The 72,089-nt window shown below is 36.5% G+C and overlaps 1 protein-coding gene and 1 non-coding gene across 5 annotated transcripts; one reads left to right on the forward strand and one right to left on the reverse strand.

The window, feature by feature from the left end:
* Positions 1 to 12,867: 12,867 nt before the first annotated feature.
* LOC107789318 (glutathione hydrolase 1) lies at positions 12,868 to 18,324 on the forward strand. 4 transcript variants are annotated; one of them, XM_016611094.2, is made up of 7 exons: positions 12,868 to 13,109; positions 14,213 to 14,559; positions 15,285 to 15,803; positions 16,394 to 16,629; positions 16,790 to 17,054; positions 17,201 to 17,338; positions 17,766 to 18,324. In XM_016611094.2, exons 1-7 carry the CDS (start codon positions 13,094 to 13,096, stop codon positions 17,991 to 17,993), a joined length of 1,749 nt encoding a protein of 582 aa, XP_016466580.1. In that variant the 5' UTR covers positions 12,868 to 13,093; the 3' UTR covers positions 17,994 to 18,324. The 4 variants fall into 4 exon arrangements, with proteins under 4 accessions (XP_016466580.1, XP_016466581.1, XP_075081803.1 ...); XM_016611095.2 differs by having other exon boundaries at positions 17,812 to 18,324; XM_075225702.1 differs by lacking the exon at positions 12,868 to 13,109 and adding an exon at positions 13,276 to 13,423 and having other exon boundaries at positions 17,812 to 18,324.
* Positions 18,325 to 18,682: 358 nt separating this feature from the next.
* TRNAI-UAU (transfer RNA isoleucine (anticodon UAU)) lies at positions 18,683 to 18,756 on the reverse strand. Its single transcript has one exon. It is a non-coding gene; the product is annotated as a tRNA-Ile (tRNA).
* Positions 18,757 to 72,089: the final 53,333 nt, after the last annotated feature.

The raw sequence follows: 72,089 nt of genomic DNA on the forward strand, positions 1-72,089 counted from the left end.
TCCGGGTTATTTCAGGGTTGTAATCCACATATTGTCTTGTGACTCAAATCCTTCTATCCTATTAGTTTGCCTAGTTTGTTTAGTCTAGTAGCCTGCTTAGTGTTTTCTAGGTTTGTTCTAGGTTTGTAATCCCAGTCTAGTTTGTTTGTTTTGTTGTCCAAACCCTTTCACCATCTGTCTAATGCAAGTTTCTGTTTTCTGTTATTTCTAGTCATTTTTGTTTAGTTCTCTTTTCCTTTTATAGTCCTTTTCCTGTTGACTCTAGTGACGTGACATGCACGCATAATTCTCAGTCTGGTTTTAAAAGTCAGTTTAATCACGAAGCAATGAAACAATGTTGAAGATGTAAGGACATTTGAGGTAAATAAGTAAAGGCATTTTGAGATCACTTCAAGCCCGAATTGTGTGAAACTAGGGCAGATAGAACATAAAGAACCCCTATTGAAATGCATCCTGCCGCATCAATTTGAAGATAAAAGCAAGTTTGCCCCAAATTTGTAGGGGGCGTTCGTGGTAATGAGAGTGATAGTGTTGTCCAATGGTGCTTTGTATATAACAAATGTAGAAGGCGAATGTGTGGGTACGGTCATCAAGTTTGGCGCAACCAAAACATGTTACAAATGTTTTCCTTGGTTTGTGTAATTGTGTTGTTTGTACTTGGAATGTTTTGAAGATTGGAATGACGAAGGCATTTTGTTCTGCTATCTAAACACCTTATCCTTCGTTACCCCTTTGAGCCTCATTTATTTTCTTTCATACCCCTCTTTCGGAATCAGTAGCAAAGATCAGAAACACAAACGTGAAAGATAAGTAAAGGAAAAGGAGAAAAGAAAAAACAAAAAGGGAGAGAAGAAGAAATGAAAGAGAAGAAAAAAAAAGAGAAGAAAAGAAGAGAAAAAAGAAAAAGAGGAAAAAGAAGAGAGGAAAAAAAAAACAAAACAACAAAAAGAGAAAAAGGAAAAAAGAAAAGAAAAGAAAAGAGAAAGAGAAAAGAAAATCACAACAACAGAGCAATTCCTATGACATGAACTACGTTCGACCTGATTCCTTTTAAGGATACGTAGGCAGCCTCACGGTTCGGTCTCATCAAAATAAAAATCCAAAAGTCCCCCATGCAAGAAACTGAGGCAGAAGTTGTGGTTGTTGTGAGAAACCTAATTCCGAAAGTTGTAACTTTAACCCTTTGAATTGTTTTGAGCCTTTTATATCCTTTTCTTCTAACCCTATCCAAAAGCCCACATTACGGTCCAAAGAAAGACCTTCTTATCAGTCTTTGAGAAATTCCAAGTCGAGCAAGTAAAGGTAATTCATGTCAGGGGCAACACTCTGGTCCAAGCAGAAAAATAATGAAAATGAGAGAGTCTTATTGGTGAAAACCTTCACGGGCACCGTAAGGCGACGGCAGCTGAGAGAAGTCAAAAATGAGGGAGTCTTATTGGTGAAAATCCTCGCGGCCACCGTAAGGCGACGGTAAGTTGAGAGAAAGAACAAAATGAGAGAGGCTTGATGTTGAAAACCCTTAGGGCACTACAAGTCGAATAAGGATTGTGAATCAGATTGAATAATCGGAGCATTGAAGCCCAGTTTCACGGTTTAGAGGTATAACAGGGGTTGAACATCAGACTTGCTCAACAGAATAGGCTACAGGTGCATGTCATGGTCATTAGAATTGGTATCCACATCTGATAGGTTTCTACTTTGTAGTTTTCTTGTTAGGAATCATCTCTTTCCTTTGCTCTTTACTCTGTTCCTTTTGTCTTGTTTACTTCCTCTTCCTGAGTCTATTTGGTCAAAATAAGTGAGAAATGACTTCAAAATTTGCCACCAGCTTTTCAATTGCACAAAACGGGATTTGGCCAGTACATCAAAGTGGCATAAGTCAGGAAAGAACAACAAGCGCATTGAGCTGGTAATAATCAACATGCTTTGGGATCCTTATGAAATTGCAAAGGTTTGGTACATATCAATTCAGGAACAATGCAACAGATGGAGGGTGTTAGGTGAACAGATCAAAGGTATTTTCTGTGAAACACGACGGTTTGGTAAATATCAATTCATAAACAATGCAACAAGATGGAAGGGTTTGGTGAACGGATCAAAGGTATTTTCTGTGGTAAGATCGACAAAAGGTGTTTAATTAGTGACAAGCGAGGTCCTCCGAGCAGAAATCAAAGTTATCGTGGCAAGTGAAGGAGCAACAGACCTCAAGGCCAGGTCTAGTGGTTTAAGTCAAGAAAAGAACAGTATGTGCACTAAGTGGATGGCAATTAACGTGCTTTGGAATTCATGAGAAACATAAAGGTGCAGTACACGTCAACACAAGAGCACTATGCAACAAATAGAGGGTGTTGGGTGGACGGATCAAAGGTATTTTTGGTAAGACACAAAGGTTGGTAAATGTCAATTCATGAGCAATGCAACAGATAGAGGGAATTGGGTCTGAACGGAGATGGGGTATTTTCTATGATAAGGATGACAGAGAAAGTGGTTAGTCCATAAGCAAGCATAGTCCTCAAGTGGAAATCAGTTATCATGGGAAGTGAAGGAGCAATCGCCCTCAAAGTCAAGGCCACAAACCAACCACCACATTTTAAACTAACAAAATTTTTCTTTGATTAAAACAGGGGCAGGAGATTTCGATTGTTTCGGAGAAACCCTCCGCGGAGAAAGGCAGTCACCAAACAGGTTTGATTTTTGATTTTCAGGACCCTCCTGGAAAATGGGACTTAGTTTAAAGTTCAAAAATAGCATAATCTAGCATAAATGTATCCCAAAGGAATATAAGTTGGCTTAGAAGTTTGCATGTTCGAGATAGGATTCAATTAGGAGTTTCTAGGACCCTCCTGAATAATAGGACTTAGCTTTAAGATTTCGATTAGCGAACAACATTTAGCGTAAACTCTATTGTAGGGTAGTATAATTCAGACATGAAAGTTGTCACCCTTAAGATAAAATTTGACCTTTGATTTTCAGGACCCTCCTGGATAATGGGGAGTAATTTAAAGACCCCCTTAGATAACAAGATTTAGCAGAAGTCACACCTGTAGAAGATATAACTTAGATTTAAAATTGTCATTTAGTTAAGAGTGTCAGGATCTCCATGAATAATGAGACCTAGTTTTCAAATCCTTAGTAATATTTGGTAATATGATTTAGTTTTACAATCACAACTGTCCCCAGCCACCAAACTGGGGCAAACAATTTTCTTTGTTTTTGTCTGTTTTGTTGAAGTCAGGAGCCCTCCTGGAGAGCAGGGAATACATTTCAAGTTTAGCAGTTAGGAGCCCGCCTGGAAAGCAGGGAATACTTTCAAGCGCAGCAGTCAGGAGCCCGCCTGGAGAACAAGGGAGTACAATTTAAATTTAGCTTTCAAATTCTTTGTTTTGTCTATTTTGAAGTCAAGAGCCCGCCTGGAGAGCAGGGAATACATTCAAGTTTAGCAGTCAGGAGCCCGCCTGGAGAGCAGGGAATACATTCAAGTTTAGCAGTCAGGAGCCCGCCTGGAAAGCATGGAATACTTTCAAGCGCAGCCGTCAGGAGCCCACCTGGAGAACTAGGGAGTACAATTAAAATTTTAGCTTTCAAATTCTTTGTTCTGTCTATGTTGAAGTCAGGAGCCCGCCTGGAGAGCAGGGAATACATTTCAAGTCAGCAGTCAGGAGCTCGCCTGGAGAGCAGGGAATACTTTCAAGCATAGCAGTCAGGAGCCCGCCTGGAGAACAAGGGAGTACAATTTAAGTTTTAGCTTTCAAATTCTTTGTTTTGTCTATGTTGAAGTCAGGAGCCCGCCTGGAGAGAAGAGAATACTTTCAAGCGCAGCAGTCAGGAGCCCGCCTAGAGAACAAGGGAGTAAAATTTAAATTTTAGCTTTCAAATTCTTTGAGTTGTCTATCTTGAAGTCAGGAGCCCGCTTGGAGAGCATGGAGCATTTTAAAGTTGAAGCCAGGAGCCCGCCTGGAGAGCATGGAGCATTTTCAAGTTGAAGTCAGGAGCCCACCTGGAGAGCAGGGAATACATTTCAAGTCAGCAGTCAGGAGCCCGCCTGAAAAGCAGGGAATACATTTCACGTCAGCAGTCAGGAGCCCGTCTGGAGAGCAGGGAAAACATTTCAAGTTAGCAGTCAGGGAGCCCCGCCTGGAGAATAGAGTCAGCTTTTACTTTAGTCAAGCTTAGTTTATAGTTTTCCTAGTCTATTCTTTAGTTTAATTTCATCATTGCATCAATAATACCTAAGGTTAGTAGGGAGCACTGACGAGGAGGAGAAGAGAGATAACAGTCAAAGGTATAAGGTAGCTAGGAAGGAGGCGAAGATGGCAGTGACGGAGGCTAAGACGACAGATTTTGCTCGTCTGTATGAGGAACTAAGGAACAAAGGTGGGGAGAAGAAGTTATTCCGACTTGCTAAGGCGAGAGAGAGGACAACTCGGGATCTGGACCAAGTGAGGTGCATAAAAGATGATGACGACAAAGTTTTGATGGGAGATGACCAGATTAAGAGGAGGTGGCAGACCTATTTTCATAAACTTCTAAGTGAAGAAGGGGATCAGGATACTATGCTTGGGGAATCGAGGAATGCCGACAGTCACCATGAAGTAAGTAATTGTAGGGACATTGAGATCGATGAAGTCATGGAGGCAATGCGTAAGATGAGAAGGGGCAGAGCTACCGGGCCAGACGAAATTCCGGTTGAACTGTGGAGGTGTGTGGGTAGAGCAGGCTTGGAATGGCTTACTGCATTGTTTAGTGTTATATTCAAGACTAATAGAATGCCTGAAGAGTGGAGGTGGAGTACAATGGTCCCGCTGTATAAGAACAAAGGTGATGTCCAGAGCTGTAACAACTATAGGGGCATCAAATTATTAAGTCATACCATGAAAGTTTGGGAGAGAGTGGTAGAAATGAGAGTGCGAAGGACGGTATCTATTTCAGACAACCAGTTCGGGTTCATGCCGGGACGATCTACCACAGAAGCTATCCACCTTATCAGGAGGATGGCGGAACAGTACAGAGATAAGAAGAAGGATCTCCACATGGTGTTTATTGATCTGGAGAAAGCGTACGATAAGGTGCCTAGGAAGGTCTTGTGGAGCTGCTTAGAGGATAAAGGGGTCCCGAGTAACTATATTAGGGTGATTAAAGACATGTATGAGGGAGCTAAGACTCGGGTTAGGACAGTAGGAGGCGACTCTGAACAGTTTCCAGTTATTACGGGGTTGCACCAAGGGTCTGCGCTCAGCCCATTCCTATTTGCCCTGGTAATGGATGCACTGACTCATCATATTCAAGGGGAGGTTCCATGGTGCATGCTATTTGCTGATGACATTATTCTAATTGACGAGACAAGAGGCGGCGTCAACGAGAGGCTAGAGATTTGGAGACATGCTCTTGAGTCGAAAGGTTTCAAGTTGAGTAGGACGAAGACGGAATACCTCGAGTGCAAATTTGGAGTTGAGCCGACGGAAGCGGGAGTTGAAGTGAGGCTTGACTCTCAAGTCATTCCCAAGAGAGGTAGTTTCAAGTACCTTGGATCGGTTATGCAGGGGATCGGGGAGATTGACGAGGATGTCACACACCGTATAGGGGTGGGGTGGATGAAGTGGAGGTTAGCGTCGGGAGTCTTGTGTGACAAGAAAGTGCCACCGTTACTAAAAGGTAAGTTTTATAGAGCAGTGGTTAGGCCTGCCATGTTGTATGGAACTGAATGTTGGCCGGTAAAGAACTCACACATCCGGAAGATGAAAGTAGCAGAGATGAGGATGTTGAGGTGGATGTGCGGGCATACAAGGATGAATAAGATTAGGAATGAAGATATTCGAGAGAAGGTGGGTGTGGCCCCCATGGAGGACAAGATGCGGGAAGTAAGACTCAGATGGTTCGGGCACATTCAGAGGAGGAGCACTGATGCACCGGTGAGGAGGTGTGAGCGACTGGCTGTAGTGGGCACGCAGAGAGGTAGAGGAAGACCTAAGAAGTATTGGGGAGAGGTGATCAGACAGGACATGGCGCGACTTAGGATTACTGAGGACATGGCCCTTGATAGGGAATTATGGAGGTCGAGCATTAAGGTTGTAGGTTAGGGGAGAGTTTGAATATTTCTACAACGCAATAGAGGGAGACTATCCAGTTAGGAGTTAGACTAAGAATATCATTGGTCGTCTATTGATGCAGGGCTTTCCCTTCTAGTTGTACTATACCAGCCATCTATTTCGTATTTCGTATTTTGTATCCTGTATTCCATATTTCGTATCTCTTATATATTGTTGTTGTTATTGTTGTTATTTTTATTACGCATTTCTATGGTACTAATATATCATCTCCTATTGCTTTTTTGAGCCGAGGGTCTCCTGGAAACAGCCTCTCTACCCTTCGGGGTAGAGGTAAAGTCTGCGTACATATTACCCTCCCCAGACCCCACTTGTGGGATTATACTGGTTCGTTGTTGTTGTTGTTGTTATTGCATCAATAATACAAGTGGTTTACAATTTTGCTAACAACCCACAAATCTTCCTAGTGCAAACTGGGGCAGAAAATTTCTTTGTTTTATCTATTTTGTTGTAATCAGGCGCCCACCTGGAGAACAAGGGGAAACAACTCAAGTTTCTAGGGAAAGCAGTGTCGAAGGAAGACAACTCGAGTTTCAAGGGAAAGCAGTTTCGAAGGAAGACAGTTCAAGTTTCAGGAGAAAATGGTTCAAGGTGCAAGGGGAAATAGTGTCAAGTAATAAGAGAAGACGGTTCGAGTTCAACAATCAGGCGTCTACTTGAAGAAAAGGAAAATCATCTCAGATTGCAATTCAAGACAGCAACCAAAGAATATCGCGACAAGAATGCGAGTCAACAGTCCGAGGTTATCAACAGAAGTTAGTCACAATAAAGAAAAAGATGGAAAGGCAAGAAGTGAATCCAAATGCAGAAGTTGATGAAAGATGTGAACTGCTTAAGACATGGTGGAAATCACAAGCACTACATGTCCGGTATTGGTCCGAAAATCTGAAGAAGAACGAGCTAGCACCTGCAACTAGCAAGCGCCAAGGTTCAAATCTAAAGTCTGCATGAAGAACCATTCAAGACTCAAGATCAAGCTTCAGAAGACTTATAGATAGGAATCTTATAACTCGTAGTTGATAGACTTAGCTAGTCTTTTTCATGTTTTGATTTTGATGTAATAGCAGGACTGCGAACCGGAACCTCGACGGAACAACACCTCGACCGGCTCTCCACCTCGGTATACTCCATCACCTCACTCATCTCTGAACTACACGTGGCCTGATTCCTTTATAGCCAAGGATATGTAGGCAGCTCAGATACCAGGGCTCGGTCACACTCCCTTCTCTCTTAGCTTTAGTCTCTCCAAATAAGGGTTGGGTCAAAATCCTGTCTAGTCAGTCTTTGTCTGAAAACTCTGTATGTTTCCAGTCAAAGAGGGGCAACTGTAGACATGTGATTTTTGACCCTCCCCAAGATTTTTCATATTTTTAGCGCGTAAATATTTAATTTAGGCATAATATAGATATTTTAAGTAATTTTGACTCTTTTACTTTATTTTATTACAAGAAAACAAAAATTACAAAAATAGGTTCATTAATGTTTTGTAATCATTTTTAATCTTAAAAAAAATAATACAAAAATAGTATCGTATTTTTATTTTAATATGATATTTGAAAATACCAAAAATAGATTTGTTTTAATAGTTAGTTTTATTTTAATAATTATTTGAATTAGTAGGAATAATTAATAAATGGGCTCGTATTTTAATCTCGTTCGCAGCGAAAGAATAGGGCTCGGGCTCGAGCAACCCATTTTTAGGCCTAATTTTGGACCTAGCCCACAATTGCCAAGCCCATAATTCCTAGGCCCATACCCACTAACCTAAAAACCCTACAAAAACTAACCTAGACCTTTGTATATATAAACAAGCTAACACCTAACGAGGAGGGAGGGGGTCTGAAACAAAGGTTGCGCATGAAAATGAAACGCTGAAAAACAAAAACAAAACAAAAAAGTTGAATGAAAAGGAACGAAAAAAGTAGCAAAGCTGCGCATGAATAACGAAGGAAGAGGGCTGAAAAAAAAACAGCAAAGTTGCGCATGAAGAAGAACGAAAAGCAGCAAAAGGCTGCGCAGCCTTGACACCTACAAGACCCTCCCTGCCTGCATCGTCTTCTTCTTCACGACCCATAACTCCACCTCCATCGAATACCAGACGCACGACGCCACCAGTGGCCCCTCGTTGGAAAACATCCAGCAACCCCTCTCCAAGACCCATCGCCGGACCTTTCGCTAGCGACTACCATTAAAACCGGCGAGCACATACACACACTGCTACTATTCCACCCTCTACTGCTTTTGTATCGTCGAAGTCACATCGTCGATGATGAACGAGTAGAAAATAGTCCACGTTTCATCACCATTGTTCCCGTGAGTTTTACTTCCATGTCGGATGGGTGTAGATCTTTCAAGACCTGGATTTTGTGACGTCTTGCGTCGAGTTTGGCCGGAGTTAGTTCTCTGGCAGTTCTTCGTGTGTGTTGCATCGACTGTTGCTCCAGTGTCTCCATTGTTGTGGTAGTGGCATCATTTAGGTTCGAGGATGACGACGAGGTTTTCCAGCCAAGTTCCGGCTTTAGCTCTTATTCACACATTATTACTATAATCGAAGAGGACATCATGTTAAGGTCCGTCTTTTACTTTGTTTCTTAAATTTCTGATTGTGTTTTTACCTTTTATGATTGAGAATGATGACGACTGTTCATCCCGTTTTGGTTAGAGTGGGGTTCATAATTCAAGTGTTCCTTTGTATGCATTTCGATCGACAATTTGGCAAATGTTGAACTGAGTTGGAATTTCGTTTATTTGTGAGATATTTAAGGCTGTGCATATGTGTGAATTGATTTGTTCATATACCTTAGCCTAATATCTCACATTCACATGAAATCTTTTTTTTGGAATTTGAGACTATTGTTCATTTTACTCTAGCTTAATGTTAATTGTTTGCCCGGTGATATGATTCTATTGTTTGTGCAGTTGATCTCCGTGGTTTTGAATTTGTTCGCTCGGTTATCTGCTCGTGTTTACTCGAATTGGTTATAGCTAAACATGATTTTGTTCCAGTATAGAAATTGGGTTGTTATTCATCAACTGAACTACATCAAATTAGATAAAAGGGCTCGGGTGCACATTTATGTGACCCGAATCCAAATCTCAACAATGTTAGATAAAATGCGTTGCGGGCTGCGAGTGCATTTATGTGATGCGGTTCGAAACATGTTTTATGTGACGTTGAATTTTTCTTAAAATTAATTATAGGCGGCTAAAAAGTTAAAATGCACATAGGTTTAAAAGTGTTCCAAAATCAGATAATTTAGCTAAATATAACAGTTGAGCGACCGTGCTAGAACCACGGAACTCGGAAATACCTAACACCTTCTCTCGGGTTAACAGAATTCCTTACTCGGATTTCTGGTTCGCGGACTGTATTACAGAGTCATATTTTCCTCGATTCGGGATTCAACCGGTGACTTGGGACACCCTAAATCTCCCAAGTGACGACTCTGAATCTTTTAAATAAATCCTGTTTCGTTTGTCCTTTAATTGGAAAAACTCCTTTATACATCCCCTTTCGGGGACGTAGCTAAAAAAGGAGGTGTGACACTCAGTTGCATCCATCCACATTAAATCATGCAAGGCCTTGTTGTGATATTTCTTCTGGAAATTGGTCTTCAGGTGCTCACACAGTAACTGTGGTATGCATAGGGTTCCTGCCATTCAGGTAAATGCCGTACAGAACTTAAAATACTACCATGTCGATCAGATATTAGACAAATACCTGAACTCTGTTGGATAACGTGCTGCTTCAAGTGGTTCATAAAAAGCGTCCACGTCTCTCCGCTTTCATTGGCACAAATGGCAAAAGCTAGTAAAAATATTTGTTCATTGGCATCTACTGCAACTGCGATCAAAAACTTAATATCATACTTTCCATAGACATGAGTACCGTCTATGGAAATTACCGGACGACAATGCACAAAACCATCAATTGCTGGTTTAAATGACCTGAACACATAGTTGAAAATATATTCGGGTCTGTCCGGGCTCCGCTCATGCCTCCATTCAACAACAGTCCCAGGGTTAAAGTGTTACAGTGTGGCCATGTACCTGGGTAGAGATGAAAATGACTTATCCCAGTCACTATAAATAATTTCAAAAGCACGTTTGTGTCTGAGATATGCCTTTCTTTTGGTTATAGTACACCCATACTCTTGGTGGATGACTGTAATACACTCTTTAATCTTGAACCTATTGGACACTTCCAAGTATGGAATCAAGACAAGAGAAATCAAGTATACATCCAAGTTGAAGTGATTCTCATTGAATGTGTCCATTTCACATCTGTGGGTGCTAATATATTTACCCACTTTCCACAACCCTGATTTCTTCTTGCTGGCACGCAACATCCAGTGAAAACCCATAAAGCCTTTGCGACATATAGTCTTGTATACCTCCGTAGTTGACTCCCTTACCGTCATCTCACGACACTCTCTTATGCTGTAGATTTTTACATTCCTGATTAGGCGAGCTTTATCGAGGAAATACATGCCCTTTGCAAGCACTGCTGGTCTAGACTCATCCCACATTGCTGACCGAAATTCGTCTTGTGAGGGCATCCACGTTTGGCATACTTGGCAAATTATCAAGGTGGGGAATATTCCGCTCATGAAACGACACGTGTGACTCGTACACTCTTAGTCTAATGGGAGGTGGATGAGCATGCTCCCTCGTCAGCTCAGGTTCGACATTCACTTCCTCCTCCTCATCACCCTCATTAGGGAAGGTTGTGTCATCTCCAGACTCATCGGCATTGTTTTCATAATCACTATCATCTTCCTGACTTTGCGTATTTGCCAAATCACGAGTCAATACGTCGTCTATGGGCAACTATGTGAGGTCAGGAACATCAAGTTGCTCGTTTTCACTGGACAAAAAGAACAAAATGATAAGCTACTCAACTTGATAAATACTTTACCTATAGCTATATCACTTTACTTACAAGTCGTACTATGTTGACGTTCCATGATAGACATTTCTTGTTGGTCACGACTCCTGGATGGACCACCGTGGTCCAACACGCCAGAATTATGCATATTCCAACTAGAAGCGGGGTCATAACTTGTAAAATTTATATCCGGATGGTACCCCCTATGAAAAATATAAGTGTTAATACAAATCCAATTCAACCATAAAATAAACATCGCTAAAGCGTAGAAAAATTGAAGTTTACAAGTCGTCTTGTAGATTATATAAAGTCGAAAAATTATTTCCTCGCTGCTCATTCGCCGGTGGTGATAAGTTTAAATCAAGGCAAGCTCTTTCATCAGGAATCTGTCCGGCAAAAATTACTCTAGAATAACCACCCGATGACTAGGGGTTATCCCTACTATGCACACCCTCATTATTGGGAACGTCTTCAACCTTGACATATATTTCCAACAATTTTATTACAATAAATTCCCTGTATTCATCCGGAATCCGCAAAAAATCTCTAAGAGTATCATCATCTTTGATGTTAAACTCAGAATAATAAGAAAACCCCTACGGAGTCACAGAATACGGAAATCTACCGGTTACTTTAAGGTTCACCGAACGTTTCCTCACACTCATTTTTTTACATAACAACGATACCAATTTATCGTACTCCATTGTAAGCGACAATTTAATATGACACTGTGGAGGTGAACTATACCTCACAGAGTTATTCTCCATTACAACCTCACCCCCTCCCCCAATATAATGAAACTCTTATTTTTGGCTCTTCAGACATTATAAAAAATGCTTAATAACAAAAAAAGAATATGAACGGAAGTTTGAAGGAAAGGTTTGAATGAATTTTCATAAAATCCTAACGCCTTTAAATAAGGCAAGTCCTAGATTTGGGTGCAGAATTTTTTTTATGTAAAATGCAGTATAATAATGCGATTTATATATTTGAATTATTGTTATGGCAGTTAACCGTAGAACACTTATTGGTGGGCCTAAAAATGAAGTAAAATGTAGTATAATAATGCGCTTTAGTAAAACGCAGTATTATAAAGCATTTTATATATTTGAGTTATTGTTATGTCAGTTAACCGCAGAACCCAGATTTGTGGGCCCAAAAAAGAAGTAAAACACAGTATAATACCGTGCTTTAGTAAAATGCAATATTATATTGCGCTTTACTTTAATGGCTCAAATTCCGTTAAACTAAAGTACAGTATTATATTACGTTTTAGGTAGAAAAGTAACAATTTTTTTTTTTAAAACTATAGAAACGTAATTTGAGTCCAAAATGACCATTTTGGTTTCGGATTCTGTGTTTTCCAGTTAGTTGATCAATTCCTCTCCGTGGGACCACTTGTTAGTAGCTAAACTGGACTATTCTTTTTATTTTTTTTCTCTTTTTAAGAATAGGAATGCATGCCATTCTTTGCAAAACAAAATAAATACTACATGATCTTTTATTTATTAGAACATCAATTATATAGCATTCTAATTACCAAAAAAATAAATTATATAGCATTCTCGACTACCTACTAACCTTCTACCCTAATGTTCGACTTCCACACCCTTCTATCAAGAGTCGTGATCTTATTCATATTCTTGAGTTATTGTTATATTCTTATTTTAGTCCTTGTCCTATTCATGATAGCACATTTGACCTACAATTAAATCAAATATGCTATTTTAGTCCTTAAAGGACATCACGGTGCATTAAGTTCCCGCTATATATAAGATCCGAGAAAGAACCGTACAGAAAGATCTATTGCACACAGTCTTAGCCTGGATGATATTTTAGTCCTTTTAAATTAATTAAAGATTGATGTATTTAAGTGGTCTCCACTTCTAAAGGATAATAGAATGATAAAAATGAAAGCACGCGTCAAAAGAGTTACAATAAGCCACAAATGGGCGGCTCATTGATTATTAAGTACACTAAAATTCTTTTTGCCGTCTTTGGCATTGGCCATTATTCTTCTCTCTTTTTGCCAGCTTTAGTTGAATTTCAAATTTCAAAGCAGTATTGATCCCTCTATCCTGGGAAAATTCCTCAGTTGTAAATGATGTTCATCATTAGTAAGTGATACTATTACAATTTATATTTTAATTATATTAACTGTGTATTTTAATCTGTTATTGCAAATAAGCTGCCTTATTTCTTATATTACTAATCCCACTATAAATGACTACACTTAAATATCATTTGTGGATGATACAGTATAAATTTTATATTTCTTGAGTCGAGGGTCTCTCGGTAAAAGCCTCTCTCTTCTTAAAACCAGTGGTAATCTGCCCAGAACCCAATTGTGCGTACACTGGATTTATTATTGTTATTAATGTATAAAGATTAAACTCAACATTTTGTACAATGGTAAATGGTAATGTTAGAGGTTGGATGGTCAAACTTGTTGCAGTTTATTTCATTCTTTTATTTTGTTTATTTTTTAATTATTTTTTATTTTTTTGTTTTGTTTTGTGCATCAGTATTTTCAGTTCTTATCCATATCAACTTCAAGAAATGTGTTCAATCATAAGCAATTCGCCTTGGGATTAGAACCCTTTTCACCTCTATATTCTACATTGTGCTTTTGATTACAGAATTACTAGGAAATAAATAAATGTTGATTTCTTTAATGCGTTTCGCAATATTCCTTTTCTTATATTAGAAAAACACAGAGCTCCTTAATTTTGAAATAAATTACTATAGTGTAGAGTTCAAGTTCTGTCATTTGGTTTTCTTGAAATGCAGGTTTCTGTATTGAAAAGGAAAAAAGAAACCAGAAAAATTAGCAATATTTAAGAAGAACTCAAAAACAAAGATTGAACTCAATTTAGTTGCATTTTCTTCTTTCCAGGTTTTCTGGTTATGAAAATTGAGGATTTACTTTTACTGCTTTGTTTAATGTCAAAAGCAACAAATAATTAGATATCAGATAACATGAAACCAATTTATTGAATTTTCCTCCCTCATTTTGCGGACGGTCTATCAGAAACAGCATCTCTGCTCTTCCAGAGTAGAGGGAGGGGTAAGGCTGCGTACATCTTACCCTCCCCATACCTCAATTGTGGGAATTCGCTGAGTTTGTTGTTGTTGTTGTTGTAATTTATTGAATTTTCCTCTTTCCTGATTATTGGTTATGAAATCTAAGGACTTTAGTACAACCGTAACTCTTTTACAGCTTTGTTGTTGTCAAAGTGGCCTTGCTCTGGATTTCTGCTTCTTTTGGCATTTCTATTGTTGAGCACAAGAACAAGTACTAGTTTAGCATATGATAGACGCGAGATAATAAAGGCGCGCCATGGAGCTGTTGCCACTGATGATGGACGATGCTCGACGATTGGAAGAGATGTTCTACGAGAAGGAGGCCATGCTGTGGATGCAGCAGTGGCTGCAGCTCTTTGCTTGGGAGTTGTTAGTCCGGCGTCTAGTGGCATAGGTGGAGGTGCATTCATGCTAATAAGAACAGCAGATGGAAAGGCTCAAGCCTTTGATATGAGAGAAACTGCTCCCAAGAAAGCCTCTGAGGTATTTGAACTATTGGAGTCTTTTGATTGCATAGATTGACAATTCAATACTCAATTTAATAGCTTGTCTTCAACTGTGTCCCTGGGTGTGTGAACAAAGTCCCACATTGATAGCTGAAAAGATTGAGAAGCTACATATAAGGTGTAGAAATCGCTTAATGGGGTGAGGCTTTCTTGAGGAAAAACGTGCAGGTTTGGCTCAAAGCGGACATTATCTTTGGGCTGGTTTAGCCTGACATGTTTAAACCTAGGTTGAAATCCACTAGGAAATCAAATCAAATATCTGACGGTCTCATATCTATAAGACTACAAATTAACACTTTGTTTTAGTCCCGTATTACTTGATATGTTGAGCAAACATGTATACATACATACTCTGGTAGAAACAAAATTGACAATCTTAAATAGATGTATTAAGTTAGAAGAGCAGATGGTAGTGCACCAATGCTAAAACTGGAAAGGATATAAGACAGTTGAGATGAGGAGTTAATTTGGTGAATTGTGCTTCTTTATCAGTGATATCCTTGACAGGAATATTAGGAAAAGCCGATAAAAGAATGTACTGCTTCAGTTTGCACTTCATATAAATATGGAAGTTTTGCTGCTTAACCACCAATATTATGTTGATTGCACTAGTTAGCATATTGTTTCTAGTTCTTACAAACTCGACGAAATATATGTAGATGGTAGAATTCTTGCAAGCCGAGTCATATCTTTCTTGTTCAGAATATGTACGCAGGAAATGCTGCTCTAAAAGCTAGCGGAGTTCTTTCAATAGGAGTTCCAGGAGAAATTGCTGGTCTTTACAAAGCGTGGAAGCAATATGGAAAGCTTTCATGGAGAAGGCTTGTGAGGCCAGCTGCACATCTAGCTCATAGCGGTTTCAAGATTTCACCATATCTTCACATGCAAATGTCCAAAAGTGAATCAGATATTATGTCCGACAAGGGACTTGGCGACTTGTTCACATCAAATGGCAGCCTTTTGCAGATAGGAGATATATGTTATAACAAACAGCTAGCGAAAACACTTAGAGCGCTTTCCGCATTTGGAATTAGGCCATTTTACAATGGATCTATTGGGGTTAAATTGATCAAAGATATAACAAAATCCGGAGGCATATTAACAATGAAAGACTTGCAGCAGTATCAAGTTAGAATAAGAGAACCTATCTCTGCAGATGTCATGGGATTTAAGATACTTGGTATGCCACCTCCTTCAGCAGGAGGTGCTTCAATGGTGCTAGTAAGTATATCTCTTTGATTAGTTCCTTTAGGGTGTGTTTGGTACAGAAGAAAATGCTTTTCACGGAGAATATCGTGGAAAATAAGGGATTTTCTAACTAATTTTCTGGTGTTTTATAAGTAAGCAGAAAATATTGTCCGAAGCGCATTTATATATAATCTAGGAAAACACTATGGGGTCGAGGGTGGGTGGGATGAGGGGGTTGACATTTGAGGTTTAGGGTTCGGGGTCAGTGGTCGGGGTTTCGGGTTTGAGTTCAATGTCTGCTGTTCAGGGATCAGGGGGTCTGGGGGTGATTTTCGGTTATTGGGGCTCGGGGTCCGAGGGGTTGGTGGTCGGGATTTCGAATTCGATTTCGGTGTTTAGGGTTTAGGATCCAGGGTCCGAGGTCAGGGGTCGGAGTCCGAGGTGGGGGTCGAGGGGTCGGCGGTAGGGGGGGGGGGGGAGGCAGGCGGGTGGGATTGGATGGTGGGCCGAGGGTGAGGGAGGTGAGTCACGGGAGTGGGACTGACGACGGGGGTTGGGCTAAACATCCTTAATCATCACTATGTTACCACTTTTGAAGAAATGCCTTTATTTGTCTTCCTCAGATACTGAACATTCTTGCACAATATGGAATTCCCATGGAAGGTCCAAGCTCCCTTCTAATTCATCGACAAATCGAAGCGCTGAAACATGCATTTGCACTGAGGATGAACCTCGGCGATCCAGATTTCATTAACATTAAAAGCGTCATAGACGATATGCTGTCAACTGAATTTGCAAAACAGTTGAAGAAAACCATATATGACAACATGACTTTCAGTCCCAATCACTATGGTGGCAAGTAAGCAACTTTAACTAAGACTTGATATATACTCTCTCTTTTACCTTATTTATATTATGATATCTTGAAATCCTGTATCAGGAAAACTTGTATTGTTTTTTGCTAGAGTGAGTGGTATATTCAAATGTAACAATTTTGACAAACCTTTGATCTCAAATAGGTGGAATCAAATCCATGATCATGGTACCAGCCACATGTCCATTGTGGACAGTGATCGAAATGCTGTTTCGATGACTAGTACCGTAAATGCTTACTTTGGTGCAAAATATCTATCACCAAGTACAGGGATAGTTCTTAATAATGAAATGGATGACTTCTCGATTCCTGAAAAACGTTCCGAAAATGTTCCACCACCAGCACCTGCAAATTTTATCCGTCCGGGCAAAAGGCCATTGTCATCAATGACACCTACTATTTTTCTCAAGGTAAAGATTCAGGTTTTGTCCGAGTTTTAACAAGGTTAACTCATTGACGAACATAACGAGAGCTTAGTGCACCTGGTTGCCCTTTAACTCAGAGACGAACATACTTTAAAATAGGGGATTTTGTTGAACCTTATTTGTAATAACAGGGTGAACAACTAAGAGCGGTTATTGGTGCAAGTGGAGGAGCAATGATTATTGCTGGTACAACTGAGGTTTTTCTGAATCACTTTGCAAGGGGAATGGATCCCTTCTCTTCTGTAATGGCTCCAAGATCTTACCATCAGGTGCTTATATTATAATAGCCAATTGTTATTATCATTGCAATAATCCAAAACGTGCGATAAATGACACAGAAGGCAAGAGAAAATATATGATACAGAGCCTTTGAAAGATTATATTAATGTACAGTCAGGCCTATCTATAACAACATTCCTATATAACAGCCATTCACTATAAAAACCGAGTTTTTCTCGGAACGGATTATTATATTATGATATAATATATGTCCTCTATAACAGCACCTCACTATAACAACCAAAAAATATCGAAACAAACGAGGTTGCCATATAGATATTTGACTGTATTCTCAATTTTGGTGAATAGATTGACAAGATGCCTCTCACAAGTTTGCTTTTACATGAAATGGAGTTAGTTACTTCTAATTTTCTGATTTTCAAGCTTATTGAACCTTCATAATATTGTTGTTTGCAGTTGATTCCGAATGTACTACAATATGAGAATTGGACAATTGTGACAGGTGACCACATTGAAATTCCAGCAACAACAAGGGCTGCTCTTCAAAAGAAAGGCCATGTACTGCAAAGTATCGCCGGAGGGACAATTTGTCAGTTTGTTGTTCAAGAATTCAAGTCATCAAAGTTGGGGGAGCTTGTAGCTGTAAGTGATCCAAGGAAGGGCGGATTTCCCTCTGGTTTTTAGGTGTACAACGTCGGATAAGAAGTTGTCGCTACAAAAAGGATCCTACAACGAAAGCCATATATGATCGGTACCATCTGATCATGTGTTATTTTTTCTTTTATACACAACTAGAAACTACCATTTGCCTAGCCTAGATGAAAGCCGCAGCTAGAAGCAGGGGCGAACACACATGGGAGGAAGTCATCCGATCGCTTCCTTGCAAAGAATACTTCTTGGTCCATTGGCCAAGCTCATATTTTGGCTTGTAAAGGTCGTGGGTTCGAGGCTAGACCTGAACATTCCCTTTGCAATAATATTCAACTAAACCATCGGGTCAAGGCTCTTCAGCTTATGGGAAAATGATATTAATTGTTACTACTACTTATTTTTTTATTTTATTTATGTAATACGACACCGCTTATAAAAAGTTCTACGTACGGCCCTGGCTAGAAGGATGAGTTGCCATTTAGAAGCTTTGATCAAAGGCGGAGCTAGGTTCAAGCAAGGGGGTTCATAAGGGAAGATTTTAGTCTGGTTGTAAAGGTGGTTCAAAAACTGTTTTAGGTCACATTTCTGGCATTGCCACTAATGACAGACACATCAAAACTCATAACTGATCAAATTTCACCTTTGATGTCCTCCTACAAAAGTGAATAATCTGTACTTTATAACAGCTATAGACTCATGTATTGAACGACAATTCAAGGAAATGGTCCCGGCGGGGCTCGAACCCGCGACCTTCGGCTCATAAGACCAACGCTCTAACCAACTGAGCTACGGGACCATTACTTTAACACTAAGTAAGATTATTATATAAATGAGTAATTACATTGTAATTCAAGGTCGTCAAGAGGTGAGAATGATTCTACCCCTGATTTCTTGATATTCTATACTCTAAGTATCATGATAAAATCTCACACTTCGTAAACGTAAAAATGTTCTCATCCGTAGGATATATGATTGTTTTGAACATGACAAATACAGATGTTGTATTTTATTCTAATAAATATTAGTAATATACAATAATGCTAAAAGACTAATCCGAATCCGATGTTTACACAAAATCATACTAGTTAAGTCGTAAATTGATTTAAGAATATGTATTAATTAATTATGATTAGGTGATAAGAGTGTATTTCAAGATATATGCCATGTATTTAATGGTTTGGTATAACACCACCTACGGGTATTATAATTCAAGATTTGACTATGAAATTTATGATTTTTTTCCCTCAACATATCAAACACAAAGACAAGAGGCCTTAAGAACTTGAGCTAGTGGAGATTATTAGGACTATTGATGTCAACCGATTACGAAAATAAAAAGTTGCTTGGATTTGCTTTCTTTGTTTTTTCTTGTTGCGATGTTGTGCATGTACCCCAAATCAATGAATATATGTTTAGCTTTAACTTCCATTTCTGGATGGAGAAGATTATCACGTATACATCCTAAGTATTCAACATATATTTTTTGTAAGCGACCAATTTATTCTTAAGAAATGATAAGAGAAGAAAAGTGCTCGATAAAAGAGATTGGTCTGACAAAGATGAAATTAAATATATTTAATAAAATTTTATATTTCAAAATACTTAAAATATCTGCTAATTATTATATTAGTTAAGTTCTTTATAAAGTTCTCTAAAAGAACATGAGATATTATAGTGACGCTTTATCATTCGTCCATCTTCAAAGAAGAAAGGCGTTAGATTTAAAGCTATGTATGCATTTAAATATATGCAAGGACAAAGTTGTTATCGTTTTAAGCAATTATTCTTGCAATATGCGAGTATAATGCCGTAATATTATTTTTGTTTTTAGTGAGATTGATATTTTATTTAACAAGAAAGTGAAAAGACTTGGGAGTTTTTTTATTTTTGCACAAGGAGATTGATAATATCCGGGAAGCTCCAAGGAAAGAAAAATCTCAAGCTACTAAAGGTTGTAATACTGCAGCCTTGCAGTTAGAAATTTTTGGTTGGATAGTACCAATACTCCCCTTCGTCTAATTTTGATAGGAAAAAAGAATAATAAAAGAGCAAAAGAGAATCGTTATTACTATTCAAGAGATTATCATGTCAACAACAACAACAACGACCCAGTATAATCCTACAAGTGGGGTCTGGGGAGGGTAATATGTACGCAGACCTTACCCCTACCCCGAAGGGTAGAGAGACTTTTTCCAGGAGACCCTCGGCTAAAAAAAAGCAACAGGAGCCGATATATTAGTACCATAAAAATGCATAATAAATAACAGCAATATAAGGGATATGAAATACAGAATACGAAATACGAAATACAATAAATTTAATATTTTCACTAAATTTTGCTTTGACTTCTATTACCATACAGTGAAAATTATTAAGTGTGTTTAATAAGAGCCAGATTTATTCTTGAAGAATGATAAGAGAAGAGAAGTGTTAGGTAAGGGAGGTGGATAGTGTGAAGGGTCACACTATTGGAGCTTCACCGACATCGTTAAGTTCGGTGAACTGCTACTGACGCCCTTCTCCCAGCTAAGATCAAGAAGTTCAGTTCGACTACTCTTACACACTTCAATTCAGCTCGTACCAGTAAAGAGGGAGCTCATCTCACCAGTTGCAACTCTAGATCCGCACAAGTTGGAATCACCTTTGCCGGAAAATGGTGAGGATGGTATGCAACTAGAATTTACTATTTTTCTGGGTATGGAGCTGAGTCTACTACATATAAAATTACAAGTGGGATTACATAACGTACAAACAAAGAAGTTGTAAAAGCTAAAAGAAACACAAACAAAAGGAAAAACACCACACCCACGTGCTCCCCATGTTCAAATAGCAAAATTAGCACAATGTTTTCAATATGACATCAAGAATTTCCCCATGGGCAATCGTCCTTCACAAATACAGAGGCTGCATATAACAATACCAAAAGGACATATGCTTCAAACTAGGATACGACCAACTTTGAGAAAGAAAAAAGAACCAGAAACAGATTGCCAAGACAATAAAAGGCCTTTGAATAAGAAGAAGAAATGATAACAATTTCCCATATGGCATTAATGTTTCAAGCTGGTGAGAGTGCCGCATATCACAGTGTTGCGGAACTTTGTTCCAGATAAGTGGAAAAAGATGAAGAAGGAAGTCTTGGTAGCAATATGGGGTGCTATGATCTATCATACATGGAAAGCAAGCTACTTGGAGATATTTAGAAAAACACAAGTGTCAATACATTTTTGTGGTTCTACAAGTACAAAGTAAGGGCTAAATTAGATATACTATCGAATACAAGAAGAGCTGAGAAGTTTCAATATCTGTTTCAAAGGCTGGACATGATAGAGTTGTTAGTAATTTGTAAATTAATTCTGAAAAAAATAAAATAACATAAATAGAAATATAAACGAAACAAAAATTAATCCGAGTCCACTGAATTCACAATGTTTCCTTAAGGAATTTAATCCCCTCCTAGTACCCAAAGTTATGGATTATTTCCTCCCGGGATAGAACGAATTACATACTGGTGTAGTGGTATTTCAAACCCTGGTGTTTCAGCGAACACAAAGTTCGGTAGCAAATCACACTTACTGTTGCTTTGTTTGATGTTAAAAGTATGCAGACGAAAGGAGGAGAACTCAGAAATGGCTGTTTATGCAAAACGCCCGTAGCATAAATGTCATACCATAAATGGCTTATTTATGCAATAATAAACCGGGAATTGAAGAGGAAAGTTTAATTTTCAGTTACACAATGAAGCCGAAACCGAAGCCGAGCGAGCGACGACGACGACGCGAGGCTTGCCTTCTTCTCAACTCTTTAAGAGCTAGAAGAAGAGCAATTGCTTATATGCCCATAAAAAAACCTCTTCCTCTTCCAATATGGAATAGTGTTCCTTCATCAAACGGGAACTTAAAATTTTATTTTCCTTCATTTCCCATTCATCCTCTTTTTTTAAGCATTTAATATACTTACCCAACAAGAGTTACTAGAGTTTTTTTCCAGGAAATGTAAATAAGGAAGGTATAATAAGTTTTTACTATCCAATAATTTGTTGAAAGTCTTTTTTTCAGTTGATTAAGCTAACATCAACAGTGAATTTATGAAACTTATGCGTAAACTCTGTCAGGCGTTGTAAATCAGGACTTCCAAGTGACATTACAATTGAAATTGGAGAAATGTCCTTTTATCTACACAAGGTACACTCTTTGTGTCATGACCCAATTTTACCTATAGGTAAATTTGAAAACACAACCAAGACTAAGATAAGATTAAATATATTGACTGATTGACTTATAAATTTACTTGTAAATAATAGACTCATTCTCAGTTTTCTAACCTCTTTTCTATTGTCAAACTCAAAAAGTTTTAAAAAACAAAAAAAAAAACACAATAATTCAAGTGACTAGTTTTTACCAAGGAGTCAAAGGTCCCCGCGGGGCTCGAACCCACGGCTTTCGGCTCCTAAGACCAAGGCTCTAACCAACTCAATTACGGGACCATTATATTAACACTAAGTGAGAGTATCAAATAATTACTGATTAATTCCATTATAATTCAAGATCTTCGGGAGATGAAAATAATTCTACCCCTGATTTTCTGATAGTCTGTACTCATTATAAGCATCATAGTAAAATTTTACACTTTGTTAATGCTGTTTCGATAACTAGCACCGTAAATGGTTATTTTGGTGCAAGATATCTATCACCAAGTACAGGGATAGTATTAAGAATGAATTAACCTAAATAGCTGTTCGTCGGATCTCTTAAACATGAATGTATAATTATGTATAAATCATGTATAATTTATGTATACCAACTTAAAAAAATAAATATTAAATGTGGCCGGCTATTTGTATAACAACCTTGGTGAATACTGAATAGATTGACAAGGTGCCTCTCATATTTCAAAAGTTTGCTTTTAAATAAAATGGAGTTACTTACTTCCAATTTTCTGATTTTTAAGCTTATTGAACCTTCATGATATTGTTGTTTGCAGTTGATTCCGAATGTACTGTAATACGAGAATTGGACGATTGTGACAGGTGACCACATAGTTCAAGTGAGCAGAATTTTACCAACGACCCGAATGACTGTGGCAGGGCTCGAACCCAGGACCTTCGGCAAAATCACTCTCTAACGAACTGAGCTACTGGAACATTCCAATCCTATTGTAACATTAGCAAATAATTGTATTTAAGACATTCAATGTCTTGAGAAAATCAGAATGATTATACCCCTCGAGTTCTTGACATTTTCTGCTTTTTATGTATCATTAGGGGTGGCAAATATGCGGGCCGGGCCAAATATGGGTGTTTCGAAAATGGATAATGCAAAATGGATAAATCGACTTATATTTAATACGGATAAATAAAAAATTATTCGAATCGACTCATATTATCCACGACTTCTTGAATATGATCACTTTTGAGAGATACTCACCGGTTATCCATTTACTAAGTGGATAATATGGTTCTTATCCATATTTGACCCGTTTTTAAAAAGTCTATTATCCAACCCGTTTTTAGTAGATAATATAGCCGAGAGTCTCCTGGAAATAGCCTCTCTATCCCTCCGGGGTAAGGGTAAGGCCTACGTAAACTCTACCCTTCTCAGACCCCATTAATGAGATTCTACTAGGTTATTGTTGTTGTTTTTTTTTAATAGATAATACGAGTGAATAACTATTTTTTTATCTATTATAAAATTGGTTTAATTTTTTTAAACCTCGTGACTATGATTTGAAGTTGAAAGTTAAAAATCTTTCTTAGTACTTTGTTCAGTTCACCTGTTTGGAGAAAGCTCTTTGACCAAGTAATTAAGCAAGGGGAAATCGGTATCACGAACTGCATATCATAGCTGAAAAGACTTTTCAACAAATTTTAACTGACTTACAAAAATACTTCCGATTATGTGATTTAGAGAATATTGAGATTTTTAAGTGTAAATTTATAAAATATTCAATTATTTTGAACTACCTTTTTAACACTCATCTTCCCATTCCATTTAATTATATGTAATATTATTTGACGTCAATTCTATTATATATAGTTCGTTCTTGTTACGAACAATTCTTTATTAATAAACTTATTTAACACCGTAATACGTACAACGCACGTACACTGAAAATAGTTAATTTAAATAGTTTTACATCCAACCACTTAAACTAAAATAGCAAGCATATAATATATATATATATATATATATATATATATATATATATATATATATATATATATTATAAGTAGTGTATAATTTATGAATAAAAAAAATAATGAATATGACTGACTATTTGAGTTAAAATCCCAACTTTCTTTTGAGATACTATTCACAATTTCTCCTAACAAGGATAAACGAAAAATGTTGTTAAAAAATTATTTGGTTACAGACTTCGATCTCTGTGATAGGCCTAAATGTCGCAATCTTCATCTGTTGAATTTGTCTTCAACATTATTTTACTCCTTTTAGTGTTTTTATACCATTTGGACATTATATTACAAAAGTTCTCAAAAAGTTCCTTAAAAAATTGTGTCTCAAAGATGAATTGCAATTGTTACTAAAAAGAGTTTTTATAAAGGTACTTAAAAAAATTATTTTGCTTCAATTACTTTCCTTAGAATCACATTTTACTATTCAACTATTGGATACTAGGAGATAATAATAACGACGTTGAAGAATAAAATAATATTATGATAAAATAAGAGAAAGATTGCCCGAAAGGATAGAAAATTTGAAAATTCCTCCACTTAGCCGCACTTACGCACTCTTATTTTGCCTGTGTGCAAACCATATATATGTACTTACCTTCAAATTTCCGTCTAAATATTGGAACCTTGATTTGACAATAAACTTAAAAAAGATTTTTTTATAATATATGATTTAAAATATATCATATAAAATTTCATAGCTATAAAAGTATATCACTAAGAATAAAATCACAATATAAAGTTAAATAATTTCTATATATGCAAAAAATGTGTCATATAAAGCATGTCTTTTTTTTTTAAAAAAAAATAGAGTAATACGGAAAAGTGCCTCATAAAATGTAGTATATAAAGTAAAATGATCTATCATCATTTGAATATGCAAAAATAATCAATTTAACTAGGAAGGAAGCGAGTAATCAATTTAACTAGGAAGGAAGCGAGTAATACGGGGATAAGATGCTGTTTAAGCTAGCCAAGGTGAGAGAGAAAGGTCCGTAACTTGGACAAAGTGAAGTGCATCAAGGACGAAGAAGATAGAGTTTTGTTGGATGAGGCGCATATCCGTCGAAGACGGCAGACTTACTTCCATAGTCTCTTGAACGAGGAGGGTGATAACTAGGGATTATGATGCATTTTACACTCCTTCTTGCTTAAGTTTTAATTAAAAATGTGTACAAAATAGTCTCAAAGGCTCACATGTTGTACTTGATTACGGGGTTTGATCAACAAGGTAACAATTTGTTAAAAACCAGCTCAAAAAGGAGTGAAACATGCACAAGTACCAAGGCCAAGGCCAAGCTCAGTCAAACAGGGCTAGTGCGTCCGCACACCATTTTATGCAGTCCGCAAAGATGAAGTTCATAGAGCAGGCCTTTCAGGCAACCAAGCAATGCGGCCGCAAAGTATTTTGTGCGGACCGCATTGATTCCATTGCAGCGCACTTGACTTTGTGGGGTCCGCAGAGCTCAAGATCAGAGAGTTGCCAAGTTGGAGGATGATGTCCAATGCGGTCCGCGGTCCATTTTGTGCGGACCGCAATAGAAGCCACCGCGGCCGCGGTGCATTTTGTGCGGTCTGTGGTGGCCAACTTTAGAAAGTAGATTAGTCAGCCAAGAGCCTTAGTGTGGCCGCACTCGATTTTGTGCGGTCCGCACTAGCCCCCCAGGGTATTTTTGTCCAGAATTTTCAGCCTAGTATAAATAGTTTCTTTTCCCATTTTTAGGTCATTAGTTGTATTTTGAGACAGAGTTGCACTCGTGAACACTTCTTCTTTTCCATTTTGAGTAATTTTAGTTTAATTTCATCATTGAACCTTCAAGTTTTATCTAGTAATTAATTATTATGGGCTTTTCTTCATCTATTTCTTTGTTTTCTTCCATAATCATGAGTAGCTAGACCCATTAGCTAGGGTTGTGGCTCAACCCTAGTTTAGGTAATTGATGGGTCTTGTGTTTTAATACTTTATTGTCTATGAGTGTTTGATATTTGGACTAATTTAGGGTTTTAATGTTGAATTAATGGTTGCAAACACTAGTTTATGCCTAGTTGAGTTTGGCTCTTCTTGAAAAAGAGAGCCTAAGTCTATGAAATTGATCCAACAAGGAATTGGGGCATATTCAAGAGATTGATAGCCCCAATTAAAGGGTTAAACTTAGAGATAGTAATACCCGACTTGAACTTCAATTGCTTGCACAAATTTGGCATACCTAATTGGCCTTGAGAAAGTCAAAGGGAAAAATCACTCAAACTACCGAGAGCTATAGAGTGAGTAGAATCGTGCAATGGTTATATCATACTCCCCAAATGTGATAATCTAGCCTTAGACTCGAGAATCCGTCAATTAACAACCTAGGAGAAAGTCACTACCCTAGTGCCTTTTATCTATTTGAACAACTTTCAATAGTTTAATCCTAGCTTTACGTAGCCTAATTTAGCATCTTAATAGTATAAAATTAGAAGTAAAATCAAAACCAAAAATGTTTAGAAGTGCAATTAAGAACAATTACGCAACACCAATTTAGATAGAAACTCAACTCCAATCTCTAGCTTCTTGTGGAAATCGATGCCGACCTTCTCGGGTAAAAGTTGTTTCGACCTCTCTTGCTACTTTGTAGTAGTACAGGGTTACGTTGTCCTCGATCAGAGGGGGACAAAGACATTATTTTGGGTGATTTTGGATCTTCCGAGAGTCTTGTGACTTTGGGTATTGTAGGCGAATTAGATTTGAGGAGGTTATAGAGGCTATGCTTAAGATGAGCAGGGGCAGAGTGACCGGGCCAGATGAAATCCCGATGGAGTTTTGGAAGAGTGTGGGCAAGACGGGCTTGGAGTGGCTTACTAGGTTATTTAATGTCATTTTTAAGACGAAAAAAATGTCCGAAGAGTGGAGATGGAGCACGATGGTTCCTTTGTACAAGAATAAGGGTGATATCCAAAATTGCAACAACTATCGGGGTATTAAGCTGCTTAGTCATAATATGAAGGTGTGGGAGAGGGTGGTGGAGCTAAGGGTGAAGAGAAGGGTGTCTATTTCCGAGAACCAGTTTGGATTTATACTGGAACGTTCGACTACGGAAGCCATTCACCTTGTTAGGAGATTGATGGAACAATATAGGGAGAGGAAGAGGGATTTGCATATGGTGTTCATCGATTTAAAAAAGGCTTATGATAAAGTCCCAAGGGAGGTTCTGTGGAGATGTTTAGAGGCTAGAGGCATATCTGTAGCCTACAATAGGGTGATTAAAGACATATATGATGGAGCGACGACCTAAGTGAGGATAGTGAGAGGGGTCTCGGACCATTTTCCGGTCATGATGGAGTTGCATCAAGGGTCGGCATTCAACCCTTATTTGTTTGACCTGGCAATGGCGTACTAACTTGCCACATCCAAAGGGAGGTGCCGTGGTGCATGTTATTTGTGGACGATATTTTTTTGATTAACGAGATGCGAGACGGTGTTAATGCGAGGTTAGAAGTGTGGAGACAGACCCTGGAGTCTAAAGGTTTCAAGCTAAGCAGAACCAAGACAGAATACTTGGAGCGTAAGTTTAGTGGTTCTACACAGGGAGTGGAAGGGGAGGTGAGGCTGGATTCACAAGTCATCCCTAGGAGGGGAAGTTTTAAGTACCTTGGGTCTATTATACAGAGGGATGGGGAGATTGATGAAGATGTCACACATCGTATTGGGGCGGGATGGATGAAATAAAGACTTGCTTCCGGTGTTTTGTGTGACAAGAAGGTACCACCAAAACTTAAAGGTATGTTTTATAGAGTGGTGGTTCAACCGGCTATGTTGTATGGATATGAGTGTTAGCTAGTCAAGAGCTCTCACGTCTAGAAGAAGAAGGTAGCAGAGATGAGAATGTTGAGATGGCTGTGCGAGCACACCGGGTTAGATAGGATTAGGAACAAAGTTATTCGGGACAAGATAGGTGTGGTCCCTATTGAGAACAAGATGCGGGAAGCATGACTTAGATGGTTTGGATATGTGAGGAGGATAAGCATAGACACCCTGGTAAGGAGGTGTGAGAGATTGACATTGGAGGACCTTACGAGAGGTAGAAATAGACCGAAAAAGAGTTGGGTGAAGTGATTAGGCATACAGCTGACCGAGGACATGACCTGTGATAGGAAGGTGTGAAAGTCAAAGATTAGGATAGTAGGTTAGGTAGTCTAGATTATTCATATCGGTAGTGTTAATACGTACTTTCGCATTTGGTTAGTAGTAGGCTTCTTTGAATCCCTGTCGTTTTTTGCATTTCGATCATCTTACTATCTTGTTATGTATGCTACTTCTACATGGATTTGCGATGTTGTCCCATCTTATTTTCTTGTTATTATTGTGGTACCTATACTTGCCTAAGCTGATGGTCTATTGGAAACGGCTTCTCTACCTTTACAAGGTAGGGGTAAGGTCTGCGTAAACACTACCCTCTCCAAACCCCACTATGTGAGAATATACTGGATATGTTGTTATTCTTATTGTTGTATAGCATATGTACTTATTTTTTTAGAAATGAAGTATGTGACTGTAGACATCAAAATTTTAAGGGATCAAGTCAAATCCTAAATTTTAGATACTACAAGACTCTTGAAATCCTAGGAGTCTATTAGGGTTTTTTGGAGGTTACTCTACCCTAAACCCTAACTCACACCTATATAAAGGGATACATATTCCCATGAAGAGGTGTCTCAAAATCCCATAAACTCTTGGGATATTCACAGAGAGATCAAAATATGATCGGATACTTCTTGATAATCAAATAGTTCAAGAAGCTGGAGATCAAATACATCCCAGGAGGTCTATATCATCCTACATTCAAAAAATACGTGGCTTCAACCCTCGAATCACGGAGATAATCAGGAGAGAAGAATCAAGGGAGAAACAGAATTGTACTCACAATTGATTAGTAAAAATATTTTTCTCTTATTTTGTGATTGCAGTTTACTTTTCATATGTTGAAAATTAGTTGCAACCAAATTGGCACACCCAGTGGGACCAATTCTGCGCTTCATCTCTTCCTCCTGTAAATTGAAAACTCCAAGTTTCAAAACCATTTGTTGCGATGGTCGAGTACTTCAAGTCTCATCTTAAAGTTTCGGCAAGTCTACACCCCGACAAACCTTGAAGTATGGGGCATTTGTAGACATTGAAATTTTAAGGGATCAAGCCAAATCCTAAATTAAAGATACTACAGGGCTCTTGAAATCCTAGGAGTCTATTAGGATTTTTTGGAGGTTACTCTACCCTAAACCCTAACTCACACCTATATAAAGGGATACATATTCCCTTGAAGAGGTGTCTCAAAATCCCATAAACTCTTGGGATATTCACAAATAGATCAAAATATGGCTGGATACTTCTTGACAGTCAAATAGTTCAAGAAGCTGGAGATCAAATACATCCCAGGAGGTCTATATCATCCTACATTCGAGAAATATGTGGCTTCAACCCTCGAATCACGGAGATAATCAGGAGCGAAGAATCAAGGGAGAAAACAGAATTATACTTACAATTGATTAGTAAAAATATTTTTCTCTTATTTTGTGATTGCAGTTTATTTTTTATATGTTGAAAATTAGTTGCAAATAGTAACGTTATTGTAACTTACTTAAAACTTCTTTACATAATAAAAATGAACTTAAATTGCTCGTTAAAATTTGTACTCCCTCCGTCTCAATTTATGTGAAATTTTTTGGATTTTGAGAGTCAGATAATTTTTTTATTAATCGTAATTTTTTCTTATGCCTTTTAAATTAATAATTCTTGTGATGTATATTTCTTTCATATAATTTTTAAATTTATGGTAAATTTTATTTTAAAAAAAAGTAAAAGATTATATGTCCAAGTTCAATCAATTCCAAGAAATTGACCCTTGATGAGTTGATGTTTGAACTATGCCACAAGTAGGAATACTAAATTATTTATGATAAATAAAAGGAGGCTCATATTTGAATCTTTTGAACCCAAAAGAATAAGTAGTCGGCATTTCGGCAGCTGATTCAAAGGTCAAACATTTTTTTATTTTACTTTGCTATAAATATTGACTAACTAATCTCTCTCTTCACTCTTTCTTTTCCACCCAATTCGCTTCTTGAGTTCTTCCATATATTCTGCTATCCTATAAGTCGAGTTATCGTTTGGCCAAGCTGTAAAAATCAGCTTACTTTGAGAATTATTTTTTTTTTAAAAGTGATTTTTTCAAAAGTACTTTTGGTGAGAAACAATTTGTATTTGGCTAATTAGTTTAAAAAACACTTCTGAGCAGCAATTAGAGTTTGGCCAAACTTTTAAAAACTGTTTCTAAGTGTATTTTTCTCAAAAGTGCTTCTGAAAAAAAATGCTTTTGGAGAGAAGTTACTTTTTCCTACTTCTCCAAAACTGCTTCTGCTTCTCCTCAAAAACACTATTTTTCCTTCCAGAAGCTTGGCCAAAAGTGCTTTTGACAACAAAAAAAAAATAATACTTTTGGCCAAAAATAAGCTTGGCCAAACAGGCTATTAGCAGGCTTCTCTCTATCAACATGCTTGCTTTCTCCCGAGGGTATTCTTGGAAATACAGTTTTTGTGTGCTTAAAGGTGTTGTACATGATAGCTTCACGTGAGAATTATTGTCTTCTTGGACCAAAAACTTGGATAACTTTTGCTGAACATGTAGGCCCCACATATTTTTAGTTGCTCTCCATTTGTTTTACCTTTCTATTTTTTCTATGTTATTTCTATATACGGTGCGAGTAATATTTTGTATCTCCATTAGCAGAATTCTCGTGGGAAAATGTGCTATGTCATCTTTGGCTTTTCTTTTTCTTATTTGTGCTTCATTATTTCCATATGAAATTAATATTAATAAAAAAGAAACTATTTCTCCAATCAATTTCTTGTGAAGCTTTAAATGAAAATATCGTTATATTTTGGAAAATTAGTTATTAGTTAGAAATTACTCTTAATTTAATTAAATAAATAAAGAAGATGTCAGTGCTGATGGTTAAAGTAACTACAATACAGTATAATACGTCCCTCAATCTCATTTTGGGGTAATGGTGTTTGACTGTGTACAGATTAAAAAAAAACTTTTAGAATTTGTAGTCTAGAATATATCGTAAATATTTATGTGCCTATAAAATTACTGCTTTGTAAATTATCTTATACATATTGATTGTAAAGATGCAACTTGCATCAAATATGCAGCAAAATCTTAGCATAGAGACCTAATCTATGGTACTCCCACTAACGGGAGCTAAAGTCTCCATATGGAGTTTTAAAAAGAAAAAGAAAAACTATTTAGAATTTGTAGTTTAAATTATACCACAAATATTTATGTGCTATAGAAAATGCCATTATTTTGGACAAACTGAAAAGAAAAAAAAAACGCATGCCACCACATAAAGTGAGACTGATGAAATATTAATTGTAAAGTTGATTTCCTATTCTACTTAATAAAGTTTACAGTACTTTTTTTAATCATTATCTAACTATAGCTTAAGCATAGTTATCTTCTCTTTTTTCTAAAGTATTTTCATAAATTACCCTTAACAGGGGTGGATATATATCTTACGAGTAACAGTAACAGTTTCATTTAAATCCATAACTTTTACTATATTGTATAGAATATATGTAAAAGCATGTTAAATTTTCAAAAAATATGAGATCTGAACCCATAATTTTAACAATATAATGGATTCAATACTGAAAATTATAAAAGTTGTACTAGAGAACTAAGATTCTCTCTTTTCCCATAAATTTATCTTTACTAGTTTTTTTTTTCTTCTTTTTCTGTAAAGATCTAAATGGCTTCTCTACAAAAGTTTACTGAGAAGTTTATCTATTTTTCCTTTGGCTATTTCCGTAGTACCTATTTTTTTTTTTTGAGAAAAAAAATTTATTTTCCACAGAAACGCGGAGAATCTTGTACTTTTTGGCCTTCTCGTTTAGTATTAATCACATGTCTTAGGTTCGAGCCCGAGTATAGAATCACTTTTATTAGGGAGCGAGTTACCCCACAAATATAGAATTTTTCGCGCAAATCTGAATTTAATTGAGTCCCAATACGAATGTCGGACATCGAATGATAAATAAAAAAAAAAGCAATGGTCAAACAACCAGCCGCAATTTTAAAAAGATTCTTTTTATAATTTATGATTTAAAATATGTCATATAAATTTTCATAGCTATAAAAGTATATCATTAAGAATAAAATTAAAAGTGTAAAATTAAATAATTTGTAAATATACAAAAAGTATGTCATACTCATATAAAGCATGTCATTTTTTTTAAAATAGAATAATACGGAAAAAGTGCCTCATAAAATATAGTAAATGGAGTATTTTTAATTGCAACAAGAAGTCACCTCCTACAATAACAAATCTAGGGAAGCTAAATATCAAAGGGAAATTAGTATTTAACTTATGCTCATGGATAGTGCATTCAAATTTTATCTTACTAGTATAATTTGCTTACACGTCTTATTTTTCGTATTGCTAATTCCATTAATTATGATTAATACTTATAATACTGCTCAAGTGTGGTCTGCTGGTATTAAAAAATTTATGTCGTCAATCTATGCAAAATAAACTCATGAAAATAAAAGATTCAATAAATTCTGATTTTAATATTCATAAGCATACACAAGGTTTCGGGCTTCATCTACTCAACATCTCCAAAACAACAAATACATAAGCAAGAAGCTTTTCCTTTCTCTCAGATTTTTCCTTTTAATCCATTTATCAGATAAGAATAAGACATTTCCTAGATCATATCACTTTCTTGAGGTACAACTTATTAAACCCTCGGGGAAAAAAAGCGAAGAAGAAAAGTGGAATAAGAGAAAAAAGAAACAGTGGCAGTCTGGAAATAAAGCTGAATATAATGGCGACCCCTTAAACTTGTCAAAAGTTTTATTTAAAGGTCCAACCTATTAAACATGTCGTGGAAGATCGTTGGTTAACTGGCACGTAATCACGTACACAAAGCAAATACAACAATAACAACAATCCAGTGTAATCTCACAAGTGGGGTCTGAGGAGGTTAATATGTACGCAGACCTTACCTCTACCCGAGGGGCAGAGAGGTTGTTTCCAGGAGACCCTCGGCTCAAAGAGGCAACAAGAGACACTATATTAATTAGTACTATCAAATAGAGAAGAAAAATTAACACAAAGATTTAACGATGTTCGGCTAAGCCTAATCCTTGGGGCAGAAGCAAAGCAGAGAGAGATTTCCACTATGAATGAGAAGAAAAGCACAATACAATCTATAAAATCCTCAACCACAATCCCTATATATAGATCCCAAACATATAAGCTAGCGTTTGGCCATAAATTCCCAAATTTGTTTTGAAAAATCTGATTTGGGTGAAGTTTGGTTTGAAGATGAAAATGTGTTTTGACATAAGTTTTCAAAACATATTTCACTTTTTTTTTGAAAAAACATGAAACATGACTTATGCCACAAGTTCTAAAAACTATCACAAACACCCAACAGAACCTTTATCAATAACATTCATTATATTATCGTAAATCATAGTCCTGAACATAAATAAATTTGGTACAAATTATTATTTTTATAATGAACTACATAATACACTATCAGATGACCGAGAAGACGAGGCGGTATTGTTACAAAATAATATATGGTGGGGTTTTTTATAAAATATGAAAGTTTGGGGCAATTTTTAAAAAATATAATAGTGATATTTTGGGCCAAAAATCAGCTCATTGGGTTTTGGGAATTTGCCAAAATGTTGATAAAATCTATGGCCAAACATGTACTTACCAAAAAATTTCAAACATATTTTGACAAAATCGAGGTAGAAGTAGAAAGAGTTTTCCACTATGAATGAGAAGAAAAACACAATACAATCTATAGAATCCTCAACTACAACTCCTATATATAGATCCCAAATAGCCTCAAACCTATAAGAGAAAGGTTTGTCAAATCCCAAATAGTCCCAAACCTATAAGAGAAAGGTTTCCCAATTTGACAAGTACAACAGCTTTTCCTTTCCCAAATCTATTAGGACAATGAGTTTTCCTAAACCTATAGGGATTATGGGTTTCTTAAAAATACAAGTAAATAATTCAAACCACAAAATAACAAATCTTCTCCTTGTCTTGAATTTTCTTCATCAACGGGAACAACGTCTCTCTACCTTGCATGCAGCCCTCGCAAGGGCTCTATCCATTGTCGCACACACCAACCAAGTCTAGGCAACGCCTAAACTTATTAAGAGACTCAATCTCTTTAGCCATATCACTAATCCGTCGATTTGGTTCTGTACTCTGAATAGCTTATGGATAGCTATAACAATCAAACGTATCAACGGTCTCTGCAAATGCCCAATCAAATCCCACAGGTTTTGTATATCCAAGAAAATCCCCGTAAACTATGTTTGCAAACCTTTGCAGTGTGTTGATCACTCTCTTCTCTATGCATGTTGCAATGCTATATGGTTGTTGTTGCGCATGTGCGTCAACATTATCATCTTGATTAATATTTTGCACCTCCTCCACTTCTTCTACTTTAGAACTGATGGGCTGAGCTAGTGGAGATTCAATTTCTAGCTCTATGCGGTCACTGATACCACGATCTGTTTCTGCTACTGCTTTCTCCCTCTGACTGTCCAGTGAGGCAGATCCATTGAATGTTACATCCCTACTGATAATTAGCCCTGAAGTCTTTTGATTTGTGCACCACAACCTATAACTTTTCACTCTAGTTGCATACCCTAGAAATATGCACTTTTTTGTCCTCGGCTCAAGTTTTTCATCCCTCAGATGAGCATAAACATGACAACTAAATATCCTTAAATTTGAATAATCAGCAGGCGAACTTGACCATACCTCAAAAGGAGTTTTGAACTCAATAGTTGTGTATGGAGATCTGTTGACCAAATAACAAGCTGTATTGATTGCTTCAGCCCAAAAATTCTTGCTAACACGTGAGTTTGAAAGCATGCTTCATGCTCTATCACAAAGTGTTCTGTTCATACGTTCTGCAACACCAATTTTGTTGTGGTGTTTCGACACAAGTGCGGTGTTTCACGATGCATTCTATGCTGTAGATATTATTGACTCGGAATTGCAAAATTCCAACCCATTGTCAGTTCAAATATGCTTAACTTTTTTTCCGTCTACCTCTCAACCATCGTTTTCCATTTAACAAATATCAGAAATGCCTCATCTTTTATTTTCAGAAAATACATCCATACCATCCTTGAGTAATTATCAATCAAAGTCATAAAATACCTGGACCACTCTTGGAAGGAACTCTACTTGGATCCCACAAGTCCAAATGTATATAATCTAACTTTATCTCTGGTCTTGTGCTTGGCATTCTTTCTGAACTTTACCCTTGTCTATTTACTAAACACACAATACTCACAAAAATTCAAAACTTAATTTTTGTACCCATTCAGCAAATTCTGCTTAGTCAACAAAGACAGTCCCTTTTCACTCATATGACCAAGTCGCAAGTGCCACAACTTAGACCGATTCTGATCACTTTTCCCAGAAGCTACATCATCTTCCCCTTCAACTACATTGTCCTGAAGATAATATAATTTAGAATGAAGTTTACCCTTAATGAGTACCATAGAGCCTTTACACGCTTTAAGTATTCCATTCTCAGAGTGAAACTTATGCCCTAGATCATCTAATATCGAAAAAGAAATCAAATTTCTCTTTATTCGAGGAACATGCCAACATTCAATGTTTCTGATAATTCTATCGAACATTCTCAATCTGATGTTACCAATCCCCTCTACTGGTAATGGATTATCATCTCCCATGTAGGCAGTCCCACTAATTTGCTTGTAAGTTGTAAACCAATTCTTGTGTGGGCACATGTGGAAAGTACCACCAAAATTAAGAACCTAGAAATTATGCACATGACTAGAACTCACGGCATAGAATTCCCCTACATAATCGCTATCATCAGAATTATTGCTACTGTCAACAAAATTTTTCGAATTATCTACTTTCTTCTTTCCTCTTTTCTCTTTCAGCCCCGAACACTCTCTCTTGTAGTGACCTTGCTCCTCGCACTCATAATAGTTCTGCTTCCTTGCTCTAGACTTTGATTTGGCGGTTAATGTTTTCCTATTAAAGTCCTTTTGCTGTGTTCTTCCTCTACTTACAACACCCTCACATTCAGTTCTGCTGTTTAGAAAGCCCTTTTTCAACTCTTTAGATTTTAGTGCATTACTAACATCTTCCAGTAAAATACTGTTCGTCCCATATAGGAGTGTATTGACAAAAGTATCATAAAATGGCGGTAAAGAACATAATGCTATCAAGACTTGATCCTCACTCTCAATTTTGATATCTACGTTATTCAGGTCCATTATAATTGAATTAAACTCATCAATATGAGTTTTAACAAGTATACCTTCGTTCACACGGAAATTATATAACCTCTTTTTTAGGTAGAGGTGGTTTGTCAACGGTTTCTTGGAGTACAGATCTTCAAGCTTCTTCCATGCCATTACTGCAGAAGTTTCTTCAGCAATTTTCCGAAGAACGCTATCTGTAACACTCATGAAGATTGCACTCAAAGCCCTCTCCTTCAAGTCTGCCTTCTCTGTCTCTTTAATCTCTTCAGGAAAATCCTTATCAATTGCCTTCTATAACCCTTGTAACACCAGGGATGATTTCATCCTATTCTTCCATAGACTGAAATTGGAACCCATGTCAAATTTCTCTACTTCGTACTTTGTTGAAGATAATGAAGACATCTTACCCTAGATTATATGTAGAAATGCGAACATTGCTCTGATACCAATTGTAACGGAAGATTATGAGTTAACTAGCACACAATCACACACAAAGCAAATGAAAAAAAATCAATACAAGGATTTAACAAGGTTTGGCTAAGCCTAATCATCGAGTCAGAAACATAGAGATTTTTCCACTATAAATGAGAAGAAAAACATAATACAATATATAGAATATCCAACTACAACCCCTATATATAGATCCCAAATATTCTCAAACCTATAAGAGAAAGGTTTCCCAATTTTACAAAGACAATAGCCTTTCCCAAATCTATTAGGACAATGAGTTTTCCTAAACCTATAAGGTTATAGGTTTCCTAAAAATACAAGGAAGCCACAAAATAACAAAACACTTAATGTTTATTGAAATATACCTATTGAACACCTAATTAATAATCTCTTATAATAACAAAGTGCGTTTCAAATGTCATGAAATGGCCAAAAAAAAAAACAATCAGTATGTGACACATGGTTGTTTAATGTCATTTTCAAGGTGAAGAAGATGCCTGAAGAGTGGCGGTGGAGTTTGATGATCCCGTTGTATAAGAACAAATGTGATATTTAGGAATGCAACAACTATTGGGGTATCAAGCTGCCGAGTCATATGATGAAAATTTGGGAGAGGGTGGTGGAGAGGAGGGTGAGATGTAGTGTTACTATTTCCGAGAACCAATTTGCATTTGTGCCAGGAAGGTCTACTACAGAAGCCATTCATCTTGTGAGGAGATTGGTGAAGCAGTATAGGGAAAGGAATAAGAACTTGCATATGGTATTCATGGACCTGGAGAAGGCCTATGATAAAGTCCTGAGAGGGGTCCTATGGAGATGTATGGAGGCTAGCGGTGTCCCAGTAGCATACATTAGAGTGATTAAGGACATGTACGAGGAAGCGAAGACTCGGGTGAGGACTGCAGGAGGAGACTCGAATCATTTTCCAGTGGAGACGGGATTGCATCAGGGATCAGCTCTTAGCCCATTTTTGTTTGCCTTAGCGTAAGATGTGCTAACAAGACATATACAAGGGGAGGTACCATGATGTATGTTATTCGCTGATGACATAGTCCTGATTGATGAGACGCGTGACAGAGTTAACGCTAGATTGGAAGTTTGGAGACAAATGTTGGAGTCTAAGGGTTTTAAGTTGAATAGGTCGAAAATTAAGTACTTGGAGTGCAAGTTCAGTGATGGGATGTATGAAGAAGGCGAAGAAGTGAAGATTGGTACTCAAGTCGTCCTCAAAAGAGATAGTTTCAAGTATCTTGTGTCTATTATTTAAGGCAACGAGAAGATTGACGAGGATGTTACCCATCATATTATAGCGGGGTGGATGAGATGGAGGCTCGCCTCGGGGTTTTTGTGTGATATGAGTGTGCCACCTGGACTTAAGGGCAAGTTCTACAGAGTTGGTTAGAAAGACTATGTTGTATGGGGCTGAGTGCTGGCCCGTCAAGAAGTCTCACGTCAAAAAGATGAAAGTAGCTGAAATGAGAATGTTGAGATGGATGTGTGGTCATATCAGGAAGGACATATCAAGAATGAAGTTATTAAAGACAAGGTAGGAGCGGCATCGGTGGAGGACAAGTTGCGGGAGTCGAGGCTGAGATGGTTCAGGCATGTAAAGAGGAGAGACATAGATGCTCTGGTCAGAAGGTGTAAGAGGTTGTACGTTGCGGGTCTGAGAAACGAAATCGGCAGGCCTAAGAAGTATTGGAGAGAGGTAGTTAGACAAAACACGCCATTGCTCCAACTTACTGAGGATATGACCCACGATAGAAAGATGTGGAGGTCGAGGATTATGGTTGTTGGTTGACAGATAGTAGTGTGTTCCTCATAGGCTTACCAGTAGTATTAGGATATTTTTGTATTATCTTATTTATGGTTCTTTACTATTACATGTTGTGTCATTCTCGCCGGTTAACTTAATATATTGTTGTTACTATTATTTGCTACTTGTCGCTTTATCTTCACTGTTCCTTGAGTCGAGAGTCTATCGAAAACAACCTCTCTATCTTTATAAAGTAGGAGTAAGGTCTATGTACACCCTATCCTCCCAAAACTCCATTTATGAGAATATACTATGTTTGTTGTTGTTGGAAAAAATAATATTTAAATTATGAAATCATGTGAATCGTAAGAATCAATATTATTTACATAATTACATTACTATATTACTTGAACTCAAAATGATTTGTCATCATTTAAACCTGCAAAAATTATCAATCTAACTAAGTTATTTAGATATATAGTATATGTAATTATATTTTAGAAATATGGGAGGTTATCGTATCTTACTTAAAACTTTTCACATAATAGAAATGAACTTAAACTGCTGGTTAAAATGAGTATTCCCTCAGTCTCAATTTATACGAGGATTTTTGGATTTTGAGAGTCAAATAATTTTTTTATTGATAGTAATCTTTTCTTATGCCTTTCAAATTAATAATTCTTGTGATTTATAATATTTTTTATATAATTTTTAAATTTATAGAAAATTTTATTTTAAAAAACTAAAAGATTATATGTCCAAGTTCAATCAAATTCAAGAAATTTGACTGTTGATGTTTAAACTATGCCACAGTAGGATGACAAGGGCGGAGGTAGTGTACGAGATGCAGGTTTGACCGAACCCAATAGCTTTTATTCAAACCATGTATTATCTTAAGAAATTTATTGAATATGTACTACTTATTAATTTAGAATCCACTAACTTAAAAGTATTACAACTCCGAACCTTTAGGAGTCGTTTGATTCGTAAACAAGGTTATCCCGAGATTATAATCCTGGGATTAATAATACCGGATTATTTAGTGCTATATACTTCGTTTGGTACATTGGATAAAAAATGGGATATGCAATATATAATCCAAAATATGTGTTTGTTTTAAAGCTGGATAAATTTTTGTTTCCAATTTTAACCTTGAATATTTTAGTGGCTCAGAAAATCGTTCATTACACACATGTAAACTAGAATCAAGATGATAACGGTGCATATTTGAATGACAAAGAGAAGCCTCAACACCAGCTGTGCACGGTAAATTAAGCCTCAGAAACATTACAGTGAAAAGGGTGTCGCACCTCCTTTTTATCGCGCCCGCGGGGGCGCGTGGGGAGTTTTCTTCAATTAAAGGACAGTCGAAACGGGATTTATTTAATTATTTCAGAGTCGCCACCCGGGAATTTTAAGGCGTCCCAAGTCACCAATTTTAATCCCTGAATCGAGGAGAATATGACTCTGTTTATTATTCTGCGAACCAGAAATCCTGAGTAAGGAATTCTGTTAATCCGGAAGAAGGTGTTGGGCATTTCCGAATTCCGTGGTTCTAGCACGGTCGCTTAACTGTTTTTATTATTGGCTTAATTATCTTGATTTTTATTAAATACTTTTTGTTACGTGATTTTTCTATCGCTTTTACTTAATGTTATTAAGGACCCTTCTTTGAATCGAATTACGCGTACGTATATTCGTGTTATAAATTAAAAAAATGCGGAATTGTGTCACGCGTACGTGTACACAATAACTTTTGATAATATATTTATTAAGCAATCATTTTTCGAGATTGTGTTGAATCAAGAATATTTGTTTTTCTTAAATATTGAACCGCACATCGCGGGTTTTTATGAAATTAATTTAACGCCTTTGAAAAAATCCTTTTATTAAATATTCGCTCGAAATTGCGCGTATGCATAATCCGAATTTTGCTTTTAAAAATATAATCAGGGTACGCGAATGTATCCCTAATTGCGCAAAATATTTGTAATGATATTAGGGATTTTTCCACAAATTGTTTGTTGTATCTACACATTTTATATGAAAATACTGAGAAATTCATATTCAAGGGATGTCTTTAAATTCTTTTAAAAGAAATTCACAATTTTTTAAATATTGCCCGTTGACTATAATTTCCGAGTATTAATTATGTTCATCCCAAGACTATTCAAATTCTCAGTGAAAGGATAAAAATTTGATTTTTAGCAAATACAACATATATATGTATGCCAAAGAATAAATTGTATATGAAACTAACAAATTCTATTTCTAATTACCATTGATATAAAGTGTTGCAATTGGTGCTTATACATCTCGTTTCATTCTCATATACTCGCTTTTAATCTAATAAGCCTAATTATTTGGTCAATTTGTTTTATGAAGGTAGATAGGCATCGAGTTTATAGGAAAGGAATTATTATACAAGTTAATTCAATAAAATTACCTTACATGCAACCTAACTGTATATCGTAAACATTCATAACGTTTTAACATCGTAACAAGCTATATCATATCACCTTTCACCAACGTTTATACACACATCTATTATCTTTATAAAAATATACCATCAATACCATCTTAACCTTATTTAACAACAAGAGTTAGTAATGTAGTTTTCTTGATATTTCTACATTACTCTTTTACTTAGCTAACAACACCATAAAATTTAAATAATGGCCCACTTTATGCCATGTTTCCTACCTTGACAATCTTAATCACAACTATACTTTAATGAAAATTTAGAAAATTAACCTTGTTACAACACTTATACAGTCTTCAATAAAGGATATTTAACTTACAGTCATCCTATCAACATATACTACTTATTTGATCCAGAAACAAAACTGAATTTTTAATTAAAGAGCTCAAATGAATAAAGATATTATTACAATTCAAGCTTCATTTATCCGTCATACTGAATCTCTTTCCAACATAGAATTTAAAAGGATATGTACCTGGAAATGGAGGTAGAAGAAGTAAGTTTCAGCAGTTGCAGCAGTAACAAAACAGCAAAATACCAGTATTCCCACAGATTTGAGCAATAATAAGACCCGAGGAACCCAAATGCACAGTGACAGTACTTTTAAGAAATTTCAGATTTTTAACTGAACAATGATATCGAACAAATCCGGACAGATTTAATACAAAGAGTAATATTTCTGATTTTTGAGACTTAAAACAAAGTAGACTGAAAAAGCTTTCAATTTCAAAACACAGAATCAGCTTCAATACTAACTTCCGATGTAGAATTCTGTTTAATATTTCTGTTTTCCTTTCTTTCTATCTTCCTTTTTCAGATTTCTGTTTCTGCTTGATTTTCCTTTCTCAAATTTTATATTTCTTCTCTGTATGTCTCTCTCTCTCTCTGAAAACTCTTAAAGTCTCCTAAATTCTGTTTTCTGTCTCACTGATAAATCAGATTTTTTCTTTCAAAATCTCTCCAAACTCTCTTTTTCTGAAACTGATCCCCTTCCTTTTAAATCTGTCCCTGTATTTATACAGGTATGCCCCCTTTCTTTTAGTGCTGCTTGGACCCTTTCTCTTTTTTTTTTTAAAATCAGAAAAGTTCCATTAAAACTACTTTTGAATACTTTAAATCTAAGTGCCATTATCCTGATTTTCAGCAGCCCCATTACTCTTTGTTTCCCATTATCACTTTAAATAATAGCCACTAACTTTTCACTTTCAGCACATTACTATTAACATATTATCCTCATTGTTTTATCCCAGAAATGTCCAGATTTACTGTTTTCTACTGGTATTACTGCCTTAAATTCAGCATCTTAACAATACAGATTTTAAAATCTGTATAAGCCTGATTATTAATCTGATTTACAACAGCTACAAACCAATCCTAAAGTTTGGACTGAATCCTGACTAAGAATGTAACCCCCTAACACAATTATATCCAATCAACATTTGTAAACTTGAATTCAAACTTGACATTACAACAATATTACACTGAGTTCAGCATAATAATTCAAACTGATCTTCAAATTGAACTAAGATCAAACATACACAGGAGCATTGTCAATATACTGACAATGCCCTGTTCAGAAAACAACATATACAACATACATTTGAATTCACTGATTTACAAACAAACATGATTTAATTGACGAGTATTAATCAGTTGACTATTTACAACATTTGTCCATAATCAGTCTAAAACAATAGAAGCAGACTGTTTCAGTCAGCATTTTCAGAAATGAAAATTCGTAATATAACTAATCGACGAACTTAAACGAGTCGATTACACACATTGTAAACAATCACAACCAACAGAAATAATTCACATTTGGAATCAAGTAGACGGGTAGGGGACAATATAACAAAATTGACTAGAAAATTATATAGAAAATCAAACAAACTAATGAACGAACATAGAATACACGTAGAATACACATAAGCAACAGAAAATTACCTCTGAACCTTCAATTCATCCGGACTCAACTCAACTTGGATTCGGACATTTTTGAGGCTGAACAGACTTTACTCGAAGTATTCTCAGTTGAGAATACCTCGATTAAAGTCTCTTAGACCTCAGTCCTTCACTCGAATCGGAAAAATTCCAAGATTGGAAAATTTTTAGGGTTTCAAATTCCTGGATCTTAAATCCGAACACTTTTGGGCAGATTCGAAGGGAACCAAAGATGACACAAGGGTGAGGGAGGCCTAGGGGTCATTTGGTGTTAGTTTGAAGTAGGTTGGGATAAGGTCAGGTTGTACTCGAATCTTCAAATGAAGATTCGAGTAGTTCTAGTATGATTCGAACCATGCAACTAACAGATCCGTGATGAGGGTATCTAGGGGAAGTTGTGGTGTTATTTTGGAAGCCATCGGAGAAGGTAAGGTTTTTAGGCCAACCTTCGATTTAAGATTCGAAGAGTTGGGACCTGATTCGAAGGAAACCAATGTTAGATTTGTGTAGAGGATGTTCAGGGGATTCTATGGTGTTATTTTGGTGACCGGCGGCGTTGATGCCGCCGGGTTTCAGGCGGTGGGATCCTAGGGCGGCTAGGGTTAGGAGTGGGGGTTCGGGGGACGATGATGAACAGTGTAGGGAGGGGGGGTGTTCAGTTAGGGGCCGGGGTAAGGGCTTGGGACTTATATAGGGGTGGGGTGGATTGATATTGTCCGTCCGATCAAGTAAGATGAAGGGCCAGGATCAATTCATTAAACCAAACGATGTCGTTTGGTTTAATGCCAGGGTCGGCTGAGTCGGGTCACTGGATCGGGTTACGGGTTACGGGTAAAGGGGGTGAGATCTTGACCGTTGGTTGGATTTGATCCAACGGTTTCTGAGAAGCCACGACCAAACGCTGTCGTTTTGGTTCGTCTGATTTGGACCGGACCTAGGCTAAAGGATTGGGCTGTGGGGGGTTAAAATGTTTTGGGCCTGGATTTTAATCCAGGTCCGATCCAGGTCCGATTTTGTATATATATTTATATTTTTTCATTTTTTTCTAATTTAAATTTTTAATATTAACTATAAAATAATTTTAACTTCACAAAAATATATTAATTACTCTATAACAATTATTTAACACATAGACAAAACATCAATCACACAGTGGAATATTTAAAATAGAACGATTGCATATTTTTTGTGATTTTATTTAAATTATCTTTTAAATGCATAATTAAATCCTATATGCATGCAATATGTATTTTATTTTATTTTTTTCATTTTATTATGACAATGTAAACACTTACGGACATAACACAAGTATTTAATCACCACGCAAATTCAAAAAATTACACAGTAAAAGAAATTTATTTTATCTTTGGATTTATTTTGGAGTAGTTTTTCGTAAGGCAAAAATCACGTGCTCACAGCTGCCCCTCTTTGTGCGGAAACTCGAAGAGTTTTCGTGCAAAGATAAAGTGAGCGGATACGAGCGATTTTTTGCCCGTTCGAATACTCCGTGGGAAGCATTTTTAGAAAGATTTGACCGAACCTCTGCTTCAAAGGTTTCCTACATATCCTTGGCTATAAAGGAATCAGGTCAATGTAGTTCAGGAATTTTGGGGTAGCTGGGACTACCGTGGGACTGTGATGTTACTGCTGCTTTGTGCTGTTTTTACTGCTTGCTGACCTCCTTATTACACCTTACTTCAAAGGTAATACAAAAAACTAAACTAGACTATGGTACATGAATTATAAAAATCTTATCTAGATCATGCCCTTGCGTTTCTTGTTGTCTTGATATCTTGGTGACTCTTGGGCATTTGGCTTATTCCGTATTCCTTTTGGAACTCTTGTTGTTTCTTGCTGGGGATTCTGTTGGACTCCTCTGCTTTATTGATTCTAAGTGTGCTCCTTTTTCATATGAGCGGGCTTTTGATTTCAACACTTCAATTTCATTCCCTCGTTCTTCAGGTGGGTGCCTTGACTGCTTCTTTTCTTTCTTCATCCTCATTCTCCAGGTGGACGCCTGACTTCTTTTTTTCTTCATCCTCATTCTCCAGGTGGATGCCTGACTTCTTTAATTCTTCATCCTCATTCTCCAGGTGGACGCCAGACTTCTTTTTCTCATCCTCATTCTCCAGGTGGACGCCTGACTTCTTCTTTTCTCATCCTCATTATCCAGGTGGACGCCTGACTTCTTCAATTCTCATCCTCATTCTCCAGGTGGACGCCTGACTTCTTTAATTCTTCATCCTCATTCTCCAGGTGGACGCCTGACTTCTTTAATTCTCATCCTCATTCTCCAGGTGGATGCCTGACTTCTTCAATTCTCATCCTCATTCTCCAGGTGGACGCCTGACTTCTTTAATTCTCATCCTCATTCTCCAGGTGGACGCCTGACTTCTTCAATTCTTCATCCTCATTCTCCAGGTGGACGCCTGACTTCTTCAATTCTTCATCCTCATTCTCCAGGTGGACGCCTGACTTCTTCAATTCTTCATCCTCATTCTCCAGGTGGACGCCTGACTTCTTTAATTCTCATCCTCATTCTCCAGGTGGACGCCTGACTTCTTCAATTTCTTCTTATCCTCATTCTCCAGGTGGACGCCTGACTTCTTCTTTTCTCATCCTCATTCTCCAGGTGGACGCCTGACTTCTTCTTTTCTTCATCCTCATTCTCCAGGTGGACGCCTGGCTTCTTTTTCTCATCCTCATTCTCCAGGTGGACGCCTGACTTCTTTAATTCTTCATCCTCATTCTCCAGGTGGACGCCTGACTTCTTCAATTTCTTCATCCTCATTCTCCAGGTGGACGCCTGACTTCTTCAATTCTCATCCTCATTCTCCAGGTGGACGCCTGACTTCTTTAATTCTCATCCTCATTCTCCAGGTGGACGCCTGACTTCTTTAATTCTTCATCCTCATTCTCCAGGTGGACGCCTGATTTCTTCTTTTCTTCATCCTCATTCTCCAGGTGGACGCCTGACTTCTTTAATTCTTCATCCTCATTCTCCAGGTGGACGCCTGACTTCTTTAATTCTTCATCCTCATTCTCCAGGTGGACGCCTGATTTCTTCTTTTCTTCATCCTCATTCTTCAGGTGGACGCCTGACTTCTTTTTCTCCATCCTCATTCTCCAGGTGGACGCCTGACTTCTTCTTTTCTTCATCCTCATTCTCCAGGTGGACGCCTGATTTCTTCTTTTCTTCGTCCTCATTCTCCAGGTGGACGCCTGACTTCTTTTTCTCATCCTCATTCTCCAGGTGGACGCCTGACTTCTTCTTTTTTCTCATCCTCATTCTCCAGGTGGACGCCTGACTTCTTCTTTTCTTCATCCTCATTCTCCAGGTGGACGCCTGACTTCTTCAATTCTCATCCTCATTCTCCAGGTGGACGCCTGACTTCTTTAAATTTCTCATCCTCATTCTCCAGGTGGACGCCTGACTTCTTTAATTCTCATCCTCATTCTCCAGGTGGACGCCTGACTTCTTTAATTCTCATCCAGGTATTTCCTGACACAAATATTGTATTTGCCCCTGTTTTAAATCAAAGAAAACTTCGTTAGTTTAAAGTAGGGTGGTTGACTGGGGTATTCTTGCCGATGGTGATGCTTCTCTTCGTTTCTCTTTGTTGCCTTGGAATGGTTGAAAAGACTGTTTTGTCCTTGTAATTGATCCTTGACTATAGGATTCCCCTCTGTATGTTTTCCTTCAAACCCTTTTAACTGTAATCATATGTCCCTTCTGACTTTGCTGATCCATTTTTAATTTCACCTTTCTTACACCCATATCTTTTATCTCCCACCTTTCGTGGCTGTATTTTGTAACCTTGAATCTCGGTAGTATACCTTGACATTCCTTCTTATTTGTTTGGAATAAAACTTATCTCAAAGCTTTTAGAAAAGTAAGATTATTAGTGACGAAACACGTTGATTTCGACAATTATAGAATGAAAAGAAAAATCCAATTTTGGATGACTGTTGGAGAAAGAATAAAAACTTATCTGATTGGAGTTACTGGCACCAATGATCATGGTATGCATTTCGGATTAATCAACCCAGTCTTTTAATCAATCTCCTTTCAATTATCTCATTTTTTGTTTTTGCCAAAATTTCCATAACCCAACTTCATTTTTCATTTCAACCTGTTGGACTTGCAACGTCTCAAAGAGTTTTCACCGATAAACTTTCCTCATTTGTTCATTTCTCACTTCCTTTTCGCCTTAGGGTGCCTATGAAGGTTTTCACCAATAAGACTCTCTCATTTTACTTTTCTCTCAACTTCCGTCGCCTTATGGTGCCCGTGTGGGTTTTCACCTATAAGACTCTCTCATTTTTACTTTCTTTTCTTGTTTGTACCAGAGTATTATGAACCATCTTCATTTGCTTGACTCAACATTTTTCTAAGATTGGTCGAAAGGTCTTTCTGGTATGGGCCTAGAAATGGAAAAGGTATTAACAACTAAATAGTTCTGGTATGAGTTTAAAATTACAACTATTGGAATCTTTTCTTATTTCCAATACAATTTCTGCCCCAGTTTTTTATTGGGGTCGCTTGACATAATTTTTTGTGCACATCATGTATATTGTGCACCCTATGACCGAGCCGTGAGGCGCCTACGTATCCTTCTTTGAGGAATCAGGTCAAACGTAGTTCACCAAATGATAGTGATGTTTTTTTTTTTTGAATTTCATTGCTTCCAAGAGGGGGGGTAGGAAAGAAACAAGTATGGCTCAAAGGGAAAGTAAATGGTATAGTGTTTGGATAGAAGAATAAATTGCCTTTGTCATTCCAATCTTCGAAATAGTGCTAAATACAAACATTCAAAAAGTTATGCATAATATCTCTTTACCGCGTCAGAATTGATCGCCATATCTATGCATTTGCCTTCAATATCTGTTAAACATAGTGCACCATTCGATAATATTCTGGTCACAATGAATGGTCCTTGCCAATTCGGGGCAAATTTGCCTTTTGCTTCAACCTGATGTGGAAAAATACGTTTCAGCACATGCTGACCTACTTCAAACTTCCGAGGACGCACCTTTTTGTTGTATGCTCTTTCTATTCTTCTTTGATATAATTGACCATGGCATACTGCGGTCAATCGTTTTTCATCAATCAAGTTTAACTGTTCCAGACGGGTTTTGACCCATTCATCATCATCAATCTTTGCTTCGGCGATGATCCGAAGGGAAGGAATCTCAACTTCTGCAAGAATTACTGCTTCAGTGCCATATACCAACAAATAAGGAGTTGCTCCTACTGAAGTGCGAGCAGTAGTGCGGTATCCCAATAATGCAAATGGTAATTTTTCATGCCATTGTTTTGAACCTTCTATCATTTTCCGAAGTATCTTCTTTATGTTTTTGTTGGCTGCTTCTACTGCTCCATTCGCCTTGGGCCGATATGGGGTAGAGTTACGATGTGTAATCTTAAACTGTTGACATACTTCCTTCATTAAGTTGCTGTTAAGATTAGCACCGTTATCTGTGATGATCACCTTCGGGATTCCGAATCAACATATGATATTTGAGTGGACAAAATCGACCACAGCTTTCTTGGTCACTGATTTGAATGTCTTGGCCTCAACCCATTTGGTAAAATAATCAATAGCTACCAGAATGAACCTGTGTCCATTGGATGCTGCCGGCTCAATTGGTCCAATCACATCCATGCCCCAGGCAACGAAGGGCCATGGTGCCGACATTGTGTGCAACTCGGATGGTGGAGAATGAATCAAATCTCCGTGTATTTGGCATTGATGACACTTGCGCACAAAACTGATACAATCTCGCTCCATGGTAAGCCAATAGTAACCAGCTCGGAGGATTTTCTTTGCCAACACATATCCACTCATGTGGGGTCCGCAAACTCCTGAATGTACTTCAGACATGACAGCTGTAGCTTGTCTGGCATCTATGCATCTTAATAATCCAAGATCTGGTGTTCTTTTATACAAAACTCCTCCGCTTAAGAAGAATCCATTTGCTAATCGCCTAATGGTCCTCTTTTGATCTCCTGTGGCTTGTGCGGGATATATCCCCATCATGATATACTCCTTGATGTCGTGGAACCATGGTTCACCATCAAATTCTTCTTCAACCATATTGCAATAAGCGTGCTGATCGTGGACTTGAATATGTATTGGATCTACATAAGCTTTGTCCGGATGGTGCAACATTGATGCCAGGGTAGCCAATGCATCGGCCACCTCATTATGGATTCTTGGAATATATTGGAATTCCACTGATTGAAACCGCTGACAAAGATCATGTAGACATTGTCGGTATGGTGTGAGCTTCAAGTCTCGGGTTTCCCATTCTCCTTGAATTTGATGTACCAAAAGATCCGAATCTCCCATGACTAAGATTTCTCGGATACCCATGTCTGCGGCTAGCCTTAAACCCAAAATGCAAGCTTCATATTCAGCCATATTATTGGTGCAATAAAATTGCAATTGAGCCGTAACAGGATAGTGATACCCTGTTTCAGAAATGATTACAGCTCCTATTCCGACTCCTTTCATGTTGGCGGCTCCATCAAAGAAAAGTTTCCAGCCAGGCTTTTCAATTCGCTCCACCTCGTCGATATGCATTGTTTCTTCGTCAGGAAAATAAGTTTTCAACGGCTCATATTCCTCATCGACCGGGTTTTCGGCTAAATGATCGGTCAGTGCTTGAGCCTTCATTGCAGTTCGAGTCACATAGATGATGTCGAATTCTGTGAGTAATATCTGCCACTTTGCCAGTCTTCCCGTTGGCATAGGCTTTCGAAAAATGTATTTCAATGGATCCAACCGAGAAATGAGGTAAGTAGTGTAGGATGACAAATAGTGTTTCAATTTTTGAGCTACCCATGTTAGGGCGCAACATGTCTTTTCCAGATGAGTATACTTAACCTCATAAGCTGTGAACTTCTTGCTAAGGTAATAGATGGCCTGTTCTTTTCTGCCAGTGAGGTCATGTTGCCCCAATACACAACCAAATGAATTTTCCAAAATCGTCAAGTAAAGAATCAAAGGTCTTCCTGGCTCTGGCGGGACCAACACGGGTGGGTTCGACAAGTACCCTTTTATCTTATCGAACGCTTCTTGACACTCATCGGTCCATTTGACCGCAGCATCCTTTTTCAACAATTTGAAAATTGGCTCACAAGTTGTTGTGAGCTGAGCAATAAACCTGCTGATATAATTCAACCTTCCCAACAAACTCATTACTTCAGTTTTGTTCCTGGGAGGTGGCAATTTTTGGATGGCTTTGATTTTTGATGGGTCTAGCTCGATGCCTCGTCGACTGACTATGAATCCCAGCAACTTTCCAGATGGAACTCCAAATGCGCACTTGGCAGGGTTAAGCTTGAGGTTGTACCTGCGAAGTCTTAAGAAGAACTTCCTCAAATCCCCAACGTGGTCGGCCTGATGCTTTGATTTTATGATCACATCGTCCACGTATACCTCAATCTCCTTGTGTATCATATCATGAAACACTGTGGTCATTGCTCTCATATAGGTTGCTCCGGCGTTTTTCAAACCGAATGGCATTACCCGGTAGCAATAAGTCCCCCATGGTGTGATGAATGCCGTCTTTTCTGCATCTTCTTCATCCATTAGAATTTGATGATACCCGGCATAACAATCCACGAAAGACCCTATATCATGCTTGGCACAATTGTCGATCAAAATATGGATATTAGGTAATGGGAAATTATCCTTTGGACTTGCTTTGTTGAGATTGCGATAGTCGACGCATACTCTAATTTTGCCGTCTTTCTTTGGTACAGGAACGATATTAGCCAACCAAACAGGATATCGAGTGACTCGAATGACCTTTGCTTCCAATTGTTTGGTGATTTCTTACTTAATTCTCACACTCATGTCAGGCTTGAATTTTCTCAGCCTCTGCTTGACAGGAGGCACCGTTGGATCGGTGGGCAATTTGTGAACCACTAAATCAGTGCTCAGGCCCGGCATGTCGTCATACGACCATGAAAAAACATCTTTGAATTCTATGAGTGCTTTAATTAACTCCTCTCGGATCTTTGGTTCCAGATGGACACTTATTTTAGTTTCTCGGATATTACTCGTGTCCCCTATATTGATGTCCTCGGTATCACTCAAGTTAGGTTTGATTTTTTCCTCAAAGTGAATTAACTCTTTACTAATCTCTTCAAAAACCTCATCTTCATCATATTCTGATTCATAATCACAATATATTTCTTGAATTAATATTTCGGAACCAGATTGATTTTTAAGACTGGGCTGAGGATTCCTTATACATGCCATATCACTAGAGCCAGCGTAAAAGGAACTATACAGGAAAGAAGAAAAAGAAAAGAAAGCTATTAGGAATGATAATAAAAAGGAAACTGCTTTTTATTGGATGATGAAAGATAACAAGGTTTGCACACTTCAAACAAACTGTAAGATAAGCTTTGGGATTACAACCCTGAAGTAACCCAAACAAACTGAAAGAAAATCAAAATAAACTACCAAGACTCCTTTCGAATTGGGAGAGGAGTGGCTTTCCAATTATTCAGCTTTGTTTCTGGCCCAACGAATTGAACTTCAGCGTTGCTACACCCTTCTCCGCTTTCCAACATATTCACATCACTAAACAATTTCTCGAACCTTTCAATTAATTCCTTCTCAGGATTGACCCGGGATTTAGGAATTGTTGTTATCGGGCGATTTTTAGCACCGGTCTTGACAAAAGACTTTGACAGATGTGGGACTGGTTTTTGAAGAACCCATGCTTGGTGTTTCAGCTTCCTAGCCCTTATCACGTCATTGGCAGTGGGTATGAACCCCAAACCGAATGTTCCCCAGTTCTCGGGGAGAGATACTGATTGTATAATTCCTTGCAAAGATAAACCCAGATCTTTGCCGGGTATAAAGCCATTTTTTAACATTTCATAAGCTACCATGACTGATGCAGAGGATATCTTTGGATTTGGAAGATATTTCCCCTCTGGAATTTTCTCTATCGACACTGTGTCGGTCACTTGGTATACCCATGGTCCCTGGTCATTTTCTGTTCCCTCGACCGGTATAATGGTACTGCTGTGAGCATTTAAACTTTCTTCTCCATACACGACTACTTCTTGATGATCCCATTCAAACTTGACAACCTGATGTAGTGTTGACATGACTGCTTTAGCAGCATGGATCCATGGTCGACCCAATAACAAGTTGTAAGAAATAGTTATGTCCAACACTTGGAATTCCATTGTGAATTCAACTGGCCCTATTGTTAGTTCCAACACTGTGTCGTCAAATGAATCTCTGCTTCCACCGTCAAACCCCCGTATGCAGATACTATTCTTCTGGATCCTCTCCTCTTTAATTTTTAATTTGTTTAAAGTGGAGAGAGGGCATATGTTTGCACTTGACCCATTGTCAACCAATACCCGGGTTACTACGGAGTTTTCACATTTCACGGTAAGGTAAAGAGCTCTGTTGTGCTCGGTACCTTCCACAGGTAATTCATCATCAGCAAACGTAATTCTGTTTGTCTCAAAGATTCTGTTGGCTATTTTTCCCAAATGATTTACAGAGATCTTTTCAGGAACATGAGCTTCATTCAGGATTTTCATCAACGCCAGACGGTGTTCCTCTGAATGGATCAGTAATGACAACAATGAAATTTGAGCGGGGGTCTTCTTTAATTGATCCACAACAGAATAATCATGGAGTATCATTTTTCTTAAAAACTCCTCCGCCTCTTCTTCCGTCACAGCTCTCTTTATTGGCATTGGATTGCTTTTAGTTTTTCTCAACTCTTCGGGAGTAAAACATCTTCCCGAACGTGTCAAGCCTTGCACCTCACACACTTCTTCCTTGATTTCTTTGCCCTTGTACATTACAGTCACCCGTTCATAGTTCCATGGGATGGCTTTGTTGTTGATGACTGGCAGCTGAATTACAGGTGCAATAATAACCTGATCTGTACGGGCCCCTTCCACGAATATAATGGGTTTGTTAGCAACCCCTGGTACTATCACTTTCGGCTTTTCTTGTTTTGCGGCAACTTTGCTCGATGATTCCTCCTCAATTATCATAGATGGTCCATTACCATTTCTGTTCTGCTTGGATACCGGCTTCTCCTCTGTTAACTGCTTATCTGGCTTGGTTTCATGAGATTTGATCATCATGACAGTTTGTGACGGCTTCTTTGTCTCCCCATCAGCTTGTATGATTTCTATCATATTAGCCTCTTGATGGGCTGGCATTGGATTTCTATTGATATTTGGGGCTTCGGGGTTTTGAACCTCAATTTTATTAGTATCAATCAGTTCTTGTATTGCATTTTTCAAATGCCAACATTTCTCCGTATCATGGCCTGGTGCACCGGAGCAATATTCACAGCTAATGGTGTAATCCAAATTCTTTGGAGGAGGATTGGGTAGCTTGGATTGTATTGGTCTCAGCATGTCTAGCTGTCTCAGCCTGTGGAACAGACTAGTGTAAGACTCTCCCAATGGAGTGTAAGTTTTCTTTTTCTGTTCCCTTTCTCCCCTGAATGCTGGCCTAGGCCTGAAACCTGGTCCGGGATAGGCTCGTGGGTAAGTATTTGGTGTGACAGGAGCACGCCAATTGGTGTGAACAGGTGGCTGATTGTATGCTTGAGCATGGTTAATGGAAAAATGAGGCTCTGAAGGGTGATAGTAGTGTTGGGATGAATCATGGTGGTAAGCTGATTGGCGAGGTCGTTGCTGATTATAGTAAAGCGGTGAACCTCTGGGTCCCGGCCAAATTCCTGAATCAACTACTGCTGCTTCCTCCCTCTTCTTTCTTCCGATTCCTCCTACCCCGCCTTGAATAGCTTGAGTAGTTGCCTTAATTGCTGAATAGCTCATGATTTTATTTGTCTTGAGGCCTTCTTCCACCATACCTCCCATCTTCACTACTTCGTTGAATGATTTCCCAACCGCTGAAACCAAGTGGGCATAGTAAGTTGGTTCCAAGGCTTGGAGGAAGTAGTCTACCATTTCGCTCTCCTTCATAGGAGGATCCACTCTTGCTGCCTGTTCTCTCCACCGAAAGCCATACTCTCTGAAACTTTCATTGTGTTTCTTCTCGAATTTTGTCAAAGATAATCGATCTGGGATGATTTCCAGATTGTATTGGAAATGGTATGCGAATGCCTGTGCCAGGTCATCCCAGGTGTACCATCTCCCATGGTCCTGGCGTGTATACCACTCCAAAGCTGATCCGCTTAGACTTTGACTGAAGTAAGCCATTAATAATTCATCTTTTCCCCCAGCTCCTCGCATTTTGCTACAGAAACCCCTTAAGTGGGCTACTGGGTCACCGTGTCCGTTGTATAAATCAAATTTGTGCATCTTGAAGCCAACTGGTAATTGTACGTTTGGGAACAAGCACAAATCTTTATAGGCTACACTGACTTGCCCACCTAATCCTCGCATGTCTCTGAATGATTGTTCTAGACTCTTGACCTTCCTGAACATCTCTTCTTGCTCAGTATTTTTGGCTGGCTTGTCAATTTCGGTTGGGAGATCAAAACGAGGAGTGGTTGAATGAATTTCGGAGGCTTTGAGGGTGGGCTCCGGGGGGTAATATTGGTTGTCCTGGGCCTGGAATGTAGGCTCACTAGGAGATTTGTGGAATGTAGCCGGGGGAGGTTCTATGAAAACAGGAGTCATAGGTGGAGGAAAATATGGAATAGGTTTTAGAGGTGGAGACTGTGGTGTTTGAGAGGTGGTGCCTCGGTAGTGTTGGTAAATGGGGAAGTTTGGGGATAATTCAGTGGTGATATTATCCTGAGCTTGGGTCATTGATGGAGCAGGGTTATTTGGGTAAGATGGGGGTAACTGTCCTGTAGACCAGGCTTGGTACATCTCAGCCATTTGCTGCTTGAGCTTAAACATCTCTTCTTTCATTTTCCCGACATCCATCTCCTCTATTTCCATACCTGTGTCAACATCTGGGATAGACATACTTTCGGGTATTGGTCCTTTTGATCTTGTGTGATAGTGATAATATGCCAGTATACTCTTTAGAGAAACTAACTGCTTGAATTCTGGAAATGAACAAATTTGTTAGTTTTGAGAGTTTAACACATATATAATCACACGTTGAGATGCAATGCTCCTAGACAAATAATCCCTTTCTATTATGCATTTGCTCGGCCGCTTGTGTCGTCCCAGCTTTCTTGAAATTTTTATTGTTATACACTTTTATTTATTATATATATCTTTTATCGTGGTGGTCGAATCTTAGAGATTTCCTACGTATCATGCCTCACATGAATCAGACCTTGCGTAGTTCGGACCAAAGACAATCACTTTTATTCATTACACAAAGATGGAATTACATTTTAAAACTTTTAAGAAAATGGCTTGAAAACACACACACTTAAATCAAAATAAAAGATACAATTCTTAACATCTCACAACGTGCCCCACTTTCCACTTTTGTTGTCAAATATTGGATTATCTGCTCAATGTAGGGCTTGACCTGGATGGCCTCCCAGCGTACGATACATCCTTTCCAACTCCATTGCTAGATGACGAGCAAAAGTGGGCGCATGCTCAGTAAATCTTTCATAATCCATTCCTTGGCAGTTTACATAACTTTGAGATGTGAAGACTGCCAGGTCGTGGATTTGTGCCCTGAAACCTTGGAGACGTTGGTCTTGGTCTTGCAATTGCTGCTGACGAGTGGTGGCTATATCTCTGACACGATTTTCACGATCTAGAGCTGATTCTAACAGAGCTCGGAGTCTGGCCTACCCTAATCTTGCTTGCGATCTTTCCCTGTCGAGGTCTGCTTGTTGATGTTCTCTGTTGCATCTTCTTGCCTCTTCTAGTTGTGCACGAAGCTGGTCTTCTGATCGCATCCAATAGTCTTTTTCCTTCTTGAATTGTGCCTTGTCTTTTTCGGATTGCCTATCTTGGCGTTCTTTGTTAGATCTGGCTTCTTCGTTTAATTGTTGGATCCTTTCTTTTGCTTTGCTCAATGCCCTTTCGTTTTCCGCAAGAATGGAATCATAATCTTGCATTCTTTCAAAGAGATTGGCGATGGTTTTTTGATCCTTCCAGCTCCTCTTTGGCGTTTCAAAAACTCTTTTCATTTTTTGGAATCGAGCATGAAGATTTTCATTCTCACAAGCTAGACTCTTTTTCTCGCCTTCGGCTTCTTGTGCTTGCGAATCTTTCTCCAAACTGAGGCTTCTTAGATTTTCTTTTAGGGCATGGATAGTTGCTTTGTACCCTTTTTCTTTTTCCCCCCAGATCAACCGCTCTTGGATTTTATCATTGAAGTTTTGAACATGGGGTCTTTTTGTTGGCCTTTTTAGCTCAGGTTCTGGTACATCATCCACGCGAGACCGTTTTTCGAACCACCTTGCATATCCAGGATTTATCTCACCCTTTGTAGTGTCTAGGACTTGAGTATCACTTTTCAAGTATCGGCACCCATTCCACATCTGCTGAAGTAGAGCTTCGGGAATAGTGGCTTCTGGGTGTAATTCGATTACTTGCCTACTCAAATCTTCATCATCAGGAACTATTTGATATCTCCCTAGTTGCCTTAGGACTCTTAGTGGTGCATACGGCTGAATGCTTCTTAATCCCAATAGTATTAGATAACTATTTGAGGTTGACATATGTATTACTTCCCTCATCGGGAGACATCCTAGGGTCCATTCAATTTGATTTGCTGTTAAAGCCTTTAGATGAGATACCCATGCTTCTATCCCTTCTGGAACCTGATAATTTTTTGTTCTTTCCTCATAGCTTTCGATGCAATTATCATTGTTTGACCCATACTATATGATCTTGGGTTGTTGTTGGAGATGTTCAATCACCCACATTTGCAACAAAATTTTGCATCCTTCAAAGACCATTGCTCCTGATTTACATAAAGTCAAAGCCCGATAAATGTCTGATAGAATGATGGGGACAAAGGTGTGATTTTCTTTGGTGGTGAGGATTTGCACAATTTTTGTGGTGCGAATATCAATTGTTCGCTCTTTATTTGGGAAGACCATGACTCCTAGAAAAGCCACCATGAAAGCAAATCGACGGTGCATCTGCCAAGTGTCTTTGTTTTGCTTATTAGTAAGGCCTTTCTCATGAATTTCGAACCCATCTGACTTTCCGAACCTTGAATACAAAAAGTTGAAGGAACAACATCCATTGATGACATTGCTTTTCCTGATTTGACTGCTGATGTTCAGAAGACCGAAGAATCGATGTACCGAAGGAGCCTTTGTGAATATCAAGCTTTGATTTCTTAAATTTCCGTCAAAACCAACATAGCCAGCTATCTCCTCTAATGTAGGAGTAAGCTCGAAGTCAGAGAAACGAAAAACATTGTGAACAGGATCCCAGAAGGTTACTAACGCCGCAATCAGATCATCACGGGGTTTAACTTTCATAATGTCCGTGAGATTTCCCAAATGCTTGACGACCCATTTTTGACCGTCTTCGCCTAAATCATACCACCACATTTGAAGCTGACATAGAAATTCTTCCGTACTTGTGGATGAGGGGCTTTGTGTGGTGCTCATTTTGTATCTGAAATTTAATTTTGATAAAGTCAAAATTCATTTTGAAAATTTATACTAAAAAAAAATCATTTTCGAATTTTTTTTTATTTATTAAATACCTTTATTTCAAAATTTAAAACTATATTTTTTTCGAAATTTTTAAAACAACCCATTTTATTCCTCTCTTCTCACCATGATTTCATTTAAACTGGTCAACAAGCATGTTCAAGGCAAATGAATGCACAAGTAGCAAATAGGATGCATCATGATGGTCTTTTTATTTCGGGTTCACCTGTCCTAGACAGACCCAACCCCTGTGTTGAGTCTCCAAGGCCAAATGCATATGATGCAAATATTCGTTCCTACTAGGGATCCGGTACATGGCTGAGTTATTCTAAGTGTAAAACCTTAGGTTGATTGTTCTAAACCTGGCTTACCCAAACGGACGGTTTGAGCCGAAGCGGGGGCAACGTACCGGGAGCACGAAAGTCTGCCCGGCCTAGTTACTTGTCCCAACTCCGTCTTATTTGGTATGACTTTAACAGAAAGGTGGGTCACGCGCACGTGTACACCATAAATTCAGAAGACTCAAAAAGAAGGGGGTTTCGTAGCAGTTGTATATATTCACAATTCAAATAATATTAAAGCGGTAAAAAAAACATTTAGCATATAGCATATAAACCGTTGAAAATCATATAGTAAATAAAGCCAATTAACACAGCTATTTTAAGCTCGAATTCTTTAAACCCTGAACCAATGGTTCTGGGTTACAATAACACTGGTTTTTCTGTTATTCCCCAGCAGAGTCGCCAGAGCTGTCGCACCTCCTTTTTACCGCGCCCGCAGGGCGCGTGGGGAGTTTTCTCCAATTGAAGGACAGTCGAAACGGGATTTATTTAATTATTTCAGAGTCGCCACCTGGGAATTTTAAGGCGTCCCAAGTCACCAATTTTAATCCCTGAATCGAGGAGAATATGACTCTGTTTATTATTCTGCGAACCAGAAATCCTGAGTAAGGAATTCTGTTAATCCGGAAGAAGGTGTTAGGCATTTCCGAATTCCGTGGTTCTAGCACGGTCGCTTAACTGTTTTTATTATTGGCTTAATTATCTTGATTTTTATTAAATACTTTTTGTTACGTGATTTTTCTATCGCTTTTACTTATTGTTATTAAGGACCCTTCTTTGAATCGAATTACGCGTACGTATATTCGTGTTATAAATTAAAAAAATGCGGAATTGTGTCACGCGTACGTGTACACAATAACTTTTGATAATATATTTATTAAGCAATCATTTTTCGAGATTGTGTTGAATCAAGAATATTTGTTTTTCTTAAATATTGAACCGCACATCGCGGGTTTTTATGAAATTAATTTAACGCCTTTGAAAAAATCCTTTTATTAAATATTCGCTCGAAATTACGCGTACGCATAATCCGAATTTTGCTTTTAAAAATATAATCAGGGTACGCGAACGTATCCCTAATTGCGCAAAATATTTGTAATGATATTAGGGATTTTTCCACAAATTGTTTGTTGTATCTACACATTTTATATGAAAATACTGAGAAATTCATATTCAAGGGATGTCTTTAAATTCTTTTAAAAGAAATTCACAATTTTTTAAATATTGCCCGTTGACTATAATTTTCGAGTATTAATTATGTTCATCCCAAGACTATTCAAATTCTCAGTGAAAGGATAAAAATTTGATTTTTAGCAAATACAACATATATATGTATGCCAAAGAATAAATTGTATATGAAACTAACAAATTCTATTTCTAATTACCATTGATATAAAGTGTTGCAATTGGTGCTTATACATCTCGTTTCATTCTCATATACTCGCTTTTAATCTAATAAGCCTAATTATTTGGTCAATTTATTTTATGAAGGTAGATAGGCATCGAGTTTATAGGAAAGGAATTATTATACAAGTTAATTCAATAAAATTACCTTACATGCAACCTAATTGTATATCGTAAACATTCATAACGTTTTAACATCGCAACAAGCTATATCATATCACCTTTCACCAACGTTTATACACACATCTATTATCTTTATAAAAAAATACCATCAATACCATCTTAACCTTATTTAACAACAAGATTTAGTAATGTAGTTTTCTTGATATTTCTACATTACTCTTTTACTTAGCTAACAACACCATAAAATTTAAATAATGGCCCACTTTATGCCATGTTTCCTACCTTGACAATCTTAATCACAACTATACTTTAATGAAAATTTAGAAAATTAACCTTGTTACAACACTTATACAGTCTTCAATAAAGGATATTTAACTTACAGTTATCCTATCAACATATACTACTTATTTGATCCAGAAACAAAACTGAATTTTTAATTAAAGAGCTCAAATGAATAAAGATATTATTACAATTCAAGCTTCATTTATCCGTCATACTGAATCTCTTACCAACATAGAATTTAAAAGGATATGTACCTGGAAATGGAGGTAGAAGAAGTAAGTTTCAGCAGTTGCAGCAGTAACAAAACAGCAAAATATCAGTATTCCCACAGATTTGAGCAATAATAAGACCCGAGGAACCCAAATGCACAGTGACAGTACTTTTAAGAAATTTCAAATTTTTAACTGAACAATGATATCGAACAAATCCGGACAGATTTAATACAAAGAGTAATATTTCTGATTTTTGAGACTTAAAACAAAGTAGACTGAAAAAGCTTTCAATTTCAAAACACAGAATCAGCTTCAATACTAACTTCCGATGTAGAATTCTGTTTAATATTTCTGTTTTCTTTCTTTCTATCTTCCTTTTTCAGATTTCTGTTTCTGCTTGATTTTCCTTTCTCAAATTTTATATTTCTTCTCTGTATGTCTCTCTCTCTCTCTCTCTCTGAAAACTCTTAAAGTCTCCTAAATTCTGTTTTCTGTCTCACTGATAAATCAGATTTTTTCTTTCAAAATCTCTCCAAACTCTCTTTTTCTAAAACTGATCCCCTTCCTTTTAAATCTGTCCCTGTATTTATACAGGTATGCCCCCTTTCTTTTAGTGCTGCCTGGACCCTTTCTCTTTTTTTAAAAATCAGAAAAGTTCCATTAAAACTACTTTTGAATACTTTAAATCTAAGTGCCCTTATCTTGATTTTCAGCAGCCCCATTACTCTTTGTTTCCAATTATCACTTTAAATAATAGCCACTAACTTTTCACTTTCAGCACATTGCTATTAACATATTATCCTCATTGTTTTATCCCAGAAATGTCCAGATTTACTGTTTTCTACTGGTATTACTGCCTTAAATTCAGCATCTTAACAATACAGATTTTAAAATCTGTATAAGCCTGATTATTAATCTGATTTACAACAGCTACAAACCAATCCTAAAGTTTGGACTGAATCCTGACTAAGAATGTAACCCCCTAACACAATTATATCCAATCAACATTTGTAAACTTGAATTCAAACTTGACATTACAACAATATTACACTGAGTTCAGCATAATAATTCAAACTGATCTTCAAATTGAACTAAGATCAAACATACACAGGAGCATTGTTAATATACTGACAATGCCCTGTTCAGAAAACAACATATACAGCATACATTTGAATTCACTGATTCACAAACAAACATGATTTAATTGACGAGTATTAATCAGTTGACTATTTACAACATTTGTCCATAATCAGTCTAAAACAATAGAAGCAGACTGTTTCAGTCAGCATTTTCAGAAATGAAAATTCGTAATATAACTAATCGACGAACTTAAACGAGTCGATTACACACATTGTAAACAATCACAACCAACAGAAAATAATTCACATTTGGAATCAAGTAGACGGGTAGGGGACAATATAACAAAATTGACTAGAAAATTATATAGAAAATCAAACAAACTAATGAACGAACATAGAATACACGTAGAATACACATAAGCAACAGAAAATTACCTCTGAACCTTCAATTCATCCGGACTCAACTCAACTTGGATTCGGACATTTTTGAGGCTGAACAAACTTTACTCGAAGTATTCTCAGTTGAGAATACCTCGATTAAAGTCTCTTAGACCTCAGTCCTTCACTCGAATCGGAAAAATTCCAAGATTGGAAAATTTTTAGGGTTTCAAATTCCTGGATCTTAAATCCGAACACTTTTGGGCAGATTCGAAGGGAACCAAAGATGACACAAGGGTGAGGGAGGCCTAGGGGTCATTTGGTGTTAGTTTGAAGTAGGTTGGGATAAGGTCAGGTTGTACTCGAATCTTCAAATTCCAGTATGATTCGAACCATACAACTAACAGATCCGTGATGAGGGTATCTAGGGGAAGTTGTGGTGTTATTTTGGAAGCCATCGGAGAAGGTAAGGTTTTCAGGCCAACCTTCGATTTAAGATTCGAAGAGTTGGGACCTGATTCGAAGGAAACTAATGTTAGATTTGTGTAGAGGATGTTCAGGGGATTCTATGGTGTTATTTTGGTGACCGGCGGCGTTCATGCCGCCGGGTTTCAGGCGGTGGGATCCTAGGGCGGCTAGGGTTAGGAGTGGGGGTTTGGGGGACGATGATGAACAGTGTAGGAGGGGGGGGGTGTTCAGTTAGGGGCCGGGGTAAGGGCTTGGGACTTATATAGGGGTGGGGTGGATTGATATTGTCCGTCCGATCAAGTAAGATGAAGGGCCAGGATCAATTCATTAAACCAAACGATGTCGTTTGGTTTAATGCCAGGGTCGGCTGAGTCGGGTCACTGGATCGGGTTACGGGTTACGGGTAAAGGGGGTGAGATCTTGACCGTTGGTTGGATTTGATCCAACGGTTTCTGAGAAGCCACGACCAAACGCTGTCGTTTTGGTTCGTCTGGTTTGGACCGGACCTGGGCTAAAGGATTGGGCTGTGGGGGGTTAAAATGTTTTGGGCCTGGATTTTAATCCAGGTCCGATTTTGTATATATATATATATATATTTTCATTTTTTCTAATTTATATATATATATATATATATATATATATATTTCATTTTTTTCTAATTTAAATTTTTAATATTAACTATAAAATAATTTTAACTTCACAAAAATATATTAATTACTCTATAACAATTATTTAACACATAGACAAAACATCAATCACATAGTGGAATATTTAAAATAGAACAATTGCATATTTTTTGTGATTTTATTTAAATTATCTTTTAAATGCATAATTAAATCCTATATGCATGCAATATGTATTTTATTTTATTTTTTTCATTTTATTATGACAATGTAAACACTTACGGACATAACACAAGTATTTAATCACCACGCAAATTCAAAAAATTACACAGTAAAAGAAATTTATTTTATCTTTGGATTTATTTTGGAGTAGTTTTTCGTAAGGCAAAAATCACGTGCTCACAAAGGGTAGACGGATAATCTAGTCATTTCGTAACTTTATACCAGGATAACTAATACCAATTTGTGGTATGATTTTATACCGGGTTTAAAATTAATATTTCAAAATAAACATGGGATGAATTTAATCCCAAATTCTATACCACTTTATCCCACCTTATCCCGTGAACCAAACGACCACTAAGCACTCAAAGTAATCCATAGATTCTAGTAAAATCATGAGGGAATAGTGGAGAAAAGAGATTACCGCCATCTATATATACTATATTAAAAGCACGAAGACCCTTTGCAAAATATCGTTCACCTTTTTTACCCCTTTAAAGTAGAGTTCACACTGAATAAAATAGTCATTTGACTATTTTTTTATATTTAGCAATAGTCATTTAATTAATTTCCTACTATTTAGCAACAATAATTCAATTATCAATCTAATACTTAAAACTTTTATTTTTCAGTTTCTTTTAGATCTAAAATTTCAAACACTTTCAACTAAAACTTGGTAAGTTTTTGTTATTCAACTCAAACTAAAAGTTTTGTCTTTCAACTAACTTAGAAAATTTTTATTCACTTTCAAAGGAAAATATCATAGGAAATTTTTTAGTTAAAAAAAATTGACAGATTAATTCTTCAAAAAATATTAGCTAAAACGTGCAATTTGATTTTCTTTTTGGTTTAGGAGTCTTTATTTTCTAATAAATCATTAAATTATACATAATTTTATTTTGTATAAATCCTTTCATGTTTCAAATTATATACCAAAAATTCATATAAAAGAGCTATAACTCTACGTTTTCATCATCAATACTTTGCCTTCTTCGAGCAGCAACTATAAATTAAGGACTTTCAAGTTCTTCTTTGAGCAATTTTTTTTTTAAAGTAGTTTAATTTTACATTCACGCGTTTATATTAGTAGTTAAATTTTGCATTCACATATTTACATTAATAATTAAATTTTGCATTCACGTATTCAACAAGTACATTTTTATTTTGGTATTCTTAATTGTGAACCTTGAATGAACATGGGCCTGTTTGGCCAAAATCTCAATTTTTTTAGTTGTTTTATAATTTTTACAATAATTCTTATTAATTAAAGAAATGGGATAATTCACATTTTGCTTGCGAGAAAAAAAAAAGGATCTTTTGTCAGATGATCATTTGTGTGTTTTCTAGAATGAACTTAAGAATATATATTTCTTAAAAAGATTTCAAGAAAAAAAACTCTGAAATCTTCGAGAGTTTATGTGCTCTTAATGAAAATAAAAAGAAATACCACAACTTATGAAATTATAGCAATGAATAAATCTTAAGTGGAAAATATTGATTAAGATGATTGATGACTTCTATTATTATTGTTTCTTCATTTATTGAGTTGCTAAATATAATCAATAATTATCATTTTCAGTAACTCACACTTTTTTCTTAACTTATTTTATAACTCAAACATAATTAGTTAACATAGTATTTGTGATTTTTTAAAAATATATACTTATTGAGACGGGACACACGCGCAACGCGCATATCGTATAACTAGTACTATATTAAAGCACGAAGGCCCTTAGTAAAATATCGTTCGCCTTTTTTACCCTCAGTAAGTGTATTTTACGTTGGATATAATTGTAATTAGTCACTACTAATTGTTTAAATTTTATTTTGAAAAAAAAAACTGCCGTGTCTTTATTTAGGTTTAGGATTCATTAGGCTTTTCTTTATTTAGGAATAGAATTCTTTACTATCGGGTTCTTTTAGGTTTTAGGCTTCTTTAGGTTTGACTTCTTTGGATATTGATGTTCTTTTTCTACCTTTTCCCTCATTGATATGTTTATTGTTTTTGTAAAGTTACTCGACTTCTCACCTTTTTCTATAGATATATATTTAACAAATTTATATAAGCTGTTATTGATTGATTCTTCAATATTCTCGTACAAGTGAAGAAAGACTCATGTGGAGCGCGTGATTGATACGTAATGCCGATTACCGCCGGATTTTAAAGGCAAGTTCTTTTTTCATTTATATTATTGTTGAGGTTTTTATTAATGTTTGTACATATTATATGTTCACGTTAATACTTCTTTGCCGTAACGATATTATAAGAAGAAGAAGAAGAAAGAAACATTTGAGATCTGATTGCAAAATTAGCTATTGTACGTTTTGATTTAATTTTTCGTAAATATCTATCATAATTTTCAAGCATATGGAATGATAAAGTCTATTACTATTAGATGCGGTTACAAAACTACAAAGACGGAGTTCGAAGTCCAAAACTTTTCGAAAAAAATATTTAGGGTTCGAAAAAATAAATCCCACTCACAAACACACTGTATAGCTGAATAATTAGCATATATTTTCAATTCTAATTTCAAGTCGTTCTCCTGCAATAAATAAAATATTCCCATCAAATAATAAATGAATACATAATTCGAGTTGAGGATATGACGACATCTATGGAACAAAATAATATTTTTTTCGTAATTTAGTTTGCTAAATAAAATCAATATCCATCATTATAAGGAATTTAAACTACTTTTTAAATATTTATTTCATAACTAAATAGACAATTTTTAATAGCATAAAATATATGCAACGCATGTACCTCAAGTGTAAAGTAACGACCTTTGTACCAGTTAATAACACTACTATAATACATTTTTGAATCTTTTGAACCTAAAAGAATTATTATGAAAAATAAAAGGAGGCTCATATTTGAATCTTCTGAACCCAAAAGAATAAGTAGTCGGCTTTTCGGCAAGTGATTCAAAGGTCAGACATTTTTTTATATTTTTTTATTTCACTTTGCTATAAATATTGACTAACTAATCTCCCTCTTCACTCTTTCTTTTCCACGCAATTCGCTTCCTTGAGTTCTTTCATATATTGTATTAGTGTATACGGTTAAAATCGGGTCCACCCGATTTTGTTAATTGATTGGGACTGGAGAATGGATTGAGGATCGGCCCCGTAATACATCAGACCGGAATATGAGGATAAGGCGCCAAGTTCAGAGAACCTGTCGAGGTCGAGACCGGTGATGATCAAGAAAGATAGACATCGAGCAAAATCGAAGATAATATAATAACGGAAAGGCGAGATATCCGTGATTGGCCAAAGATTATGGCGGAAATCTTGGAACAAATCAAATCAAGAACGGTTATTTAGCCCATCATGGGATTTACATCTGTAATTAGAATTGTACCATAAATAGGATTCCTCTACTATATAAAGAAGGTCCTAATCATTTTGTAACCATCTCTCATTCACGCATATCACAGCAATATATTACATTTTTATCTCTCACAAGCTCTGTTGTTCAGTTCATACTTTTAATAGTTCGTTCGATTGGTTCGAGGGCAGTTAGCTCAAGGGCCATAATTGTTCATCACATTGGTTTGCTTATTTTAATGTAATTTCCGACATTAATTCTTATATTTATCAGTTTGTGCCAAGTAAAATCACATATCCTTAAAACCACTTATAAATTTAATTGCTATCCAATTTTAAGGGCAAACAACTAGAAAACTAAGATTCTCTCTTGTAGTACTTTTTATATAATTTTTAAATTTATTCCTGTGTCTTTTAAATTAATAATTCTTGTGACTTATAGTACTTTTTATATAATTTTTAAATTTGTAGTAAATTTTATTTTAAAAATAAAAGATTATATGTCTAAGTTCAATCAAATTCAAGAAATTTGATTCTTGATGTTTGAACTATGCCACAATAGGAATACTATTATTATCTATCTATATCTATCTATATCTATATCTATATTATTATAAAAGTACGAATAATTTATGTTAAATGTTGAACGACTAAAATATTCTTAAAATATTGATAGACTTTTATGCCCTTAAATATATTTGTGTAATTTAAGGATATAATTATAATAATCCAAGAGTAGAATTCTTTTCGATTTAAATCTCACACACGTCGATCCTACAAAGCTGATATTTGGCAGGACTCTTTTCGGATTTAATTAATTGTTTGAACTGCTATCGCCGATATGCATCGTTTAGAGGATAGTAGCACGTAGCCTAATATTTTTTGGATAGACTTTTATGCCTTCTTTATATTGTTCTTATTCTTAATATAAATTTACAAGTTATTTTAGAAGAAAAGAATATAACAAGAGTTCTACTGAAATACTACTTCCGGATGAAATAGATTTCTTATTGGAAATTAGGTTGGTCGTGAGTTGGATCTTTTGGGGTAAGTTTTTTTTTTTTAGGTTTTCTTGTATTTATTATATTTTTACTATTTTACAAAACAAATAATAATCTGATAAATAAATTAACAAATAATCAAAGAAAATATACAAAAGTAAAATTAGATATTAATCCTATGAAGTTAAATTTAACCGACTAATTTTGATATCATTCGAGAGCTAAATTATATTTTATATAAATAGTTTGATGTTATATAAAATTGTAATATTTAAAGCATTAAGTCAACTAATAGTATAGTTTTTAAAAATCTATAATGGAATTTGAAGTTCGAATAGCAATTTTACCTAGACAATAACACTACACAACAAATTAAAGTTGTAATTGTATTCCATTATGTTACTTATTTCCAGTCCAGTAAATTCCATCTTCCACCGAAGATAACATTGATTTAAGATGACGAATTAGATGATCAAGTTCTGAGAAAAAAGGTTGAAAATATTTCAGCTGGAAAGATTTGAGTTTATGGCAAAAAGTATTGGTTCCAATTTTGCATTCATTTACATATCTTATACCAGGTTGACCCACATTCTATTTATTGTAAGGTTTAAAAAATTGTAATACTGGCAAGGTAACTTTCTAAAATTTGAAGACAATGGAAAAATTATGGGACTTTTTTTCCCCTTAAGACTATAGCAATTGAATAAAGATTAAAAGATTAAATTAATCATATTGGCCTATCATTAATCAAATAACAGATAGAACTTAAAAGAATCATCTTGAACTATATTAATTTATGTTAGAAAGACTGATAATTTTAACTTAATGATAGTGAATTATTTTCATTCGTATAGCTTGAATATTAAAATTATTAAAATATAATTTAAGAATTTTTAAACCCAAAGTTTAGGAAAAATTACATTGGGTTCAAAGATTTTGTGCAACTTCCAGCACCAAGCTCAGGTGGAAAAGGCAACCTCTAAAATGTCACACATTTTTTACTATTTTTTGTACAAATCATGTGATACTTGACTGAAGATACTCGTGAACGTACGAACATAGAGACTAGTATTTATACTATATTAAAAGCACGAAGCCCCTTAGCGAAATATCGTTCGCCTTTTTTACCCTTTAAAAGTAGATTTTATATTGGTCAAATTTGTAATTTAATTATATTTCTAATATTTAGGACTTTTTGATCAATTAGTTATTAAAACCTTCCTTACTTGTACTATGTAAAAAGACCTAATATTTAGGATTTTAAATATAATATACTTGTCCTATAAGGCTATACTTACGACTAAAGTCTCACGGCATTCCAAGAGTTATCATCTATTTAGGGTTAAATCTTCATATATACGGCCATACTAATCTAAGATGGACAAGAACATGTTGGACCACTTTCTTCTATAATGAGGGATCACGTTTAGTTTGAACTACCTTAGCTATAGTTGGAATATCGGTTTTTCAACAGGTAATTTAATTTTTTTATATAATATGAATTCTCTCTCAAAAATTACTCCAAGCATCTATTTCAATCAAGAACAAAATATGAGATCTAGCATGCTTCTTACTTTACTTGTATTATTTATCCATCTTGTTATGATGTTATTACTTTAATAGTAGACTTTTTCAAGTGTTGCCACAAGCAGAGAATATGATGTCTTTTTTGAGGTGCTTTAATTTTTTTTATCGATTATATGCATTTTCTGTCAAAGACAATGTCACCTATCTCATTGGAGAACAAAATAAGCCTACATCTATAGTGTTATTATTGTTTTTCACAAAAATTATAATCTATTCCATTTTGAGTCTCACACCTTCATGTAACATATCTATTTGGAATAATCAAATAAATAATACTGGATTCTTCTTCTTCTTAAATTAAAATCACAAACTTCACAAAAGTTGGCATTATTAATATATTAAAAGCACGAGTACATAACAAAATGTCGCTCTTCTTTTTTATCTTTTAAAAATTGAGTTCACACTGGACAAAATAATCATTTTATTATTTTTCTAATATTTAGAAATAATCATTTAATTAATCTCATACTATTTAGAAATAGTCATTTAATTAATTTCTTACTATATAGGAATAGTCAATTAATTATTCTCCTAATTTTTATAAACTAGAAAAAGTTTTTTCATTCAACGCCATTTGTATTTAGGAGTACTAAATTTACCACCAAAGGATGCGGTGCAGTGGATGAGACTGCTCCTCCCTTAACCAGATGTCTCGGGTTCGAGCCCTGGGTATGAAAAAATCCTTGGTAGGGAGTGCTTCCCCCCAAATGGGGCCCTACGCGGCGCGAATTCGAATATAATTGGGCTCCAATGCAAGATCGGACACCGAGTGGGAAACCAAAAAAAAGGATTACTAAATTTCTTCTTTAGGTTTCATAGGAGGTTTCTTTAGTTAATAAAATTCTGCCTGAAAAGTTTCTTTGGTTTTTGTTTTCTTTAGTTAATAAAGTTTTGAGGTAGGAAAGTTAGAAAAGTTTCGGTGCTAACTTTTTAGGACTACTTTTTTATAAACTATATTAGGTGAAAATGAGCCTTTTGAACTAATTTATGGATTAGGAGTCTTTATTTTTTAATAATTCTTTTTTTATCTATTTGAACTATATGCAATTATATATATATATATATATATAGTCTATTTACTCATATTTTCAAAAGTGTATTGTGTTAAGTAGTAAAAACCTAGATTATACCCAGCAAATTAAAATCCGTTCTAATTTAGTTTTTATGGATCCGCCTCTGACAGTATACTTTGACAAAGTTCTTCTAATCCAAGTTTAATGACAATTCCAATAATAATTGTAGGGCAACATTTTTTTATTTACTGAATTAACTAAATAGGACATGTCAATTTATATAATTTTTAGGCACTTGCACTTTTATCTTTTGTATTTCTTTTTAGTTTACAAAGAATATTTCATAATGTTAGCAGTGTTAGCTTCTTAAAGTTTTGTATGCAATAATATGGGATACACGCGCAACGCGCGTACCCTAAGACTAGTTATTATATTAAAAACAAGAAGCCCCTAACTCAAAAGTTAAATTACCAAAATATCCTTCTTGTTAACCTATTTTATTAAATATAAAAAATCAAAGCCTACGAACAGTATCCAACACGACTGTTTTGAAGAGTTGCCACCGTTTCTAATATAAATAAGGTTTCTGATCTTCATTCAATGCATATCACGTAATAATTGCTTACACTGCTTCTTCTAGCAATTAGCAAATACCCTAAAACCTAATCACTCTATATGATAATATATAAGATTCTATTAACTACAAAGAGAAGCCAACGTTCCATAAACCTATTTTGAAGAAGTAACTAACATGTACAAACAGTCCAAGCACTACATATTTTTTATATGGTGCATGTTTGAGTTTCTCTGGTGTTTGACCAAAAGATATTAAAACCTTTTCGATTAAATCAATTAAAGAAGATGAAGAGGTAAATTTCAGCCAAGTATAATAAACTCTAAATTGAAAAATGCAAGGGATGAACAAGATGAATAACGTTTCTTAATATCTCGAAATTGAATGATTAAGCGTAAATATGACAACTTTGAATGTAGAAAGATATTACAATGGATGCTCTTAGCCAACGGTCAAAATGGTATTTGGATCCCCCTTTTACAGAGTCTTCTCCATCTATTTATAAGGGACAACCCCCTCTTGAACCCTAAAAGGTATAACATAAAGAATATTCGAAAGTATATTTTTGTTGTCTCCTGTTGCGCCTACACAACTACAAATGTCGTGCGTTTTCTAACCGTTGTCAGTCGTTGCCTTCTTCAACGACCAAAGGACGTTGTGTCGTAAGGGTCTCGTCCCTTGTCGTATTCGTCAGTGGCCGTGGTTGTCCAAATTTGGACCTATACATCTGTCCATATCTCTATTAGTGTTACTGGAAAGATTGCAACTCAAAATAATGAATATGCTTTGATATGCTCAATTCGTTTACGCTATTGTCTGTAGTTTAATTCATGTAGTATGAAGACCAGTCTATATATGCATTGTTGCTTAGTTTACAATCAGATTCCATTTACACACTCTGACTAACATATGTAATAACTTTAGCACAATGATCAGACCCATATATATAATTATTGTTAAGCATTTAATCAAAACATTAGAAAATAAGCACAGTACTATAAGTCCTTTATGAATATATTTGAAGACCTTCATATTATTGTTTAGAGAAAAATTTTATTATTTGATTAAATAATATTCCTCTTTAAATAAATTAATTTTTCTAATATAAGAATAGTTATGTCAATTTTTTTTCTTGTGTTGTCTTTCAATGTTTTAGTTTTAATCATGTTATATGAAATAAAAATAAGATGTTATTCAATTTAACTTTGTCAAGTCAAATCATCTCAAGTTTTTCATAACAAAAGATGATAAAGAACACAATTTGGGAGAATCCTATAAAAAAAATATAGCATTCTAATTATTAAATTATAGTCTTTTTTGTGAAGTTGAGTAGTGTTCCAAAATAAAAGATTAGAACCCACCTGTTCTTTGCAGACGATCTTACCCTTATGGCAAAAGCAGATAAAAAAAACCTTCATACCATCAAGAATTGCCTTAATACCTTTTGCAAGATGTCAGGACAAAAAATCAACAAGGAAAAATCCAAAATTTTGTTCTCTCAAAATTGTCCCTGTCGCACCTCCTTTTTACCGTGCCCGCGGGGCGCGTGGGGAGTTTTCTCCAATTGAAGGACAGTCGAAACGGGATTTATTTAATTATTTCAGAGTCGCCACCTGGGAATTTTAAGGCGTCCCAAGTCACCGGTTTTAATCCCTGAATCGAGGAGAATATGACTCTGTTTATTATTCTGCGAACCAGAAATCCTGAGTAAGGAATTCTGTTAATCCGGAAGAAGGTGTTAGGCATTTCCGAATTCCGTGATTCTAGCACGGTC

Source organism: Nicotiana tabacum, chromosome 11 (genome assembly GCF_000715075.1).
Source record: "Nicotiana tabacum cultivar K326 chromosome 11, ASM71507v2, whole genome shotgun sequence".
Taxonomy (NCBI): domain Eukaryota; kingdom Viridiplantae; phylum Streptophyta; class Magnoliopsida; order Solanales; family Solanaceae; genus Nicotiana; species Nicotiana tabacum.

What these genes read in the sequence shown, in the direction of transcription:
- LOC107789318 (XM_075225701.1), top strand. Translation starts at nt 13,402, where the DNA reads ATGGTAAATGGTAATGTTAGAG. An exon ending in CTCCCAAGAAAGCCTCTGAG is followed by an intron (nt 14,560 to 15,284) that starts GTATTTGAACTA and finishes TTTCTTGTTCAG; the next exon opens with AATATGTACGCAGGAAATGC. An exon ending in GAGGTGCTTCAATGGTGCTA is followed by an intron (nt 15,804 to 16,393) that starts GTAAGTATATCT and finishes TGTCTTCCTCAG; the next exon opens with ATACTGAACATTCTTGCACA.